Source organism: Chaetodon trifascialis, chromosome 18, assembly GCF_039877785.1.
Source record: "Chaetodon trifascialis isolate fChaTrf1 chromosome 18, fChaTrf1.hap1, whole genome shotgun sequence".
Classification (NCBI taxonomy): Eukaryota; Metazoa; Chordata; class Actinopteri; order Chaetodontiformes; family Chaetodontidae; genus Chaetodon; species Chaetodon trifascialis.
In genome coordinates, this window is record NC_092073.1 from 11865584 (window position 1) to 11928041 (window position 62458).

The 62458-nt window shown below is 42.4% G+C and overlaps 1 protein-coding gene across 1 annotated transcript; it reads left to right on the forward strand.

Moving 5' to 3' along the window:
* The first annotated feature begins 4227 nt into the window (after positions 1–4227).
* LOC139347176 (trichohyalin-like) lies at positions 4228–58964 on the forward strand. The gene is made up of 18 exons (XM_070986665.1): positions 4228–4340; positions 7159–7252; positions 8862–9041; positions 9767–10036; positions 25949–26068; positions 30987–31154; positions 33418–33597; positions 39263–39430; positions 40479–40646; positions 42531–42761; positions 42896–43126; positions 44755–44856; positions 45136–45197; positions 45507–45651; positions 46696–46933; positions 53503–53587; positions 56183–56294; positions 58914–58964. Exons 1-18 carry the CDS (start codon positions 4228–4230, stop codon positions 58962–58964), a joined length of 2718 nt encoding a protein of 905 aa, XP_070842766.1.
* Positions 58965–62458: the final 3494 nt, after the last annotated feature.

Below are 62458 nucleotides of genomic sequence, written 5' to 3' on the forward strand. Positions count from 1 at the left end.
CACACACACACACACACACACACACACACACACACACACACACACACACAAACATATTGACACTCCCAAACACACACAGCCTACCTATATTAGCCACTGACCTCTATGTGTGCCAGGTCTTCTCATTGTCACATTGCAGCTGCATTGGAATATGAATATTTTGTGATTGGGGGAGAAGATCATGTGTGTTGCTTGGGAGATACGCAACTAAACCCACTTTATATGAATTATTAAAACACGCTACATACTAGAAAAGAAAAGATCTTCATGCTATAATCAGTAGGTTCAGTAGATTTTATTTTTTTCTGTGCTTTAACACACGACAAAACACTTTTCTATCACTACTGTACGATTTTTCAATTTTCTTTCCATCCGCACTCTTCTGAATGCTTTTTTGTGTACGTGTTGCACGGCCCCACGTCCCGCATTCAAACGAACACACACTTGCACACATATACATACTTAACACTAGCATATGCATAATTAAAACATGCACACACAAGCCTGTACTTAAAGCACACACACACACACCAGCTATGTGTTGACCTGTGAGTCATTGCTGTCAGCATTGATTTCCTTTTCCCAGAGTGACCCCTGTCACCACAGCGATAGAGTGGCCGATATTTCACCAGTACTGCCGGTTCTCTCTCTTTCTCTCAAGCCCCCTGCCTCTCTTTCTCCAAGTCGGACTCTTTCCCTCTGCTCTCACATTTCCCTCTTTCTCCTCTCAACTCCTTCTCCCACCCTCATTTCCTTCGTATTTTTCTTTATGTTCTCTTTTTGTACAGATACACTTTGAATTGACCTGACCATAACAGTGCAGACTACGTTTCCTGCCCATCCTCCACATGCCAGTGTTAAGTCAGAAAAAGAGGCAGACAGAGACAGACAGGCAGATGGTGTAATGGCAAGGGTTATCTGAGTCCAGGGAGGTGTACTGTACCTGCCAGTGAACATGAGACTGAGTATTTGTGTGTGCACTCTTCTTAGTGCGTCAAATATATCATTTTTAAACCCCTAAAGAGGAAAGCCACATTTTTAAGTCATTAGAGTAATCGTATTTCCAACTTCATCTTCGATTCTTCCTTCTATATTTGATTTTGTCAGCTTTCTTATTAGATTTTGTGCAGTTGGCTCCGTTTTCAAAATGAGCAAAACAGAACATTTTAGTTTCCTTCATCAGTTGTTTATACAGTTGCACACAGTTGTTTTTTTTTTTTTTTAATATGATCATGTTATGTCGCCATGGTCATCAAGTTGCGAAGTCCAGGCAGTCAGTCAGGGACTCATTTAACACCTCTGTTCCTGTGGACTGTCAAACTTCATCACGGTTTGCAGCACTTGAGAAAATCACTTTCTCCAAAATGATTTGCCTTTATTGAGCACAGTCTAATTAATAAATAGAAGTCAAGGTTCTATTAGGGTGAAACTGCAACTCCCTTTGAATGTGTCACAGTTAGTTATGTCACAGAAAAGCCAGTACAGTTTTGCTTTTTCCCTTTAAAGCCCACCGTGTAGCATAGATTAAACTACCTGGTATTATCTCCTCATGTCAGTAACAAACTAGTGATCTTTAATCAATAATAATAACCATGAATCAATAATCTGAATGTCATCTTGTAGCTCTCCCAGGTGCCTGAGGGAGATCTGAAGACTTTGTTGCTGGACGAGCTCGTTGGACCTGCGGCTCACATCCCACACAGGTGTGCACATATAACCAGACACGGCTGACTTCTAATGATTGTGAATCACTCAGGTTCCCTACTCATCAACAAGGCTGTTTTTTTCCTGGGAAAAGTTTACCCTCAACTCAAATAACTAATATCTTCTTTATAATAACTTTATGAATCGACCACATGCACTCACACTCACACACACACAGGTCCCCCAGCATAGGGAGAGGTAACAGAGTTGGCCTCGGGGACTCTGCCTCTCCCTAGGGAGGATGAGCTCCTCAGGGAGTCGCTGAAACACCACTGTCCCCATGGCAATATGCAAATCCCTATATGATATTTCCCATCATGCAGTGCTCCAAGCCCCCTAAAGACTTGTTCTGTTTCTACTTTAGGCCTTTCTAGAAAGACGCGTTTTTATTTTAAGTTTCACACATTTTGACAAAACTAATGAAAGAAGCATTTTCTGAATCTAAATGTTCATGCTCATACATATGTACCTGAACTCACAAGACCAGCGGCTGGATATGAAAATCACTCATCGCTTGCTCAAGCCAAAGTTACCTGTGACAGCTTTCAATATGTATAGCTTTGGCTGTGAGCAGCCATGAGAAGGGCTCAGCATTGCGGAAGGATCAGGCTCACCTTGTTTTTGAGAAGGAAAACCATTGAAAACACTGAAATGAAATTGACCTAATGCACTTTAATACTACATCTTCACATCTGCATGTGCATATGCACTGACAGCATATAAAGTAATAGATATCTGTCAGATGCTACATCCTAGAGGTTGATACTGTCACGCTTTGTGTCATTACATTGAATAAATTAACTGATTTCCAAACAGCGACAATGTTACAGCCATTACTTGTTTTTTTTGGAAGCTGTCAGTGAGACCACGTCCAAATATGGTTTCAAGTAACCAGTCAGTAGTTTGACAGCCTACAGTGCAGCCAATTAAAGCACCCAGCCAAGCAGGAATCCGTGGTCTGGCACATTGTGGCACAATTCAGTGTGTGGCTGTACAGTGTTTCTTTACCATCCCTGCAAAAGGCACTGAAGGGCATGATGGATCCTCAGTCAGCGTACTCGCTGTCAGAGACGCGGGGATTTGCATCACACCTTGAGCGTTTTAAATGGCTGCACATATAATAATAAAAAAAAAATGAAATAAATGAAATGAGTAAATCAGGTCTCATGAAATGAAATGACAGGCAGGTTGAAACAGCGGGTGAGTGTGTGTGTTTCTTGCCACCAGCGTCAACATTAAACACATCAGATTGAAGCCACCCTCCAGGGTAGCATCACTCAGCCAGGTGCGCGTGTGTGCGTATGTGCGTGTGTGTAAATGTGTGCGTGTTCATGGTGAAACCTAAGTCTTTTATCTACTTTTCCATTTCCTCTGGTTTTTTGTTTATCTACAGATTTATTTATATATTTCTGCTGAAATGGTGTGTAGAACACACACGCACGCACACACATTGATCTATCGATGTATTGATGTGTGAGTGGGTGTCAGTTTTTTATTTTCCATCTCCCTCCAATATTTTAATTATTTTCCCCGGGTATAATCTCCTGCAGAGTTTTTTACACTTGAGTTAACTTGAGTGCTGTTTTCCTTTGCCAAAAGCAGTCAAATGCTGAAAGTTAGTTAGGTAAAAAAGAAGCTTTGACAGAATATCCTGATTCTCATTTGGGAAAGGTAGGAACTTAACTTATTTCGCACTCCGGCAGTATCCCTCAGTGTAACTGTTCTAATTCCAAACTTTTCTTTGTTAACAAAAATAATAAGATATTTAAGCTTAGGAGACTGGAGGTTCATTATTGTTACATTATTATTTTCCTCATGGCTTTGCTTGCTTTTCTGTTGTCCAGCTGTTTCTGTCTGTCTCCCGAGTCTTCCCTTGCCAGTTTCTCCTTTGCAAGGACAGTGGTAGATGCACATTACTTTCTATCTCTGTCTCTATCTCTCCCCTCACTCTTTCTGTCTCTCCCTCCCTCTCTCTTCCACTTGTCTCTCAGGACGGGAGGAGGATATGTCTCTTTTTCTCCATATTGACTTTCCCAGGTCAGGCTCCTCTTCTCCTATTAGGCCAAGCTAACTGATCAATACGCGGGCCTGGTGGGCTGCTGTGTGGACATGCAGACAGGCACACACAGCGGGCCGTGCCCCGGCCAAGTGCCACGCTCATTAGCGCGCACACACACACGCAGACACACACACAGTGCAGGACATGTGCAGCACACATATCTACACACTCTCATAAATAGATATATATATTAAAAAAATTCCATATACTTAAAATTTACAATGATAAAACTGACTTTGGAAACAATTTCTAACGTCCTTACAATCTGTAATAAAAATCTGAACCAACAAATCTAAAGACTTAATCAATCAGTCATGTATGAATCCATAAATCTTCCCCCAGTTGCTTCCCTGTCAAATATGGAGATGCAACAAACTCCTCCTCTTCTCTCAAAATTGTCTCCTCTCTTCTCCTCCCCTGCCGTTTTCCCAGCTGGTGAGTTGTGACATCTGCAGTGCTGCGACATGGATAAGCAGCTGCCAGAGATGGAGGGAGGGAGGGAGGGAGGGAGGGAGGGAAGAGGGGCAGGATGGAGAGCCATAGAGAGACAATGCAGGGGAGAAGTGAAGAGGGAGGGGTGAGGGGCGCTGACAACCAGCAACAGTTAGGTGTACAGCAGGGGGAGACAGGATTGTGCGTGTGTGTGTGCGTGTGTGTGCGTGTGTGTGTGTGTGTGTGTGTGTGTGCATGGCAGCATGCCAGGCGGTGCCATCTGGCTGCTTGACAGCTCTTCTCATTAACAGGGAGGTTAATTGCTGTGGCAGCACCCAGGCTGTATCAAACATCACCCTGGGGACATGGAGGCAACAGACGATCTACATGTTTGTGTACGCTCATGCACAGATGTGTGTGTGTTTAAGCATAAAATGTGGCACAGGAAAGCCTACAAGTCTTTGCTCAGCATAAAAATGGTTCACAACCACCTGCAGTATATAAGCCCTGGCATGTGGAGACCACAGTGTAGGGGACCTGTGTGTGTGTGTGTGTGTGTGTGTGCTTGTGCATGCCAGCCTACATGCATGTTTATATTTGTCTTATGAATTATGTCTCGTTGCTGTAATGATGTAGAAAGAATTGGGTTTACAGAGCCAATGTCTATAGCCCTAAGGGCAAACACACATACATGCTCACACACACACACGCACACACGAGGCAGGGGGAAGGGGTGGCAATTTGCATGTTATTACTGCATATTCATGACTAATTTTGTTAGCCTTGCCTAATAGGCCTGAGTGACAGCTTGAGATATCGAGAGCCTGCTTTAATATCACACACATTTACGGTGATACACACACACACACACACACACACACACACACACACACACACACACACACACACACACACACTCGGTCATATTCACTCGCCCTGCTCTCTCTGTCCACGCAGTAATCATAACAACACTTATGGCTCTAAATCGGGATTCCCTGTTCATCTGTTGGTTCAACATTATGGCATTAGTTTGGCACAACTACGTTATTGTATGTAACAAAAAGTAAATCATATAGGCTTGTTTGTTCCATGCATTATCACAACCTAATATGCACACGTGCACACACACACAAACCTTGAACGACATGCATATATTTGCATCTTAACTTGTTGCTCTGAATGTTGTTGTATTTATTTTCCCAAACAAGCAAAAGGGTATAAAAATCTACTATTACTACATTAATGTTGCAGAGAATAGAGCCTTATGTACCATTAAGTAATAAAAACTATGCTTATTTTCTTCTTCTATTGTCTAATCTTTGTTGACTGTATATTAAATCGGTATGTGCGTATTTGTTTTTAAAAAGAATACTTGGCTAAGACAAAATGATGTCTCTGCTAGAGTGCGTGTTCTGTAGTCCACATGTTCGTGTACACTCTTATACACACGGCACGCTAAGCCCACCACCCCACTGCGCAGGTGAAAATAAGGTTGAAATTGGCTGCAGTTACTTTTCATTCAAAACCCTCTTTCCATTTTCAACTTGTTCCCATTTCAGACCACTCTCCAAAAAATCTCTCTTAAATTTGGGGTGATTTAAGTATAGTTTTTTTTTTCCACCAAACTGACAGGGAAATGAAAAAATACCTATAAATACCATGCTTTTCACCCTCCATCTAAAAGGCCCGAAATAGGAAGAGAAATTACATTATAATACAGCTGTTTTGACCTTGAGAGTTGAAATTTATACATATCATTAGTGAAAGATTACGCATTTATACACACACGAAAGCTTTTGTTGATGCTTAGGAGTACGCACTGTTTATGTGCATTCTTTTTTTTAAGCATTTTCTCAGTGAAATGCTCTGCAAAGTGATAATTCATAATAGAGGAACACTGTAGTTCGAGTGGCATAGAAAGTGAATTAGTAGCACAGCGGCTCACACACTTTCCCATTCTCTTCTGGAGACAGAAACCAACTATAATCTAAAGTCAGTGTTTTCACAGTCTCCTCTGTGGCTTTTACTCCATTTGACTGAAAAGTTTTTGTTTTTTTTTCTTTCCTGAAGTGAAAGATTTAACTCTCAGCGCTCTCTATCCACTCACATGTCACTTTTGTCAAATCTTGCCTTTCCTTCCCTGCTTGGTGCGAACGTGTAGACACGCTTGATCAAATGTGAGTTTAACATTTTTAATCTGCGCAAAGTTTCATCAGAATAACTCATCTCATGAGGCTGCTGGTAAATATGAAATTGTGTGTGTGTGTGTGTGTGTGTGTTTGTACGTGCCTGTGTGTTTGTGAAGAGTACTGCACAGTACTGTGTGATCTGTTTTTTTTCTTTTTTTCTCCTTCCATCTCGGGTGTGTGACAGCTGTCACTGGTGACTCAGAAAGGTGTCTGGGCAGAGTTAACGTATTTTCACCGCTGGGAAACACACACACACACACACACACACACACACACACGCACATACATGCACACACGCACACACGTGCATATCAGCTCCAATTGCTGTCACCTAGCACAAATTTCACCAGGCTCAGCATCTCTTTGCTGCTTTTGAATTAGATTTTTTTATGAATCACATATTGGATAGTATACACACTGCATCCCGTTCACATAGTGGATGGCTTATTTATTTCTTTACGTCTTATTTATGTTAGAGAGCATTACATTCATTAATTAAACATCTTAATTAAGGTTCGTTTAGGATGAATTTTGCGACAGGTTTGTGACGTTTCTGTCATTTTTAAGACAGCAAACATTGCACATAAACATTTTCCGGTGTTTAGATCAGGTGATGATAATTAGGTTTTAATATCTGTCATTAAGCTCATATTTTGACACATTCAATACACATTCTGGAAATTGTGCCAGAGAATATATCAACAATTTACCTTTGTCTAGTGTTTCCTGTAGCTCTTTGTCATCTGTCATCCTCTCCCTCTTTTTCTGCCACAGTGCTGGCTCCCTGGTCCAGATCACATCTGAGTTAGAAGACCTGAAAATCCAGCTGCAAACCAAGGACATGGCCATCTCTGATCTGGAGAAGGAGGTCAGAGAGAATTTCCAGCAAAAACAAAAGTTAAATAACTGGACTGGAGTTCAGTTTGTTACAAGGTTTTAAGATTGTGTCCATTCTTAAAACCTTTTGTGGACACGTCTGCCTATGAGTTACGATAATTACATTTTTTATCGAATTTGACTACAGTATATTTCATACACACACCTACATGTATTTGAACTGACTTCTCTTATTTCAAAGTGTTGTCATGGGTTTCAAGGTACTTCCTAAAATAAGTTAGCCTGCAATGCAAGCAAAGAAATCGAATCTTATCATTTCAGCAGATTTTTTTCATCACAGCTGCGAGACTGCCCACACAATTAAATGACTTGTTTAGGTGATTTTTTTAGAGACTGCTTGGTATTGTTCAGATGGCTCTCTAAGAGGTGGAGAAGTCTTTTTTTTTTTTTTTTTTTACGATATTGGTTTGGCAGCTGTGCTAGAAGTGCTCCATGTGCAGCCAGGTTTAACAGGAAGCTGAGGCGTGTGTGATGAATTACCAGCATATCTCACAGCCCTGGGTAACAAACATGGCGTCGCCGGCCGGGATTCAAAGGGAGAGTTTTTTACGGCCTTCCCACACCTCCTTACAGGGTGTCACTAAATTATACCCACTGCTGTTTTACTGTCTTCTGTGGCTTACGGTTAAGACACACGTAAACACACACAGGCTTGCAGAAATGCACACACACACATAGATTTGTGCTTGTGGTAAACCCGGGCTTGTTGGTTGTTTATGTGTGTGTTGGCTGGTTACTGTTTGTTTATGCTGCCTGTGAGTTGACTCATTTGCACTGGTGCTAATTAGTGGTTTGTGTGATTACAGAGCCTTAGAGAAACAAGTAGAGTAACTGGAGCTTGTTTTGTTAATCATATTTTCAACAAATGTTGATATATTTTCTCATTCTGCTTGTGTTTCTACTTAACTGGTACGTCTGCAATGCAGATGCACGGATAAATGTGCTGGCACAGACCCACATACACACACAGACTTGATGAAGATGATTGCCACAGAATTTCATCTGTGTTTGTTCTCAATAAGCAAGTTGTACGCATTGAATAAGTTCCCAGAATCTGACGCCTGTGAGCCTTAATTAAAACAACCATATATCCTTAACAATGAAAACAATGCAGGCTCATATTTAATTCCTTTGCATTTGTCTGCACAGAGGGTTTTCATCTGTAATGGTATGTGAATTGCTAACATGGTTGCAGTGTTTCCTTTCTGTAAACCATGCCATGATCATTCTTTTATAGTGGCTCATGTTTTGCATCACTCATTGTCTCGTCTGTACAGTTTGACAGCACCATAAATAACTAAACAACATTAGGATTTAAGATATAAACTGGTTTTACTTGGAGTGGACTAAATATAGACATTTTAATAAATCATACTTATGGCAGATGACAGTCTTCCATAATTAAAAACAGTTCTATTGTAAAATGGGATATTAACAATTAATATAAATATGTGCATGAAATGCTACTGATGTTTTGTTGGATATCTTAAGATTATTGCATGACATTGGTAATCAACAATCACATTCACTGACAATGCCTTCCTTTGAATCTTTAACATTTTAACTCTGTCATGGCCCAGACTGCAGCACAGGTGCTGGAAAGTAGTGAGAGGCTGGTGCACCTGCAGAGCGAGCTCTCTTGTCTGCAGCGGATCCAGAAAGACAACATGAAGGAGATCGCTGAGAAAGACATCTGCATCACCAAACTGCAAGCTAACGTGCAGCTGCTGCAACAAGAGGGGGCCGACACACATGCTCAGGTGGGCAGAGGCTCGCGTGAGCCGAAGAAGTAAAAGTACCAATACAATGTAAACATATGTATACAATGTAAACAAGTAAAAATCCTACTTAAAGGGCCAGTTCACTCCAAAATACCTAGACTGTTCTGGAGATATTTGCTGTAGAGATGTTTGCCCTCTCTCAAATATAATTGAACTAGATGGCATCAGCATGTGTTGCCCCATTTCTTTTGTGAAATATTGGATAATTTGAAGTGAACTGTGTGAGAACCTCATCGACATCTGATACCATTGACATCTGGGGGCGCAACTAGGTGCTGATTTATATCCGAGGTCGCAAGTCAAAATTTTGGAAGCCACTGATTTAATGTTTTTAAGAAATATGTAAAATCTTGACCGGGAACGTAACTAATAACTACACCTGTCAAATCTAGTGCAGTGGAGTAGAAGTGTAAAGTAAGTTGGGATTCCTGTGTGCACGCATGTACTTTCATATGCGCGGTAGATAATGTACATGAAGAAATAGCTGATAATGTACTGAATAGCTGCCAATCAAGCACTTCAAACATCTTTTTTTAACCTCCTCTCCCCTCAGCTGTCTTACAAGATGCTGCCTTGCAATGGCCTCTTGATGTTTCAGATTAGTTTTTAGATTAAGTGACTGGTACCTCATTTGTTTTACAGAGTGCAGAGATGTGACTGCCTGCACATTTCTCCTTTTTTGTTTTTTTCCTGTCTGACTGTAGCTCTCCAAGCTGAGCGCCAGAGCGAGGGAGCTTCAGGAGGAGCTGGAGAGAAAAGAGGAGGAACGGAGGCAAAGAGAAGACGAGCGGGGACTGAACCACGAAAAGGAGCATCAAAGGGCGGAGGAGAGGAGAAGGCATGAGCAACAAAAGAGAGAGGAGGAGGAGAGGAAGAGCGAGGAGGAGTGGAAGAGGGGGATAGAGGAGGAGAGGAAGGCCTGTGCTGAAGCTGTTAGAAAGTGGGCTGAGAAAGCAGCTATTTTGAATTCTGAGGTGAGTATATTAATGTACTAAGTGGATCTATTGTATCTAACCAGACTACTCAATGTGTAAACTCAGCTGCAAATAAGAAAATTGGTTCTCTTCATTGTGTTCCCTCACTTTAATTCTCGTGTATGAAATGACGCTTTTTCGTTTTCAAATAGCTCCTCCAAATAAAAGATTTGTAAAACCAAGGGACTCAAAAGAGCTCAGAATATCACACGCAGGAACACACCTTCATCCACAATTAATTTAAGACCAGATTCATTCAATTCATTACACAATTCACATGTTTGACATGTTCCATGTTTTGAACCTTTAGTCATATTTTGTATGAAGTTTTCTTAATTGAGATGTTTTAGCATGTTTACTTACAACAGTACAGAGGACATCATATTTACACGCATGCGTGTGCACTTACACAGACATGGAAGAAAAAAACAACAAAATACTTCACCTTAATTCAGACCTCAGACACTCTGTCCTCTCCTCCACCCCCACACCCCCCCACCTCCTTCCATCCTGCCATCTCGCCACAACCGCTCCAAATTAATCTGCAAAATATTGATTTGAGGAGCAAGGGGGTGGGGGGTGGAGGGGGGGGCGCACGATTGCGGCCGCATATTAATACGAGCGGGCCGCTCTTCGTCTCTCCTCTATACTTTAAGATCCTCATATCTTCATAATTGATTAATGTTCCTTTGTGAAGTGGGGATGAATAATACATTAGTGGGCCTGCTGCACCCTCAGGCTGATGAGAAAATGTTTAATTTCAGTAAATGTAGCTCTCCCGCTCTCTTTCTCTCTCTTTCATTTTCCCTCTCTGGTTATTTGTGAGTGTTGGAGTGTGTTTGTGAGTTTTCACTTGTGAGCTGAAGACTAGAGGAGTGCTGTTGATTTGCTTTTTTCGTGTTTACTGTCGGCTTGAAGCGCACGTTAAGCATCGCAAACAAAAGGCAGCATCTGCATTTGTAAACATGAATGAATAAATTGGTGAAATGAGCTCAGTATTGTTCCATTAACTGATATAACTGCAAGAACCGTGTCACTTTACAAGCCTTCAAAAAACAGAAGTCCCTTTTGGACTTTTTTTTTTTGTACTCATTGCGTCAGAGTGCACTGCGAGCATCAGCTGCTACATTATCCATCAGCAATCAGTGAAAACATGCAAATGTGCCATAAACCCACCTGATGGAGACAAGTATCCTCTTCAGCAGCTTGGAAAGGTGCCGGAAAGGTGACATATGTCAGTTGCTGTGACTGGCACAGCCTGGCTCGACTCAGCTCATCTGCTTAACAGTGCTAATTATGCTAAACAGAGGCCTAATGATGATGATTAGGGATTTAAGAGCTGCAGCATGGCAAGCTTGGCACGCTTGTGTGTGTGTGTGTGTGGGGGGGCTGTCTGGCACCTGATGGTGAGCATCTGTGTGTGTTGAACAGATAAATGATGAAGTGAACACACACACCCACAGGTCTCACTTCATGCCTACTTAGCTTTGCTTCATTTTCATTTGAACTTGTGCCAGTGATGAAGGGGATCTATACACATGCACAGCATCATACATGCACCCAGAGCGCTAATTGAATAAATAATACTTATCTGTTAACAAGCATCCTAATTAGTTATGCTAATCAGCCTAGATAACCCAATTAACCTCATAGAGTGAGGCAGGGAGGGCTCCCCTTTGTGTTTATATGTGGGTGTGGATTTATATGCCTGAGAGCATATCAGAGACACTTAAGAAAACACATTTGCCTAATTAGTTTTCAATGACATAGACAAGCATTTATGTTTTTTTCACGTCCTTATTGTTCTGCTTTTGAAAGCGAGGTAATAGGCTTTTCACACCAAGGAAATAAGTGGTATTGAATTCATGTAAGCAGTCTTTGTGTTTTTTTCTACTTGCCTATGTGAGGACATATGCATTTATACAGCCTTCTGCCAGCCTGTCTCTCAGTTAGATCCACATGGACATGTATATTTTTACAACTATTATGGTAGTTTAAACAGAGCGTGTATTTGTTCAGAGAATGTCTGCCTGTTCCATTAGTTTATGTCCTTGGAAATACAATTTGGCCTCAAGTTCTCTCCGTTTATTTAAAACCTTCAGTCAGCGTTCCCATCCTAATAGTGAGCCGTGTTTCCTCTCGTTTAGCTTCACCACTCATTATCCGGGCCATGTGGAAGACAGGGTGTTTAGAGAGGAGTGGGGGAGAGACTGGGAGAGGGGCAGCGAGAGATAGGGAGAGGGAGAATATGGGTAGGAGCGAGAGCAAACCAGAACGCAAAAGACAGAGGGAATGAATGAGCGACTGAAAGGGAGAGAATGTAGATTTTCTTTGAACCTGACCACGGCTTCTTGTGCCTCTAATGAATGGTGAGGAGAGAGAAGGGAGGGAGACACCCAGACAAGACTGTCTTTGTTGTGCCTCGGCAAGAGGAAGAGAGAGAGAACACAACAGATTTATGTCTTACAGGAAGTCTCCCAGATTTGTGGTGTCGCAACCCCCCCCACCAACCCCCCTCCTCCCCGCCTCAGCTGCATACTCTGGCTTTTAATTAATGGGCAGTTTAAGTTTCAGTGTGCACACTTGTGTATGTTTGTATGTATCAAGTACTCATGAGTGCAACTGTTTGCCTCTGTGGCATGTGCGCCCATGTTTGCAACATTTAGGCATGCAGTTTGTCATGTGGAGTTTGTAGATGAGAATTAGTTTTGACAGAGTAGCACTCATCTGCTCCTCTGGTTTGGTCTGTATGGCTGCCAGTGGGAGAGCTTCAATTAAAACACAGAGTCAGAATTATTTGACATGATGACACGAGTCGCAGTGTGCTTTGGAGCTCAGCGTCTTTAAAGAATGGCAACTGAGATGTTTTCGCATCTCAACCACCTGTGAGCTAAACGCTGTCTGTCTGTCTGTCTGTCTGTCTGTCTGTCTGTCTGTCTGTCTGTCTGTCTGTCTTCTCCATGTTTTTCTGTCTTTTTTCATTCACATAGCTCGCCCTTGGTTTTCTTTCTCAGGGCAGATTAAAGGCTACCCTCAAAGTTGGCTCAAGGTGTTTTGGAAAAGAAGAATCCGGTTGTAAATGCTGCACCCGGCATTAGCATTAGGTCATGGCACCTTTGCTAATGTGCTAATGTAATTCACTGAGGTGAGCTAAACTGCAGTGCTTGACGCCCAACGCCTGCACTTCTATAATGGAAAGCCCGAACACTGGATGCTACTCTGTGCGGTGCAGGTCTTGAATGGGGGTGGGATGCTAATATTAGCTCATGCTCACATCAGCTGAGTCATCTCCTCCCTGTCCTTGGCTTATTAACTGATTTAAGACTGATTAGATCAGTCTTGCACGAACATGCACTGTCACACATAGGCACCGGATTTGAATATCAAAATGGGATTGCTTGACCAGTGAAAACTAGATTAATTCAAACTGTTTGCATCAAGGTGTAGCTAAAACTGATGACTGTGCATATTTTTAATGCACCTTGCAGCATTTAAAGCCATTTATGACATTATCTAAAGCTCATGTTATGCAAACACATATTGGGAGTCAAAGCCACTTATGTTGAGAATATCTGATGCTCCTCTTTTCTCCTTTGCCTTGATTTGACTTCATGAGATCATCAGCATAGATATTGATTTTGCACTCTATTTGATTTTTAGTGAGCCAAAACGTGTATACCTCTTACATAATGTCATGCCACAGTAACAAGATAGCGCTAGTGTAATATACATACCATGTGCTTTTCATCAAAAGCTGCAGATGATATGTTGACAGGACTTGGATAAGAGATTAAAAGAATATATGAACATTTTTTTTTTCAAGGACATACTGTTCACCCATTTTACCACAACACTGTTATTTCAACCCCCAACCTGTTAAAGTGTCTCTTCATCTAGCTTCGTCAAGGTTATGTAAAGAGATTGGCCATTGCTCTGCTCCCAACGAATGCCACAAATAGCTTTTCTTCTCTCTAGTCTCCAGGAACTGTCAAGTGATTGCACTGTTGCTACCAGGTCAAATCTCCTGACAACCTAACAGCATGGTGGGTGATGTAAGTTTGGCCTAGAAACCTCCCACATCCCTATTCTTCCTTTGAAAAATCATTTCTATTGTGTCATTGTTGTAGTTGATGTGAGAACCCGTTGCACTCTTCCTATCTGAATGCATTGCTCAGTTCTACTGTCAGCTATTTGATCAGCTCAGAACACGATGTTACACTTTCAGATAGTTGTCCTGGTAAACAAGAGAAAGTTGTTTTGCTGTCTGATAGAGTTTGAAAGTAGAGTGTCAATTTCACTTAGCACTTTTCATGTCAGATGTGAGGTAGTAAAGAGCACTCAGCCGATGGAAGATGCGTATGTTTGTGTGTGCTCATGCACAGGATCGAGTGTTTCTACCTCTCTCAACGTGTGTGTCTGTGACAGTTTCCTCTCAAGATGTTAATTCCTCTCCTCCCTGTTGTTGTCATGCTTACACCAGCAGTGTCTGCACCGGGGAGACGAAGACATATTGGTGTTAATGAAAAGCCCTCCTAAACTCTCCTCCCCGCATGAATGTTTAAACATGCTTGTCATAACATTCATTCGCTCACACATGACAGCTAGCATCTGCAGCTGCCTTGCTCGCCCTCAATATTTTATCATACCATCTCCCTTAACCCCACTCTAGCACAATGGCTGTGTGTTAGCAAACTGAATTATAATGACTAAAAACAAGCCGTGTTCAGACTCACTGCCAGCGCAGGCCATACATAATGGATTCAGCAACACCACGGGTCTCATAATGGTACAATTAGTCAATCTTAAAAATGAAAGAAAAGGAAAAAAGGCCAAATGAAGGAAATGCGGTTATACATGGTGGGAAAGACAAATGGAAAACGAGAGAGAGGAAGATGATGAGAGGCAGAAAGAAAAATAATGTAGTAAAGCAAAATAGAAAGCAAGAAGGGCTTGTGCAAAGAAAGACAGAAAGAATGAAGAAAGAAAAAAAGGAAAAGAACAAAGAAAGAAAGAGCGAAATCCTCATGACCATATACAGTATGCTATTCAGAAGTCCCATAACACTGCAGGTCAGCAGTTGTGACCTTGGTGGTTTTGACAGAAGTGGTTCACCATGGTAACGGTTGGTCTGCAACCCTCAGAACACCCCCGCACCCCTCATCGCTCCCCAACCTTCCTCACTGCCTCTCCGCCAATTTGATTGGATGCACAATTGAAATGTCATGCCTCAGCAACACACATGCACACGCACCAGATCAACCAGACTGAAACAGTGGAATGAAAGAACGGGGCGCGTTGCACGAGTCAAAATGAGATAAACCAGAGACAAAAGTAACGCACTTAGAGGCGAAACAGGTTTTGGTTGAGATTTATATGACTGTGGTATTTCAGACAGCAGGAGAAAGTGGGGTTGGTTAACACTGTGTGGTGGGCGAGGAGACCTAGGCACAGAGCATCAAAGCAGAGAAGCTTGTCATAGCCGCTGAATACAGAATCAAATGAATATTAATGCGGAACCAATTACCTCAGGGAAATGTTGTCTGTAGGTTAGCTTTGCTAACGCATGTGTCTCACCTTTAGTAAAGTGGAAGCAGTGGGGGGGAAAGCCTGGAGGGTGGACAGCACTGATGTATTCGTTTTCCTCCTAACAAGCTTGTCTACCCCTGCTAAAATAGAATTGTCCACCACGCAGCTCCTCCCCTCCCCTCTTCTTATTTCACCTAGATGCAAACTGTCATTTTTTTATGAATTATGGAGAGAATATATGATATAATTCTTCAGCAACGCCTGTGGCTACGAGGGAGTTAATATTGCCGCCATTCCTGACGACATTGTTTGTTTGCAAAGATTTGATAAGCAGCAAAAATATCATTTATAAATGTTTTGCTACGATATTGGCTAAAGTTTTTTTTTAATTTTAGACGAAGTTCAGTTAAATAATAAAACTTTTGAACATAACGTATGCCAATAAACAAAAATGGGCTTTTAAAGTCCCATAGAAGCACATTTTCACTTCACTTCTCCTCAGCACTGCCAACATTTACAAAAGTCCCCCATCGTTCGCTGCAGCAGCAGTTTTGAGGCTCTGTGCTGGTGACATGTATCCTATCTTGTTGTGTGAGCAGCTTAGCACTGTGCACCACTGATCTGTGCAGGTCTCTAGCTGCTGTTGATCTGCATAAGAGACTATGCCACACTTAAAGCCGCTGGCTCCTTAAAGCCCCTTCTAAATCAGTGTTAAAGCCTTGATAATAGACCTCACTGACCAATTGATTGGCCTTCATATGTTTACAGCTCACTTTAATTGCCTCAAAAATACCATTTGTCAGCCATGTGTGTCCATGTATGCATGCATGTGTGTGTGCAAGCATGCCTGTCCATCGACAAAAAGGCCTATTGATTTATCAGCATCGGGATTTGTCCCGTTCACCGTACATAAAACCCCTGCGTATGTGCTGTTCAAAATGGGAAATGGCCCCATCGATTCCCTTAAGTTGGAGCCCAAATGCTAAAGATTTTTGGATAAGCTTTCTCATTATTTAAGCTGAAATCAATAGGGGAGAGCATGGGTCTAATGAATGAACGGGCCACAGATCAGATGGGGTGTGCTCATCCCTGGCCTGTCCTGGTCGATCTGTGTGTGTATGTGTATGTGTGTGTGTGTGTGTGTGTGTGTGTGTGTGTGTGTGTGAGAGAGTGAGAGTGAGAGAGAAAGAACCTGACTATTCCTACATCACAAACCTTTTCTTTGCCACTCGCAAAAAAATCACGCTGTCGGTCCATCTGTGTCTTTATTTGTTTCTGTTCATTTGCAGTTTCATTAACTGCAAATGTTCTTGTTCCACATTGTCACTTTTTGAACCTCAAGTGCCTTCAGTGTGACAAAAACATACAGCAGATCTCACCCTGCATCTAATTAAGCTTCAAAGTAGGTTATATAAGGTTTATCGCATTATCATTAAAATTAATGTAATTATTGAGCCGTTTCCTGTCACACTCTCTGTCTCTGTTTAGTTGAAGGTCAGCAGGAAGCAGGTGGAGCGACAGAACCGCGAGCTGTCAGAGTGTCACCAGAAGGAGGAGTTGCTTCGCTCTGAGGTACGGAAAAGAAAGAAAAAAGTATTCACTGCATTCGTTTGTGTCACTGTTATGCTTACATTCATTTAGCCGTGGCTCTCCTCTCACCCTTAGCTTGGAAATCGACTCTACAGCCAAAATTATAAATGCAATGAAAATTCATCATGTGGTCTCATCTGGCCTCATAAGGACCAGTTTCCCCATGGGGGTGCAGTGTAGTCTGATCGTATCTTCTTGCATAAACCACATCCAAGGGGGAAATAAATGCCAAAATAAAGCATATACAACAGCAATGCCTCGTAAAAGATCATGGGAGTGGCTCAGGAGTGAAGATTTAAAAAAAACTAAATTACTCCTTATACTCAACACCTACAAATAATATCTGGATTAAACATAAATCTGCCTGGGAATATAATATGCAGTGCATGTGGCCATGTGTCAGCCGGTGAAAGCAAAAATTCAGCTGGAGACAAATACACACACACAGGCCCAGCTACCCCTCCCAACCACAACCCCTTTGGCTGACTTTTTGGTTTTTCCACTTTCCATTCTTTCCACACTTCTGAAGTATGAAAATGATACAGAGTGGTGTATCTCTAGGAAATTGTCTTTGGCCGCGCGTGCAGACACTGCCTCTCAGAGCACATTTACCAGACAACTGTTAAGAGTTTCACTCTGTGGTTTGGCCAACTCGTGGAATTAACTACGTTAATTAGCCACAGCTGATATTTCAGACAGTTGTCGCTTCAGCTGGTGAAACCGACGCAGCTGAAATTGTGAGGCCTGCAGACATTTAAAGATGATAACAAACTGATAATATCATAATTATTAAATAACACATACATGTGAAGTGGGCTGCTTGACAACTGTTTAGTGGATTCGTGCCATGTGGCAACGAGTATGTGCATCAAAAATATCAACGAAGAAGGAGACGCTGGAGTACAAATATCTCTAACCAGCCCAATTTTCAAATAGTAACCTCCCTGTCCCTTCAACTCACTCCCCTCTAAGGTGTCCCGCCTTTTCAACTCATAAATATGGAAGGCGAAAGATGATGAGATTCACGGACAGGAAAGGAATCAAAATCTATTGTTGCGTGTCCTTTTCCCCGTGTAAAGTTTGGATTAAATGTCACACATTAGCATGTGAACTTTTAAATGAGCTTGTTTGCTCTCCGCGGTGTGGGCCATGTAAATACCCATCTTGAGTATGGAATGGGGATTTCTTAGTGGTGGGTGGGGGTTCACAAGAATTGGGGAGTGTGGGACATATTTGAGTGTTGCACCGGCAATTAGGCAGCAGCAAGGGACTGGAGTACCAAACACCTCTATTGACTGGTTGCGTCTGGCTGGTGTTCCACACCTGAAGTGGCAGATAGTGGCAGATGGGAAAGCTCCCTGATGGCTATGGCTTCTGGTGATTTGAGGGAAGGAGATGATTGACAGGCACTCCCAAAATGAGATGATTGACATGCACTGTCAAAATGAATCTACTCGTGGGCAAATTCTGGTGTGAGCGAAAAGAAATGTGTGCGCACAAACAGGCATGGATACGGGTACACTGTAACCTTGGTGGAGTGTAGCTCTGCGATGCTGTCCATCAAAGATTTCACATATGAGCTGCCTGAAGTCTTATGTACGAACAGTGTTGGACTAATATTTGGAATATAAATATGTCCGTATATCAGTTTAAAATGTCTGACAAATCCTTATGATTCTGTGTGTGTGTGCGTGGCTGTGTAAGATATTTGATGGTAACCAAACACCCTTCTGCATTTGCACGCTTTTGTTCATTGACTGTGGTTCTCTTTGTTTTAAAATGTAGGGCCGCTTATTTATTGACATCATTTCCTCTCAGTGAAGGGCCCGTGTCTGTAAAACACATTAAAATCATAATGCAATCTTTGCTAACCCAGGAGCAACGTTATTGTTCTATTATACTCACCGAACAACAGCATCCCAGCCTGTTTATCAATCCAATATCTCATAATGTGCTCTCTGCCTGGTCATTTTGAATATAAAAAGATCTCACACTGTTATTGTACCATATTTCCTATATTTAGTATTAATCTCTTGTTCTGACATGAATCTGACACATCCAATATGATATTTGATTAGTTGTTTTTTGTTTGTTTGTTTGTTTTTTTTCATACTCTCCAGGTGATATTGGATACATGTGCAGAGCTGGTATTATGTTGGCTATTTCATCTGGGTATAAAAATGATTTAGTGTGTACTCAGCACGCAGTGTCATTGACTAGCTTTAATTTCACTGCAAGGGTGGGCTTTATTACTCTGCTACTCTCCGAATGTGTGTGTGAGCGTGTGTGCGAGAGAGATAGAGGGGAGAGAGACAATGAATGTTTCTGTGCATATATATGTGTGTTTTTCTGCTCGCTGGTGTAGCAGCATGCCACACCTGTGCACACACATGCACTTGTGCATATCTCTCCATGCCCGCTGTATGTCCAACATCTTCAGCACATAATTTCCATTCAATGAAAGAATCAGCTAAACCAACACGTGGAACAGCTCTCGCATCACACACAGGCCGAACCGGTGGTCCCACTGAAAGAAACAGAGGGGCTCCACTTTGCCGTGACAAACCTTACTTCTGATCAAATGCTACAGAGCCATAATCATGTTTGTGCCACTGAATTCTTTAACCTTTCCATGACCCCGCTGAATGCCAGCGGCCCAATCATAGAACCTAATTGAATCTGCTCGGCGGCGCCCCCCCGACCGATGAAAAAATAAAATTGGAGGTGAAAAATGAATACAGCAGCAGAGTGAGAGAGAGAGAATGAAGGAGGTGATGCCGGTGGTGGTGGTGGTGGTGGAGTGGGCGATGAGGGGTCACGCTGCAGTTTTATAAATACACAGATGTGCTCACAAACACACACCTAGACACGTACACACAGTCACACCTTTTTAAATCCAGCAGGAGAGTGGGGAGTGGGAGAGAGCGAGAGAGAGGCCCAGGTTTCTCATTACCCCCTCGGCCCATTCGGAGGATATTCCTATAAGATAATCTGATTTATTTGCAATTTTCCTTTAAGCGGCTTAGTGTTTACCTCCAAGATTAATATTTTTCTCTGTTATTAATATCAGACTGTAATTAGGAGTGATGTGTTTCGCTCTGCACAGGTCTGTGGCCGCCAGGCAGCTGTGATCCTGTTTCAAGACAAACAAAAAAAAAAAAGAAAAGAGAAGGAAGTTTTAACAGGAGGGAAGAGGCTGCAGGGTAGGGATGTAGAATTACAATTGCGGCATACCTGTCTTTGTGTCTGGGGGTGCGGGTGCAGGACCACACGAATATGTGAGTGTGTATTTCTTTGGTTTATGTGCGCGTGTGTGACAGTGTGATGGTGCCCTCTGATTGATAAGGTGTCTGTGGCGGCTGCAGATTGCTCTTGCTGATTGCTTCTGAGAGCTCCAGCTGATTTATAATCAGAGCAGGATGAAGGATTGAGCTGTGGATTGCTTATCTGTTTAGCCCCCTCACAACATAAACTGACAAATTATCATGTTGAACACACACACACAGACACACACATGCACACATGGAAAAAAAAAAGCAATAATGTGGACCTTCTTATTAAAAACACACAGACACACTATCATATAAACGTTATTTTGCAGACACACACACACACACTCCAGCCACGCACATCATAAACGGGTTTATTTATCAGCAGCATCAGTCACATTTTCATGATTGCCCAAAAGAGTGCAATCAGTCTCATTTGTTTACATGTCAGCATCAGATATATGTAAGTCAAGTTATGTTGCAGTTAACTTGGAGTTGTGATTTGCTCAATGCTGAAGAATTACCTGGAAGATTTTGTATGGATGTGGATCTTTTGCTTGCATATTTTAGCTGATTTTTAACTGCATTTCTGCAGCTGCATAATCACACGCCTAATATGGGCACCGTTGGAAGAGTGGCTGAAACGCCTCAGACAGAATACACATATTTTTATTGTACCAGGTGAGGGGATTAAGATTGTGTTTAAAATAATATATTTGTGTAGGATAACTAAAGTAGCTGTTTGTTGTTTTCGATAAAGAGGTTGACATATTATGTGAGACTAATTCCACTTGGCAAGCCAGAGTACAAGCCAGCAGGTTTAAATGCTGACAGGTTTAGTATGCCCTATGGCACTGTGACAGTTCTGTGTGTGTGCGTGTGTGTGCGTGCATGCGTGTGTTTCTCTCTCTCCGCGTCTTCCTGTCTTTCTCTCCTTACCCATTCTTACCTGTCTGTCTGATTATCTGTTACTTTCTCTCTTTTCACCGCAGTTGTTTGTAAATGCGCAGTGACAGAATCACGAAAGAAGCACAAAAACACAAAGTACAGGAGCACTTGTTATACACACGCACACACACACACACACACACACACACACACACACACACACACACACACACACTGACGAATGGCAGCAATTAGATGGGGAAACCAAGCATGTGAGGACAGAGGAGCGCTGAGGGGCTGCAACCGCTGTATGGAACGTGTGTGTGTGTGTGTGTGTGTGTGTGTGTGTGCGTGTGCGTGCTGTAGGTGTTTGTGTGTATTTGGAAGGTTTTTATCCTTCTAATGCTCCATCCATCTGTCTAAATATCAACACTGTCTCATATGTCAGCGGACGGTGGCTCTGCTGGGGCGCCATTTGTTGTGGGGCGTCAACATTTGCAATCAAGGACCAAATAAGACAAGGACTGGACAACAGCATCATCACTTTGCAAAAATGAATTGCTGGTGGGATTAAAGCTGGAACAGATATGCTTTCGTATTTGGCAGCAGCCAAATGTACACGCAACAGAAACATTAGGACACGTTACAGACAGAAGAGAACAGGGATGCTTGTGGTTTCTCTCACTCCGGTTGCATCTCAGCCTGCTGAGTTGTTTAAAACATTGACACTGAGACCTTGAGTTTTCTCAGCCCCTCTACTCACTTCCGATTGGAGGAATAACCTTCTAACTCCGGTTCAGGGCAGCAGTCGCATCTCATCTTCCCTTTTAATGTGAGAATTCATCTTTTCAAGAAAGTCCTCACAGCAGTCTCTCCTCTCTAAATCAATGACATCTCTATCTACTCCTAATTGCTATGTGATAAACAAATCTCGAGCCTTTCCTAGTTCTGTATCTTCCCTTGGATTCCCCTGCTTTTATTGAACATTTCGATGGCTTTTTACTCATGTCATCACAAACATAATGCACAGGTAATATGGCCTTTTTTTTTATCTCCCGTTTCATATTTAGAGATGGCATTGGCGAATTTCCTATTTGAAAGTCACTATTCATAATGTACAAAAGTCAGGTAATAAAACAAAATCTAGCCGGATTTATTTGTATCAGAAAGATTTAAGAAACATTGTAAAAACTGTGTGAATGACAAACATTTTTAAAGGCTCATATTGACAACGCCAGTGACTTGTTTCCCAGGGTTTACAGATGCAGAAGAGGGCTGCGCGAAATCCAACTTTCCTAAAACATATCATGACTGTCAGGTTTGTTTTTTTCATTCCAAGTATTTGTGGAGGGAGTGATATGTGTGAGAGCACATTTGTGTGGGTTTGTGTTATTAACGGTTTTGCCTTCATGCCAACTTTTTGCTCGTCTGATTTATGCTCTCCTCTGTGGGATTGTGCCGATTTTACAAGCAGGTGTATGTGTGCGCGTGAGTGGATTTGTATTTATGACCAGCGGAGATGTGTGTTAGACACAGCTACTGATGAATTACCTCACTTCTGATTGCTTACATCACAAATCATCCCCATATTATAACCCTTCTCATGCAAATAAGTGCCACCGCGTGTGTGTGTCGCTCTGTGCGTGCGTGCTCGCTTCTGTGTGTGAGAAGCGAGAGGGCATGAGTACACGTGTCTACCAAATAATGCAAGCTGTTATTTACATATAAACTAAATGTACATTGTGAGTTCATATATGTACCCATGTAGTAGCAGTATCTATGTGTGTGTGTTTTGAATGAGTGAGTAAGTGTGTGTGTGGTAACCCTGTATCGCTGGCGAGCTCATTTCTCTCAGAAATCAAAGTTAAATGGGTCATCTATCATGAGAATATGTGACTGGGACACTTGTCTCTGCCACGTGTGTGTGTGTATATGTGTGCAAATATGCACACAAATGCAAGGTGTGTGGTGCAAAGGCAGCGTATGTGTGCTTCTGCACCCTTCTGTGTGTGTGCATGTGTGTATGTGGTGGCCACTTGTCTTTGCCTGCGCTATGATTAATGGTTTACATTGGGCTGTTCAGCCATGCATGTTTCTTGGTTTATCGTTTTATGCTGTCTCCAATTAAAGCTCCATAACTTGAGTGATGGCTTCACGGCAGTGTCCATCAATAGAGGCCATCAGCGACCTTATGCATTCAGGATATGGAAGCCACACACTAACTAATATCCTCTTGTGTCAGAGCCAGTGGGCAGTCTTTGTGTGTATGCAGATGGCTGCGTGTTTTTGTGCGCGCACGTAAAGTGAAAAATATCGATTTTTAACTGATCGAACCAATAACCCTCTCAAGTAAATCTAGTTTTACTTCTTAAAATCTTAAAACAAATGAAATAAATTGTCAGAGGGGTTGAATAATACTACTTTTTTTTAATCTAATCAATATCAATCATCCAGTCAATTAATCGTCCTGAACAAGTGGAATCTTCTCATCTTAATGCAACTTTATTTTTTATCTCTTTTTTTTTTGCATCATAAGAAAAACAAAATTGAAAGTCCTTATACAGCAATAAATAGCATTTTTTATTTTAGGTTTTTTTGCTTCGTGTGCACACATGCAGAATTTTGCATCTCTGTCTCATACGTACATCTGGACGCGTGAGCTCGCTCATGTGTGCTCCACACAGGCATGCACGCGCCGCACAATATCATTTCACGCAATATTATTTCTCATATAGCTGTAATGACATTAGGCCGATATGTTGATTATACTGTCGGCAAACAGCAGCCTGCTGATTGGGTTAGCATATTACCTTATATCACATCTCTCCATTCATCCCTGTGTTTTTTTTTTTATTGCCCTCATTTTTCCAAATCACTTCCCACTTCCTCAGTTTCCTGGGCGAGGTTCCAGGCTATGCAAGCAGGTGATGTGGAGTAATATGAAGCTGGGAAGGCACAACAGCGCAAGAGAGGAAAAAGCTAAAACCTGAGAGCAGCTGTTGTTGTCTGGAGGCGAGACAGAGCCTAGTTACAGGACAGCAAAGTGTTAACTTGTGTGCAAATGCAAGGGTTAATAAATATTTAATCACGCTGGCAAAAACACAAATGAGCGCATGCAGGTTTGCGTGTGTGACGGTTCCTGGTCAGCATGTGTTTTGAATAAAGGGGAAAGTAAAGGGTGTGCAGGTTGGTCGGGAAAAACAGTGTGATTTAGTGAAGACCCAGAATAAGGAGGGGGGGGGCGGGGAGGCAGGAGGCAGAGAGATATTTCAGAGTGGGATTCTCAAATTGTTAGAGAGAATGAGATTTCATTTGCAGCTGGGACACTGAGTGATGACACACATGGTGAGTGTGTGTCTGTCTGTGTGTGTTTGTGTCCACATGCGTGCACACAGTAATGGCAGAGTGTGTGATTACAAATAGAATATATATATATATATATATGCAGGTATATATCTATTGGACAAATGGCAGGATTGTGTATATCTTCTCTGTGTGTCAGTTACCTCTTTAGCATCAGCCTGTAAGTGGTAGAGCTCAGTGGCAAAAAAAAAAATCACCAGAAAAACACACTGCAGCTGTATAGATTCACCTCTCTTCTCTTTCTCCCGGGCCAACTTGTACACACAAACAATCATATACACTCAGACATCATTATTAACGAGCAGGAGGCAAACACTACACAAAACTCCTCAGGCAATATTTATGGTACGGTCAAACAGAGACTTTTGGCGCTGTTTGGCTCTTAACACAGCAACGCGAGCATGGCTAACTGTCGAGATAGGAAATTTCACTGCAAATTACTAATGGTGTTATTCGATATTTGCACCACATGCGCAGGTAATGATTTAGCCATGCATAGTACAGTAGGACACACAGGCAGTAAATGGAAAAAAGATTACAATAACAATAACTCACATCAGCCATCCCTAATATATAGGCTGCTACACCATGTCATGGCTATATGACACTTGGAGAAAAATGAACTGTGGTTATCTGGAAATTAAAAAAGGGACTGATTTAATATTCAGCAGTGGCTGAAGGGGCTGGGGGAAGGGAAAGTAGGTGGACCTGTGGATGGGGGAGGGTGTGGAGGCGATGAAGATGGAGGAAATTAATCAGTGGTATCATCTCCATGGGAGTTTAGCTAACCACCGACCTCAGCGCTTTATCAGCCTATGAGGGAGCCTCTGCTGTCACTGTTGCCATAACAAAACAAGCCCACCAAATCACATCATCTGACCTCCTCGCAAAGACACACACATCTGACTTACAAGCCCGTCACCTTCAGACAAGCCCTGCGCCATCAAAAGTCCCACTCTGCCATGTTTGTGTGCGTCGACTTGAGCATTATATATGCTTTTATGTACAGTAGGTATAATCTGAGTGTGTGCTGTCCATCTATATACATATGAGCAATCGCTGTATTGTTTTTTATGTCTGCGGAGTGAGATAATGAAATCATGGCACAATCTCAGTGTGATGCCATTTTACTGAGATTCTGTGTTCTTACGAGGATAATTCCAGGCACTCACAATTGATTCTGTGTCAGTTTTCACAACAGAGGATCTTTGCATGAAGACAAGCTTGTCTACACTTCATGTCAGCGAATGAATTTGAACCTCTGGCTGTGTTCCAGGCCGAGGCCAAAATGGGGTCTCTGAGGGGTGAGCTCAGTGCCTTATTTGAGCGAGGGATGCAGGAGAAGGAGGTGAGGATTAACCAACTGACTGAAGAGCTGAACGGAGTGAGGCGAAAGGTAAGCATGCAAGTGGACACAGGCAAATGCTTCTGTGTTACGCTACATGTTACAAATTCCAAAATGAAGAGTAGAACACACGTGAATTTATAAAATTGAAGATCCTTGGAGAAAATTAAAAACGCATTGCACTGTGAAGCTTTAGCTTTTTTGGTTGACCTCTTGGGTTCTGTTAGCTAATTTAACTCTACTATTATAGTGCTTCAATCAGTTTTCCACCCACTCATTTTGTACCCTTTCAATTATGTAGATTACAAATGCTACTAGAGCTTATTGAGCTGTACTTTTGATTCAAAGGCACACCGGCCCATTGAGGCACAAGCATTGACAGAAATACACACACACGCACACACAAACACACACCACTTGATCTGCATATCATTATGCTTTTGATCGAATGCCAAGGTTTCGCTGAGAAAGACATCAGAGTCAAATGGAGCGAACATGTACACAACACCTGTAGGATTTGTGAGTGTGTGAGCGTGTGTGTGTGTGTGTGTGTGTGTGTGTGTGTGTGTGTGTGTGCCCATGAGAGAGGCAGCTGTGAAATCTGCACCTGTTTAATTGAATTAGCCTTGTTAATGTATTCACACTGGCTGCCAAAAAAGCGTGGCTTTAACGAGCTCGTTAGACCAATTAGTTAATTAATTGTCTGTATAGCAGCGCCTTCCCAAAGAGCTGCGTCTTCATTATCTGATGGCTGCCGCCTGTTGGATCGTTGAATGAGAGCTGATAATGCATTGCTGTCACACGCCGCGCTCATGACTATGTGTGTGTGTGCTCGTGCGTCTCCACAAATGTCACATATTTCTGCATATGCGTATCCAGTCTGTACTGTATGCGCGGCTCTTTTGGCTCAGCTACGTGAATGAATGCTTGTGTCAATGCATTTGTCTGTCTGTGCGCGTTGTATACTCAGAATATGGCGGCCAATATCGGTGTGCATATTGCAGTGAAAGGTTATGTGGGGGCCGTCACTCCCACAGGTAAAGACAGAGCAGTCCTCCTAGCCACTTTCTAATCTCTCTTTTATTAGAAGTTAATATCTCGCCTGCTCTTTCTCACTCCACACTCCCACCTGCTTAGAAATGGCCCCGCTCCATCTTTTTAATTCAATTATATTAGCCACCCTCTCTCTCTTCCTCTCTCTCTCTCTCTGTGCCCATAACTCTGCAACTCACACTCAATTCCTCTCTTTTTTTCTGTCTGTCTCTTCCCACCTCACCCCTCCTTCCTTTGTCCTCAAATGTTCCATTTCTATTCGTAATCCTAGATGGAGGATAGACTTTGGTCAATCAAGGATTTGCGCAAGCCGCTCTCCCTTTCTCCTCTCCTCCACCTTGGTGGCAAAAACATATAATGGCTAGGAGGAGAGAAAAAAGGAAAGGAGACAGGAGGAGGAGATGGAGATGGAGGTGGGGGGGCAGGAGTTAAGGGGAAGACCCCAGGGGTGAAACTTTAATTGCTAAAGTAATGAGACTTGATCAGATTGAGGTTTCTCTCTCAATAGGGACTCTACTAATATGAAAGTCCCAGGCTTAAGCTCTAATTTGAAATAAAATCACAAATCTGATAGTCTTTCTTCAGGACTTCCAGCCAAAGTCCTATACTCCCCCACTGGAGAATAAAGACTTTACACAGACCACATGGGACTCTTTAATCACCTCTGATGGTGGCAGATTTGGAGATGAGAAAACTCACTGTAATGTATTAATTATGTAACAACATTATGGAGTTCTGAAAGTCAGCGGCCTAAAGACCTTGGGCTATAGGAGGGATTTTGACAGACACTGTGATCTTTAACTAGATGCCTCATGAATAGATAGCGGTGACCATACCGCGGGTGGGATTGAGGAAAATGTTTGAGTACAATACAAAGTTCATAATAAGTTAGAATCAATGATATAAACACACACGAAATAGATTTTTTTGAGATTTGTAGATTGGAAAGTAGCAGAACTGCTTATGTTTTTATGTGGATTTTATCATCCCAATGTGCCAGATTACAATTGCAAAAACTCAAATATTAGAGATGATCAATATTTGAGCTTCAAGAACCAACATGAGAGATCATTTGGACACTGCCTCAAATATAGCACTGGTGATAAAACTCATGACATTCAACTTTCACCCTGAAGAAACATCACAATACTGTTTGTCATTAGCTACCTTGTTGTCCTGCAGGTGCTTTGCCGAGGACAATACTGCACCATCCATTAAACCATTAGCTTTCTCATGCTCACTTAGGTTAGTGGGATCTGGCAACAGCACATAACCTTAACTGAGACGACACTGAATAATCAGTGTTTATAACATTTATTCCATTGTTCTCCATATTTTCTCTTGCATGAACTGGTCTTCACATGTAGGTAAATTCTATTGCATGCTTACCAACCTCGTTAATTTCCCGACCCTGATTTGATGCCTTAATTTAGATGTGGATTCATCAAATTTTTATAGCTGAGATATCAAAACTCCGATGTTCTTAGAGTGTTCGACCTCAGTAAGAACCAAGCAGAAGTCGAGGATGGCTCCGTTAAAATGTTCTCAAATATGACAGAATACTACAACAATGAAGTAACCAGTTGCCACTACGCAGCCAATAAATAGACAGACTTGATTTGAGGCTCTTTTTCCTGAGTAGTTTTGACTAAATGTTATCCGTGGATGAAAATGCCTGATTGGGGTTTACTTTTATGTGTAGGCAAACATGTGGGCATCTGACCCACTGCTTTCACTTTAGCAAAATACTGTAAACAATTCTGTTTCGCTGGCACCATTACAGAAACAACTTCTGGGCAAAGGCAATGGCTGAGGAGCGCTGCACACAAGGAACAGAGCCTGTATTGACACATAGACCTCAAAATTACCTCTCATGTTCAGTGTTACACACCAAATCATGTGAAAATTGAATTGGCAGTAGATACTCAAAGTAATTTTGCCATCCAAAGGGAAAAAATGCATGCCGTGTTGCAGTGGATGTTGATATCTGAACAGGGAAATGATGGGTGGCCTTTTAATCACTGAAGCTAGTTACGAAACATGAGGCCGAAAATTGCCCTGCTTTCTTGTGTGTATTTGCACAAGAGCCTGCCAGCATGTTAGATTTTTTTTTTACACATCCTCAACTTTTGCACATTTATTAAAACACAATGATTCTCAATTCATGATGGAAATTGGATAATATGGAAAAAAGTAATTTGGACATACTGTATATAATATCTAATGCATATGAGATATCCTTAGTGTCTAATAGCATGAATAGCACTCATAAGTAAGTACAGTAAAACAGTTACAGTAGCTGAATTTTAGGAGATATCATCGCTCTAACTTGGTTTAACATTGATGGTAATAATATTTAAAATGCGTGGAAAATGTGCTCCTTTGCTTCATAATCGTTTTTCATCTGAAATCCCTCTTGCGCTCCAGATGGGTTAACTCAAAAAGACGAACTTTCGCCCACTTATGCAATACGTTGAACTTGGCTGAAGTGCCTGAAATTCACACATTATTGTCTCGGTTTTTGTAAAACTTATTTTATTTCCCAATAGTCACACTAAACTTGGTGGAATATCCAGATAAAGGAGTCATTTTAATTCAGTGTCGCAATACTCGCTGCCCCATTGCTTATAATTGTTACCATCCATTAGCCATGCTGGAGATGAGTTAACTGCACAAAGACCACCTTTAGCTCACTGTTGCAGTTGGTTGGATGATATACAATATATACTGGATAGTCTGGAGAACTTGCTGAGGGAGGCAGCGTGTCAGTGCCAAGACCAAGTCCACAACCACAGTCTGCTGTTAGCAGAGGTCATGAGAGAGCAAGACAGAGATCAGGAGTTAAGCAGCATGCTGCACTGTAGGAACCCACTATGTGTGTGAGTCTAGATTGTGTGTAGTTACATCTGCATGTGCTCGTCCACTCTCCCAAATCCTTAAATCATCCAGTCTGATATGCAACAGCGTATGTAAAAGTGACTGCGAGTGTGTGTTTGCGTGTGCGCTGACTGTCTGCCGAGCCTCCTCACTTATCTAACTCATGCTCATTTAACGCAGTGCTAATGAATAGGGGCTTTGATTTGGCAAGGGGCTCTGAACCGCAGGCCCACACACACTCACATTCATGCAAGGGGTGAGGAGTTCAACCACTGTCTGCTTCCTTAGAAATAATCCATCTCCTTCACCCAATAATTACTCAAGCAGTTATTTGCTTTTAGTTTGCTGCTTTTCATTAATTACGTTGTTTTATTCTGCATTGCTGAAAGATAGCAGTGCTGTAATTCAGTTTTTAAGGTTGATGATAAGAATAGTGGTGTGTCAGCTTTCCATGTTACTATAAATTTCAAACAGCAGCAGCGAGACAAGAGTTTGAACAGTTGTCAAACCAAATATCAGATGCAACTGAACCTCACACGAAACATGACAAAGTTGTTGTTTTCACGTTGAATTAATTCCAGTACATCTGGCAACAACATTGTTGGCCAGACTTCCCGCAGTGATCATTTAGAGCTCTGGAGATCTGGTGCACACAAGAAAATGTGTGGAGCTCTGTTACCACAGTGGTAAGTGTAGAGGTGTAATCAGCTAAAACGCTTAAATCAGATCATTTAACTGACGTATCTTGACAATTATCTAGATTTGCTGAAAGTAGCGGCTCCACTTTGGCCAAGCTGAGACAGAAAGCTGTGAAATGCTATTTATGTTTGTCCTTTTGGTGTTTGCATAAATACAAGGCAGGTAAAGCCTTTAGCCTCCACTCGTAGTATATCTGTACATTTGTACATATGGTACAGACTGTTCTTTTGCTTCTGTGTGTGTGTGTGTGTGTGTGTGTGTGTGTGTGTGTGTGTGTGTGTGTGTGTGTATGTGTGTGTGTGTGTGTGTGTGCGCGTGTGTGCGTGTGTGTGTGTGTTAGATGAACGAGAGAGAGGAGCGTGTGAGCCACCTGGATCAGGATGTTGTTGCCTTGCGAGCCACACAGGACTTTCTCAAGAGAACCTTGGCTACAAAGGAGAAACACACACAACAGCTGGTCCAAGACAACACACAGCTCAAAGACGGCCTGGCTTCACTGCAGAGCAAAGTAGGTAACACACACTAACCCTAACCCACACACGGGAGGGGAGCTCTCCTTAAATAAGGCACAGAATTGGGCAACCTTCTCTAAATCAAATCCAGTCAGGTACATCGGGGAATTCTCCTCATTTTTTACTTCCTTCACAGTTAATCATCCGTCCTTCTTCCCCTCCTCCTCCTCTGTCTTCCCCCTCTTGCCCTCTCTCCATATTTAATAACTCATCGCCACCATCTTAGCTCCACAGAGGGTTGGCTCGTTGTACAATAAAGAACCATGTTCATATGAATATCACTTAGCCAGGAGAGGGACCAGGAGTGGGGGAGGGGTTAAATGTTATTTTGTTTCCGTCTTTTATCCATTCATTACTTTTCCTCAGATTATTCTGTCTTTCTTGTCTTTCTTTTTCTCTCTCATCTCCCTTGACCAGTCTCACGCTCACCCGGATGAGAACTGGTGGTAATGTATGGGAGCATTAAAGAGTCATATGCATGATGAATGGAATGGCCTTTAGGTTTCTCTCGTTGTCCTTTTCTTCCCTTTCTTGTAATTCTCTCCTTCTCTGCTTCACTGTATTTCTTTCTCCCTCCTCTCGCCCCCTGTAGGTGTATCAGCGTGGCTGTGATGTTTAGGCTTAAAGTAACCCATTTACTGTGTCCTTGACCAAACCAAGTCATTCATTACTACTATTTTAGTGGAGCGGCTCCCAACTAAACAACGTGTATTCAACATAAAAGCATCTTAGTCACTTGACTTAAGGAACACTCGAAACACTCTCTTAAATGCCGACTTTATGCCCTTACTTTTTGAACACTAACTTCATTTCCCTCTTACCTCATTGACATCATGGGTGTATTCTGGAGGTGGCAGCATTTTAAATGTGATAATGTTACCAATTTCATCTTCAAGTGCAAGGATTCACTTTGCATGTTGTTAGTGTCACAGGTCTGAGTCTGATTCAAAGTAGCCTGTTCTTCCTTTTCTTTGACTGATCTAAACATTGTCTGTACAGAATCCAGTTTTTGCCACAGAGTTACACAATACAGTTAATACAACTAAAAAGGAGCTTACATGTTATACAAGATTCAATGAATAACAATAGACGTAATGCTACTTTTCCTACTTTTACCCACTAAGCGCTCTTAGTGACACGTCAGATATTTTGAATAACGTATACCAGCATTCAAGCAGCCCTTGCAGGGGTATGTGTGCATGAGATTGGCACCATCATTTGTGTGTGTGCATACCTGTTGAATAGTGTAGTAGCCCAGCTAAACCTCCAGAGTGAGGAAGTTGCAATAAAGGAAAAGAGAAAGAAGAGAAAAATGACTGTCTCGGGATAGGTCATTGGATCCAAAGAGCACCTGTTTTTCTTGATACCTGCATTCTTGAAGTAGCACTCCTCCTCAGTAGCACTACAAGCAAACTGCTTTTCTAAAAAAAAGCATATTATTTCTCTTGTCTGATGAGAAGATGCGAGAAAAACAAACACAGCTCTCTTAACCCTTTCCCACCAGCATGGAACAGGTTCTAATTTTGAGCCGCTTGTGACATTTTGGTAAAAAAAAATTGGCTCTCAGCTTGAAGCGAAGCTTTTGCTTGACCTGAAATATGACAACATCATTGGGAGAGTCATATTCTAGAGGTTGGAAAGAGAGGACAACAACAGAGAAGTCAAGTGAGAATTTACTTGTTTTTAGATATAAGCTGTAATGTGAGGATTAAAGCTTGCAGGAAACTGGCGCCATCAGCCATCTTGCCACCACTCTTTCACTCTGCCCTGCATTGGTTAACACCCTCTATAATCCTTGATTGCAGTTGTTCTGCTGAGAACTGGTGGAAATGTGAGCTGGATTTCAAGAATCCTGGACGGAAGTGGTTCAAACACCACAGCTAATTTGGTGGAAAAGGGGGTATCTGTTCAAGAAGTTCAAGAAGCACTAGTCTACAGTGAGTGTCACTGACGACTTTATGATGAGTAGTCAAGCAGCTTTAATGGCCCTGAGTCAAAGCGGTAACTGTAGGGTTCCCCAGCTTGGCACAAAGAATTTATGATGTTCCCTTTCACTGCTATGGAGACAGAGTGGAGGCAAACACGCCTAAATTCTACTTTCATCTCCTGCTTGTATCTTGTTGGTGCACGCATTCTCCTCCTCAGCTCTCTACAGCTGCCTGTGACCGTCCCTCTCTCAGCCTTTGGAGAAGCTTCAAACAGCAAATTCTCGACTCTTCATCTCTCTCCCCGTTCTTTCTATCTCTGCCTACTCCTCAGTTACAAACAAGCGAGCGCATGTTGAGTGACATCAGTCAATCCCTGGATCAGGCCGAAACCGGCCTGAACACCGAGAGACAGCAGAGGCAGCAGATTCAGGACCAGTTGCACCACACCAACAAAGAGATGGAGCGTCTGCAGCAGGAACTGAGACACGTGCGTCGCACCGCTGAAAAGAAGGTGAAGTTCCTTTGTCAAGGTCTTCATTCAAATACGAACTTATATGAATTCTTTGAAAACCTTGCTTATCCAACTTTGCCGTGTTATTGTAAACACTTAAACTGTTGATACATTATCAGCAAGTTCGCGTGGTCACAAGGTCAAGAAACATTTTCCACCCAACGCGGGGAATGTCACAAAAGAAACGGTTAAACTGAAAATACGCAATTTCTACAGGACGGAGATGAAATATAATATTCATTTTAATGTAATGCATTGTCTTTTCCCACAATGGGGCTGATAAGAAGGGTCGCACAGGTGAGGGATTCATTTAAATATTCAATTTTCAAATGTAATATTCACTGTGACAGGCATTGTCTATTTCTACAATGGGACTGATAATAAGGTTTTAGATAATGGGTAATGGGATGTTCTGATATTTAGAGCTTTATTAAAAACACACGCTATTGACGATGACGGACTTGACGAAAATTTTGATTTTTTTTTCCATCTGAGACTACTGCAGAACTCAAGAATCGTGGGTGTTCAATGTTCATATGCTATATTGCTTTTTAGACCTTTTTATCCTCTGCACTCCCTGTGATTTACCAGAAGCGTATGTTAGCACTTAGTGGTTTGTATTTAACCTTCAATTAACCAGGCTGGAAAGATACTTTTCACTAAGGCATTCCTGAATTTCAAGAGCTTGGATTTGTTAAAAAAAAAAAAAAAAAGGGTAGCAGCACACTAGGTTCAGTCCTTTTCACTGGCAAGCCTCTTCACTGACAATTCACATTTCGGAATGGTTTTAGGGTTAGGGTCAAGGTCAGGATTTTGTTGGCTATCACTAAGGCTATTGTTAAAACAGTCTCCCAGTTTAAGTCCACATTTAAAAGACTACATGCTCTATAGCTCATATTACATGACAGCAAACGGGCTTTGGTAAAATAACATATTTTAATTTAAACATTTTAGAGCAGATTTCTGACCTCTTGTAATTCACTCCGGCAGGGCGAACATTAATTCAGTTGTCATCTTGCATAATGGGAGCGCACTGTTGCGTCTAGATTTCACAAGTCTTGCAGGATGAGCCGTTATCAGACGCTCTGCAACCGTGCAGGATTGGTCAAATGTTTGTTTGTGCAATTAGCTTGACTTTTATGCGCACATGTGCATATGTGTGTATGTGTGTGGTTGCGTCTTTCATGTTTGGACCAGTTAAGTCAACTGATGGACCATTACGTTCTGTCCAGGGATCTGGTTTCTGCTCCACATCTGGCCCTGCTTTATGCACCGAAACTGTTCTTCCTCTGATCTATTACAAGCGCTCTCTCTCACTCACACCCACACACGGACACACACTCACACACTGAACAGCTTTGCACTCACTCATGCAAACTTCAGTCCATCATTGTATGGACAGTGGTAGTAGTAGGTGTGTGTAAAAGAGAGTGAGTGCGCCTTCTCCCACTTGAATGTAAGTGAAACTGAGAGAACTCTGTGTTAAGTATTTTCCTCTGCAGCTCTAAATGTCCTAACATTAGCACAGCTGAACAAATACTGTCAACACTCTCTCCTTCTTCTGAAATGTGCTCTGCTGATTCACTCTCCCTCTCTCTCTCTCTCTCTCCCCCTCTCACTCTCACTCAGACTGTGTTGCTCTGAAGAATAGGGAAGTGGTTAGCCTTTTCTGTAAAAGAGAGGGTAGTCCACTCACTTTTTTTTTTTTTTTTTTAGATCTAATTCTCTGAAACTGCTGGGAAGTAGGAAGCACTGGTCTGACTTGAATCCTGATGGTTATGGAAGCCAGCCTCTTGGCCACCTGACAGCTGTATTTTTGGACATGGGCTGACATTTCTTTATTTAAAAGATGAAGTCTTAACAATGTTTGTCCAATCAGTGGTAAATTGGGTTCTCCACACAGGCTGAAATTGGAAGGAAGCCTGCATTTTACATGAACACTGGTGCATTTAGATTGCTATCTTACATAGTTATCTTATGATGTAGTGTTTGCTTTACTGCTGGTTTTTATTATGTTATATAAAAGGTGTTTGTATATTTTTTTTCTGACATTGACAGTTGAAATAATACTTGACTACTAGTCCATCTACAGTCCTGTTATGATCAACTCTTGTTTGTTTTTGTAGAACGCAACGAAAATAACATGGGAAATTGACTGAATAAAAGCAGATGTTTTTTTTTTTTTTTTGCGGAAAAAATAGTATTTTTAAGCACAAAATCCTCCTTAATGTCTTTTTAATCCCTTATCCTTTGTTTATCCGCATCCCTTTTTACTTGTTCTCCATCTCTACTCATAGTTCTCTCCATTTCACCAACTCACACACATCATCATGCAAATGGCCAGATGTTACTGTAGCTTTAACATGTGGTTAAAGTGTTATACTGCCCCAAACTCCCCCAGTCAGGAACTTGAAAGTAGTGAAGCCATTAACATGACAAGGGCCTTTGTCTCAGAGATGATCTGCTTCATCTTTTCAGAACCAAAAGTCACAGTGCGGCTCTCTGGAGGCTCCTCTTTTAAACGTTCAGGGCGTAGATGCACACGGGAGGAGGCAATGAGTTAGACAGATGGATGGATTTAGTGTGAGAAACATGGCAAAGGGAGGAGAGGTTGTAGGATGTAGGAAAGTTGAGATAAGGAGAGGTACCTTGTGATGTAGTGGGTAGAGGTTTCACTGCAGGCTGGGGTGTGGCCATGAGATCTGGGACAGTTACCACCAATGTAAGTGAGCCATAGTTTTGTACGGGGAGGTTGAACAGTTCCGTCACACCAAAAATGGCATTGTTGTGTGAAGGTTAAGGCCTTTATATCTTCAAAGCACACAATAATTTTTGAAATGTTTGATTCTGAATGTGCTGGTGGCTGATGAATAACTCAAATCTACATGGAGAACCAAATGGAAACTAAGAGGAGAAAAAAAACCTCAAAACTCATTTTCATTTCCATGTGCTTAAAATGCAGCACGGAAATAAAAATCTGTTTAATGTGAGATGTCCGATCATTTTATCCACTGTTAACCCTCCAGCATGGAGAGTCTCCAGCTCCGCCGCTGGGACCTCAGTTTAAAAAGGATGCCTTCAGAGTTCTTCCATAAAGCGCGCTGGGTGAAAGAATTCCACATGCATGTTATTTGAAATGGACAAGGGAGGCTGAAGGAGCACGAAAACAAACAAGGCTGAAAGGATGACAGAAAGAGCGGTACGGTGGAAGGCAAGCAGCATTGTGGAAGGTTGTTGAAGCCTTCAAGGTTGGACTTGGACAAACACCGGTCCTGCTCACAATGCTTTACAACCATGTGAAAAGCTTACTGATTTTTCTCTCTCCCTGCTTTCTCTCTTGATCTCACTTATTGCTCATTTCTTTTCTTGCCTTGCCACTTCTCCCTTTCATCCCCCCCACCCGCCGCTCGTCGCCACCCTCCACCCCCAACTGTTCAAATATTATTTCTCCCCCTCCTGTCGTCCTCTCCCCCTTTTTTTCCTCCCTCTCTTTATCTTGTCATTGCCTGTCAGTAGGGATTCTGTATCTGCGCTGAGTGTTGTGTGCGTGCGTATCTGTGAACACATTGAGACTGAGATACACTTAAGAGCTCATTGATTTAAAAATACCTTCGATATTGGAGGTCCCCTCCTGCAGATTCGTTCAGAAGCTTATCACACGCGCGTAGACATCCATGTAGAGATATGCATAAACCAAAGCTCCACTCCAAAGTTTCTCCTTAAACTTTGTGATTGACCTAGTTAGTGTGTCGTTTTGACAAGTTGTCTGTTTTGACACGACATCCTCCGGTGTTTATCAACATCCATTCTGCCTATCACGCTCTCACATTGGGAATTGATGCACGCATACACACACACACGCATGCAAGCACGCTCAAAGACAAATCAAGCTAAGATTTAGAAATTGGCAGGAAGTAAGTGTTTGCCACGGGTAAGTGCAATGACTTGCATTTGTAACAATAGTGAACGGCGCGGCCATTTTTTTGTGTGTGCGCACGCAGATGTTCTCCGTCCGTGGAATGCAGAACACAACCTGTATCACTCCTGTCCAGGGTTCTCCCTCTTTGTGAGTGTTTACGTGAGCGCTCATTTGTGATTTAACTGCTATGTGCACGGCAGTGTGTGTGCAGTTTTTTTTTTTCCCTCGCCCTCTACGTAGCTCAGGTTTAGTGTGTTTAGCGAGCCTGGCCACTGACAGCCAGAGGTGAGAGGTCAAAGAGCCAAGTTAACTCCATCAATCCCCCCGGACAGTTACAAACGAGCCCTCAACTCCGGTCAAAACAATCCCTGGATCATGCAGGTTGGACTGGAGGAGGGGAGGGATGGAGGGAGGGAGAGAGAGAGAGAGAGTGAATGACTCGGTTTGGCATGAAGGACTGTCATGTGTTGGTGCAAATTGAAATATGTCTGCATCACATGTGTGTATCTGTAATAAATGTGCTCTATAAATTAGACTGGAAAGAACAATATCTTTATTATTATCAATTCATATACATTCCCTCTTTTTTGCTGGTTATCTGCTTCTCCCTCCATCTCCTAAAAGCTTAAAGGAAAGCCTGAGTGACTTTTGTTGGACATAAAATAAAAAAACTCAAACAAAAATATCCCAGAATGCATTGGAAATCTGTTCGGCTCAAACAGCAGATACCTGGCTGTTATGGCTGACCCCAAAAAGAGAAAAACCATGACGAGTCTGTCTGCAACACAAACAGAGGAGAGGAAAAAAGTCCAAAAACATTTCCCAAGCAAACTTGTGAGGAGTCACACCCACATGAAGGCATTAGACACACACACACACACACACACACACACACACACACACACACACTTGGCATACAACTGAAGTGGGTAATTAGGGAAGGTCACCAAGGAAACAGACAAACACAAGCAACCGTCACACTGACTGTATACTCATGAGGGGCATAAACAACCGTTTCTCTGTGTGTGCGCCATCCACCCACCGCCATCACCGCCGTTACCTTAAACACAAATATGAAAACAAGACTGGAATATTTTATCTCAAGTTTTGTAAACAGCGCCCTAAGTTCCCCTGTTTCCTGAGATGCAGTTTGATGATTCAAGGAGAAAAACGCTCCTCAACATAATGTTACTTTGTCAAAATATCATCAAGTGAGCATCCGGGGTTTTCAATTAAAAAAATAAATAAATAAAAAAGCCACCGTCCAGCATCCTAAGTCGCTGGGGGGGGGGTCTGTTTTTGTTTTCCAGATTCAGAAGAGGGAGATTAAGACGTGCGTGCTGGCGAGGGAGCTCGCAGAGAGTCAGAAGCAGCGCTCTGAATGTCAGAACGAGGTGAAAACAACAGCTTAATTATTCACTAAAATGATTTTTCTTTAATTCTCATGATTCCCATTAATGTTAACTGCATTAAAAGATTGATTGCGGACTCAAATAAGTGCAGCTGCTGTTATATTTATGAAAATGGAAATCGAATCAGAATCAATTTAATTGTACTTTGGCGTACTGTGTGTTAGATAACGTTGGCTGGTTTATGTGTTGTGAGGATTAATATCCCCTTATTGCTGTTGTTTAGTAGAGTCTTATTTAAAGTTAATTTCATTATTATTTTTCCCTTTGTCCTAATGCGGTTGTTGGGAAGTGCTGAGAGATTACAGCACTGATTGTGTGGCTTCATATTTCCCAGTTGCTCCGAAGAGAGACGGCTTTGGAGAGACTGTGCGAGGAGAGGGATGAGCTGAAAGCCAAGATGGAGGACCGGGGCAGAGAGTGTGTCCACCTGAACCAGACCAAAGAGAGACTGGAGGCTGATTTGGCTCTGAGCCACCAGAAGGTCCACACCTCGCACCTGGAGGTCCATCTCTCTGCGTCTCTGCGTGCATGTGCTCGTGTGTCTGTGTGTGCGTGCATGCGCAGGGCAGAGCCATGCGGCAAACTCTCGTGTTGTCAAACCACATGTTTAACTGAAGGAACGTGCAATTTGGTGGGCTTTGAAGTGTATTTTCTGTGTTCAGGTTCGAAGCAGAGATCAGTTAATTCTGCAGTTAAGAGCCGAAATGAAGACAGCTGAACAGAAGCATCAAAGGACGCTGGAACAGGTGTGGCGGCTTGTTTGTGTCTGCGCGTTGCTTTGCAATTTCCCAATCGCTCATATTCTTATATCACTTATGTCCTTATCAGGGCTTTCCTGACTACATTTCTTATTATCTGTTATGATCATCATCATGAGTTTATTTTCGGGTTATAATACTGCAATTTTCACAGATTTTGCTGTACAAAATATGAACATAAAAGATGATACTTGTTCCTTTTAATGCTGCACATTTAGCAGCTGTGTTCTATAAGAAAGAGTTTGCGTTTTTCAGATTTTCTGCCTTTTTGGGTTGAAATTTCGTCTCAGGGCTTCATTTCTAGGTAGCACTACAAGGGTTTCAAACCTGTCTTGCTATTTTTTGGTTTTTCCTTTCATATGCTGAGGCTAGGTTGAGTGAGCACCCTTGTGTCTTTTTTTTTTTCCAACAATGACCTGTTTCACACCCACAGAGTTGCACACATCCACTCGAGGGAAGTGCCCAAACCAGCAACAGTCTTCTACTGTTGGCTACCGAGCAACTCCATTAGAGCAGTGGGAGGCGTTGCACCTTGCTCAAAGGCTCCTCGAAAGTTGGAGCTAAGGAAAGGGGAATCGTTACTCATTCATGTCTGCTGTGCCCACATTTCCCCAGCTGGTCCTGAGACTAAACTGGGAAACTCTCTGACTCAAGCCTGATTCCCTCACTTTTAGGCTGCTGCCGCCCCCTCGCTGTCTTTTCTTTGTATTTCTTTTGCTTTGTATTCCCACATAAAGTTATTCCATTTCCGTCCCTTTCAGTTTTCCTCTCTTTTGCTTTCTTCTTGCTCAGGTGGCAGCACTGGAGGGTGAGGTAAGACACTTGAAACACGAGGTCAGAGGACACCAGGAAGAGGCCTGTCAGTTAAGTGAAAAGGTCAGTGATGTCGAGCGCCTTAAAGACCAGAAGGAGAAAGAACAACAGCAGCTACACAATCAGCTCTGCAGTAGTCAGCGACAGGTAAGGAAGATTTTTCACCTCTCCTCTTCACCTGCGCTCATCTCCAGCTCCCCTACAGGTGGAACACAGGCTCACAAGATTGATGCAGAACGCCGGAGCGTCTTGCTTCACAGCCGATTGAAGCAGAGCAATTCTGAGCTCGGCCAAATACAGAGCGGCTGAAGGATCCAGAGTCAGAGGTCAGGAAGCTCAAGGACAGTTTAAGTCTGCAGCACAAAGTCTTTTGCTAGTTCAGTTGTCAATCAGACAACCTATGGTGTTAATCCAGTGGACGGTATAAAAAGAAAAATCAGACGCATTCATCCGTCTGAGTGCAAATGATCTACAGTAAGCAGACTATCAAGCAGTCGGTCTTCAGCCAACTGACCCGTTTGCAGCAGACAAGCTTTATTTTGCAGTCAACTCCTCCACATTCCCCTCTAGATCATCCAAATTAACAAACAAGATAAGATGACCCTTCTGTTTGTCAACCTCTCACATCCAATCAGACTCAGGTATGAATACAGAGAGGGAAAGAAAGAAAGAAAGAAAGAAAGAAAGAAAGAAAGAAAGAAAGAAAGAAAGAAAGAAAGAAAGAAAGAAAGAGAAAATAAAGTTATTTTCAAATGCGGGTCAGCTTGGGTAGTCATGTGACAGCCTTGAATACTCAAATAGCGGGCCAAATGAGGGTCAAAGCGATGTGTTTTCCATCATATTTAATGAGGGTTGTTTGTTTCCCTGAAGCACAAGCTCCTGATTATGGTCACAAGAAAGCCATGGTGTTCGCATTAAGCCTTGTTATAAAGCCTTTCATCCAGCGACAGAAAGAAATGCTAAATCCACCATTAGTGTTTGGACTGTAGGGTACTGAATACATTAAAAGGAAATACTGTGACAGAGAGCAAGTAACACATACAGCCATAATAGGTAAAGTTGGCACATGACACCTTCCTGTACAGTGTGTGTGTGTGTGTGTGTGTGTGTGTTTCGTAGTGTGACTTTAAAATTGTTACCTAGGGTAACCTTGGGAAGAACATTCGGCATCATTACACTTGAGTAAAATCGAGTGTACATGGGCTGAGTCAGTAGTTTTCAACAGTCCACACATACACCTACTCAGGTTGTTCAGTTTTTGACTCTAAAGTAGAGAATGAAAGTTACCGGTGCTCCTCCGTCCTCTCCACTCCTCTGGTTTATGTCTCTTTCTTCCTTTGCATGAGCAAGTTTTCGACTCAGTCATGCCGCCTCCTACCCAGTGTTAGTCCTAGATGGGCCCGGCTAATCCCTGGTTAAACCAAGCTGCGGTGAACCACTGAAATCTAACTAGTTGGCTGTCATTAGTTGTAAACCCTCGTGTTCTGATCCAGATTACAGCGGGATTAATGTGGATGAACTCAAGCTGAGTGTTAGAGCGGGTTTAACTTTCTCAACCTCTCTGCTTGAAAGGTGAGCTACGGTAGGATTCCTTGTGTAACACCGGGATTAAGCTTGGTTTCACTTCCTGGGTTCCCCTTTCATTATGAGCGAGGTTACTGTAGAGCAGCACGCTATATTACACCATTAGACCAAACTACCAAATGTCTATTCTTCTGTTTTTTCAGGCACATTTAGTTTGATTTTGAAGCATTATGATAATGATAATGCTGTAAGAGTTGCAGCATTTCTCTAATTTATTTTCTTCTTCTTTGTGTGTGCATAAATGAAGTTACATCAGTTACTTGCAAGTAAAATTCAGTAAATTTTCTCCAGGGCACCTAAACATGAGGGAAGTCCAAATGCCACTCTCCTTTAACAGCGTTTTGGTCACTCCACCAAGCCTTCAAGCTACAGCTGTTCCACTTAAATAAAATGCAATGGTTTATTTTCATCAGCATGTGCACTTCGTTTGACTCGGTTTGCTTTCAGGTCGAGACATTTGAAGGGGAGCTGAAGAAGCAGGAGGTTGAGATGGAACTTCTTCATCAGAGGCTTAAAGGAGCCGAGGAGGAGCTGAAAGATGCCAGTTTGCAAGCCCAGGGGCAGAAAGAAACTGCAGCCATTTTTAAACAAAAGTACACAGCAGCGATAGAGAAGGTGCATAAGGTGCAAGGGCAGGTGGAACTTTTGGAAGAGGAACTACAGTATTCACAGCAACAGGTAGATCGTACTTTGCAGTAATACAGTTTATTGCCATTATTGCTATTCATCAGCTCTATACTTATTCTACATACATGTGTCTCCAGCCCTGTGAGTGAAACCACGGTGTAAAATTCTGCCATTGCCTTATTCAGCTAAGAGAGTCCCAATTGGCTACTCACGCGGTGCAGGAGGAGCTGGCGGAGATGGTACAGCGGTATCAGGAAAAGGTCGGCCAATGGGAGCAATCGCAGGAGGCTCTTGACCAGCTGACAGATGAGCTCCAGGCCAATCAGAATCTACTGAGCGAGACTCAGCGAAAAGTGGACCATCTGGAAGGCCTGACGGGATCCCTGCAGGAGCAGCTGGACACACTCAGACAGCAGGTCAGGACAAGCATGTGAACAGTAGCATATGCAGACATGACCATAACACAGGTTTAAATCCAGACACGAATGTACACACTTTTTTTCTTTTTGGGATAATGCTTTTACTAGAATGATTTCTAACACCTGAAAACTGTGTGTTTCATTTTTTAGGCTAATTCCTTGTAATATTTGCATGCAACTGCTTTTGGACTCTTTCAAAATAAGACACAAGTCTTCATGATGGTTGTATGTATTTTTTAAGGATACAGATTTCATGTGACCTCTCCTGAGTTCTCAACAAGAAGATTTGGATTACAGCGTCAGTGTCGAGGTTAAGACAGATGGGTGTGTCTGTGCTCTAGCATGCACGCCCAGGTGCACGCCAGCTCCATTCATGTTGTGTGAGCACACGCATGGGTGTATTCTTTTGTGCGCACGTGTCATTGTGCCCGTAGATGTGTGTGCGTACGAGTGTGAGTCTGTGCATGTGTGCACTGGCGTGTGTCACTTAATCTTTTCTCCTTTTTCTTTCTGTTTTATATTTACTACGTCAGGCAACAAATGAATCATCTTTATTACGGAGAAATTTAATTTGGATGAACTTAACTGCTGCCGCCAAGGTCAGACGGGCAGAATGTCATTTTAATCCAATCAACTTTAATCTGTTGGTTATAAAAGAGTTAGGCTGTTGAAGAATGGCTGTATCTCAGGCCCTTTATTACACTGGCTAATGACTTTGATTGTGAGGCGCCTATCAAGAGGTTAGGAGTTCTTATGGAGCTTCACGTCCTGCTAATTCTCTACCTCATGCCACTGTTGGGCTCAGCTAACCCGCAAATCATGTCTTTGTTTCATGTTTACAAGGAAATCTGAATTGAAAAAAACAGTGAAATACTTTTAAAATCTTAAAAAGAGTGAATGTGTAAGTTACAGCATAAGCAAACAAGCTGAATTTTACACAGTTGCTTGAGTATAGTATCTTCATGTTATCTCTATTCCAGTCCATTTATTTTCTAACTTGGGAACATTTCACTGTAACGTAAAGGAGAAGAAGAAGTCAAATTTCCCACTTATCGGACAAAGATGTCTACTTTTGAAGTAGTTACATAATTTGCCTATATAAAGGACATCAGCTAATAGACTAAGATCGAGGGCAGTGATACATTCAGCAATACATTAAGAAAACACAATGAGCTACACGGTGTTCTAATTAAGAGAACAGCGCTAAGATCTTTAGGTGTTATTACCTATTGTAGTTTCTGCCTCTAGATTCACTTGTTAATGCCATGCCAGCTGTGTTGGAGTTTGTCAGCTGTGCTTGGAACATCAAGGCCAAGTGTCTCTGCTCTGCGATGCAACAAATCAATTCACAAATGAGTGCAATGCATAATGAGTGTTTCTTTAATGGCACCTCAGTGTCATTGTCATTTATTAGTAAACCAAAGTGCACATAATCTGCTGAAATACAAATCATTTAAAGTGCTCCCTTTTGTGGCTTTGCTTTTTCCAGTTTTAGATCAGTTTGTTGCCATTTGGTGGTTACATTTTCAGTGCGTGATTGACTGAAATCAGCCCACCAAAAAAGAAATATTACCTGTTTTTTCTCTTTTCTCTCTGCCTGTTTCGCCTGGTCCCTCTGCTCGTAGAAAGTGATGTTGGCGTGTGACCTCCGGCTGTATCAACAGAGTCATTCTCATTCTGATGAGGAGTATCTCAGCCTGTTGAGACACAGACAGCAGCTGCAGGAGGTAAGGTGTTCTGCACATCACGGATTACACTCCGTGCATGTTATCATCGCACTAAAGAGTGTAGTACTTCCAGTTACATTCCGAGATAAGAAGTGAGACATGAAATTTGTTTGTATTCTGGTTGTATTCCAAAAGAACATAGAGACATTTGAATACAGAGTTGGTTTCAGATTTGCTCTGACAAAAAAATGAAGCTACATTCCAGCACCTACATTTTGTTCGTGTGTGTGTGTGTGTGTGTATCTGCATATGTGTGTGTTTCAGCGCTGCACTGAGCAGGTTGAGCGCCTTGCGGAGTGTGAAAAGGCTATTCTTCAGATGAAGTCAGAGCTGGAGAGACAGTAATAACTGAGTCTATAAAACTCTCATTCTCCTCTGCTGATCCTGGTTCCTGTCCTTGTCTCTCCTCTCATGCCCTTCCTATCTGCCTCCACCCCCCCCCCACCCCCCCAGCTCTCATTCTCTTAACAGTCTACTTGCCAAATCGCACACTAGATGTGACATGGAAAATCTAACACAGCCTATTCAGATTTGCCTTTTTTATTGTTATCATTTAGTTGATCTGTTTGCTAAATAAAAAACATTTTTTCCTTTGGTACTATGCATTCCTGACACGGCAGGCCAGTCACTCTTTGCTCTCCTCTCCGTAGAGCCCAGGAAAAAGTGGGTCTGAAGCAAAGTCTTGTTGCGTCCCAACGCACACACATGAGCGATCGCAGCCAGCTGGAACAGGAAGTGCTACGTCTGAAAAAGGAAGTCACGCACTTAGAGCTTGAGCTGGCGGACACCCAAAAGGTATTAAAGTAATGCGTATATGCTGACCTGTCCTCTAATTTAGAGACAGCCATATTATTTTGACCTTTCTCCCCCCTCTCATCTGAATTCACAACCCTCACCCATTGTCCTAAAACGTGGCCTATGCATACACGTCAGGCTAAAGACATGAGTTTCATAAGATTCAATTCAAGTTCCCAAAGAGGAGTACTCACCGCACACCCACCACTCATATGATTGTCCCGTGATTGCCTGGCAGAAACAAATTGCCTCACCATTAATTAAAGCACCAAACGTGCCAAGCCTGGTGAAATTGACTCCAATTAAGAGCTCAATGGGACACTAAATATTCAAATTAGTCAAAGTGGTGACTGTAGCCTGGCAGAGTGCCAACATTGCTGGCAGTCATAGACATATCATGTGTGTGTGTGTGTGTGTGTGTGTGTGTGTGTGTGTGTGTGTGTGTGTGTGTGTGTGTGTGTGTGTGTGTGTGTGTGGTCTTGTATGCGTAGGTTGAACTGGGAACATTTGATTTTACACATTAATTTGTGCGTCCTCTGACACGTACATGTGACAGACATGTCATGCTCACAGAGATCAGATGCATGCACACATTACAAACACACACATAAATTCATCCACGACTGCTGTGAAGGACCTTTGACTAATCAGCAATATGCAGTTGACTACTGTATGCCTTCCAAATTGATTTGTCTATACCAAGCAGCTCGGAAAAGATTTTGAAGTTTGAGTCCACCACCTTTATTCCTCTAGCTGTGTGACAAAGACTAATATGTTATTATCATTATTATTATTATTTTTTTTTAAAGTTTCAGTCAAGGTTTTTCTCGTGGATAAAAGCAAATGTAAGCAGGGAAGAAAAATCGTAGTAAGTGGTCACTCAATACACATTTTAGGCTCCTTTTGATATCAAGTGTGAAGTGCATTCCAGACACAATCTAGCGAGGTACTTGATCTGAACGGGGGCCACAAACGCCTGTGTGCACGCAAGAAAACGCAGTCACTGATTCAGAGTTCCTCTCGGCCCCTTCACTTATGCCGCAGGTACATGTGGCACTTCTCAGACAGTCAGAGGAGGAGCTGAAGGAGGCCAGACAAGAGGCAACGAGAAGGAGCAGCGAGGCGGTTGCGCAGAGAGGAGAGGTGCAGAGACTTCAAGAGGAGTTGCAGAAGGAGGAGGAGGAGATGAGGAGTGCCATCAGACAGAAACAGAGTCTGAGCAGCCACATCAGGCAGTTGAGCCAAGAGCTGGAGGAGCTGCGCGGCAAGCACAAAGTGTCAGGTAGCAATCAGTCCATCAGTAATCCATCCGTTACTCATTTCATCCATCAATCTGTCCAATTATTCAGCAACTTTTAAGTCAGCTGCACACATATACAGTGTGTACATACACAGTTTTTTGTTCACCAATAATTTCTTTTTTAATTAACCCGCATTTGGCTGATGGCCGGAGCGACTCACACACCTGCAGAGCTGAGCAAGAGGTGCACAAGCAAAAAAGCTGACATGAGCATTTTTTTTTCCATAAAGACATTTTATCTGACTTTGCTTTTTGATTCACCAGTTGCCCTGGTTTTCCTGTTTGAACTGCGGGGCAGTGTTGTCCATCAGAAGCATATAGCATGCCGGAAGAGCTATACAGTGTGCCCTGCCTTTTGTTGCAGAACCAGCCACACTGCTGTTAGCTCTATCAGTTAGCTCAAATAAGCCAGCAGTGGTACAGCAATGTGGTGATTCGGCTGCTCGCTGTCTGCACGCAATGTTAACTCAACTCAGACACACACGCACACACGCTGCAGATAGAGGTTTGATTTAATGGCGCGCTGCTTTAGCTGTATGGTAATGATCTGGTTTATGTGTGTGTGTGCGCGCGCGTGAGTGTGCGCACGTGCACGACGGTGGCCTTTGTAGTAGTGTGTCAGTGCAGGAATGGTGATGGCTGGGTCTCTCTGGGCACAGAAATGTCTCATTAAGAATTAACGTACACATCTACGGTCATGCCAGGCAAACACCTCGCATACACACACGCACACAGCCATTTCTCCCAACTCCCACTGCTTTAATTAGCACATACACACTTGCTCTCCGAGGTACAAATGCACACACACACTCACCTATTGTCCGCAGAGAGATGAATCTGAGGTCTCTCTCTGTGGCAGACAGTGGCTGGCTTGCTCGGTGAACACTGCTCATTAACAAGATAGAGACAGAAGGACAACACTGTGTAGCTTGGCCTTTGTCTGTGATCAAAACGCATTCCCTCAACTCTACGCTGTGCACAAACCACATATTATTCAGCTTTTACCTTCAGCACACACAATCCAGCAACGTAGAGCCTATTGTAATGACTTAAGAAGAATAAAGATGCATTATTGTAACAAAGGGGGCATTGTTTACCTGGATATAGCAGTGGCCTGAATAGAGTGGGTGAGGAGTTAGCTTGAGAAATTACTGTCATGAACAAAAGGCCTTTTTATTAACATGAAGCCCTTACCGAGGTCCTTTCTGTATTATGAAAACATTGCCTTGAGTGGTGATGATTCTTTTTGTTGCTTGATGGCAGTAGATCTGGACTAGGATGGAGTGGATTGTGAAAACAAACAGGTTATAATGCAGATTTTTTGGCAACAATATGGACATACACGAGGAGGTATACAGAAAAATAATAAGGAAAAGAAAAGAGGAGTAGACCAAAGTACATTTGCATCAAAACAACTTATTTAAGGGTATATACTGTTAATGTTAATGGTGTTATTTGCCTCCTATTTTGGCCTAATTTAACATTAGAGATTACTGTAATCTTATATGCTGATGTTTACATTTGAATTAAATTGATTGTGTCTGGTCTCTATCACAACATTTTTACTTGCTTGGTGATGTGAGACTGGTGGCATGTTACCTGAGGCCGACAGCTGGGTGTATACATAACTGTAGTTAGGATGTGATGGATATTATATTAAAAGGTCTCTGTGGCCAGATAGAGGGAATGTCAAAGGAGGAAAGAAAAGGAGAACAGGAGGATGATTTGGGAACCAGAGAAATGTCACATGGATGAGACTGAAGCGTCTGTTGGCAGCTGGATTCAATCAGATTGTGTCAGGAGAGGATGAAGAGACGGGAGAGAAGGAGGTGATTAAAAAGGGGAGTAAAAAAAAAGTCCTTAAACTTGGCTTATAACCTTATGTGTCAGATTTACTGTCACTCTTTGACAGCATGCATTTTCACTCTGATTCTCAGTTGAGTGGATATTCTGTTTGTAAAATAGTGAGTCCAGAAGGTTAATCACACAACACTTAATAAACAACATGTGGTGCTAAGAGAATGCCATCGTGTGTACAATGCATATATTGATGTAGACGATGCAGCACATACGGTATATATGGGTAATTTGAACTGAATTGGGAACATGATTTCTGAAACTCTAATGCACTTGCTTTCTTAGAGTTGTGTGTGCATTTGTGTGTGTGTTAGAGAGAGAGTTTATATAATGAATACATGAAAATAAATAACGTGTCGATTAATAACGATTGTGTTTCCACTTAGTTTCATAGCAAACTGTATGTAGCATACTCTAAATGGCTGGCTAATTGTTTTGTAAAAAAAAATAAAAAGGTTTTTACGGCACCCACCTGTGAAATTCAAGCGGGGACTTAGCCTTTGTTTAATCAGGCAGTCTCATTGAGACTAAGATCTCTTTTCCAAGAGGGACCTGAGAAGGAGAAACATTCACAAGAACACAATCAGCAAACAGAAACTACACAATAAACAAGGAATTAATAAAAAACAGTTACCAGAATCATAAAAAACATCAGATAATAAAGCTCTACTTTGGGGGCAATTTGCAGTTCATTCCATTTAAAAGGGGCACAGTACCCTGAAACTGGCTCTGCCAACATTATGCTTGAATGAGGGATATCTGAGGTTGAGTAGTCACTGGATTGTGGACTCTAGTTACTGTGTTTAAGCGAGAGAGGAGATGTGAGGTAGTTTGGAAGCTTCGACAGCAGAGCGAGTCCATCCAACCGTGTGATACGGAGAGCGATGATGAGTACGAAATTTTTCAATTGTGACAAAGTGTAATGCACTATGATACACTGGGTTTAATTGCTCAAGTGTAGATGGAGCAGCATGATAGCACAGAATATCTCCATAGAGTCAAGGACAGACATGAAGGTTGACTACAAAATAGTTTTATGGTTGGGAGAAGACAGACGTGCCTTATTCTGTACAGGAAGCCGAGTTTTATTTCTAATTTTTGAGTCAAACGTTGAAGGAGTATTTGTATGACTCAGCAAGACAAGCCTGGGTGCCATTTAAAGTTTTAATGGCCGAGTCGTCAGTGGAGGTGGAGGATATCGTGTACTTGGTCTTCTTTTTCTTCTGCATTTAAAACTAGTGATTAAGCAGTGATAATTAGAAAGCATCAAAGGCAGACAGAGGATGAGTTAGGGCCTGGGCTGCGGTGGAGCCCCCATGTTTAAAATATTCAAATGGCGTCATCTTACATCTTAAATAAGATGTGTTGTAGGGTGGGTCATAATGTGAAATAAATATGATGCTGTGTGACAGCAAATGAAATAAGAGCATAAACAAAAAACACAATATCCATATTTCCACACTTCCACAAAAACAGAAATGTGATATTACCTCTCCTCTGTGCTGCTGATGAGCATCTGCCTAAAGATGATGAAATCATTATTGTGTACACATATGTGTGTGCGTGCCAAGTGTGTGTGTGTGTGCACGCGCGTGTGCTGCTATCCAATCTGGATCCCTGGACGCACACGTGCACAGGCCTCTCTCCTCCAATTCACCTCTATTACTAGCTATAATCCCATTTCACACTCTATCGATCCTCAAAACTGTTGTTCACCGGAACCAGCAGCAAACACTGGCATTTCTCCCCATCATTTCACCACCATTGTTCTTTATTACACAAAGAAGCCCCCCTTTGTCTCAGAGCAAACTCAGCCCTGCTGAAATATGAATTATAAATGTATGGCTAATAAAAGAGAAGGGGGGAAAAGAGAGAGAGAAGGGGAGAGAGTTAGAGATAGAGAGAAGTGGTTGGTAGAAACATCAGAGAAAATGACTCCTTTACAAGAGTCTATTGATCAGTTTCTATCAAAGGGGGATGTCAGACATGAGATTACCTGGCAGTTTGAGCATTAGGTGCCGTGTGTTATAGCCCCGGGCCCTTGTACCGCTGCCAGAGGATTGTAAATAAAGCGGAGAGGAGAGAGCAAGAGGGGAGTGTGTTGGGGTGTATGTGTGTGTGAGTTTTGGATTCTATGTGTGTGTGTGTGTGTGTGTGTGTGTGTGTGTGTGTGTGTGTGTGTGTGTGTGTTAATCTTTGTCTTTGAGAGTGTTCACTGTTGTGTGCATATGATTTTTTTTTTCGTGGTGTATTTGTGTGCATGACGGTGTGCGGCTGTGCGCCTGCACCTTTTGGCTTATACCCAAAAGCAGTGTTGCAAGCCCATGAAACTTCAGAAAGAGAGAGAAAGAGTCTTGGGAGGCTTTGGGACGTCTCACGGGAACACCTTAGCCCGCTATGAATCCTCCAACAAAGCCAAAGGAAGCCCCTATGAAGCCTTATGAAGCTTTTATGAGGGCCAGGCAGGGCCCAGCCTACCCCCAACCACTGATTCAGGGTTAGCCGGGTTTTCGTCCTTCTCATGTTAAAGGTTAGCTGCGAGAGCGGGGTAATCTGACCACAGATCTGCGATTATAGGCCCGATGCTATATGATTGGCTTTGAAGCTGGTATGAAAGCATCGAGAGGGAGAGATCGAGAGAGGGAGTTAGATTATGGACTAATGTCACGCCTTAAGTTGTGAAGCCAGTATAAAAGGGTCAAGAAAGTGACTCAGTGAGGGACCCCAAGATCTTAGATTGAGGACTAATGTCATAACTTAACTCATAAGGCCACTAAAAACAGGTTGTAACAGACCCCAGACCTCAGAATATGCACTTCTGTTCTGCCATGAGCTATTAAGAAGAATTGATTGTCGAGAAATCCACAATCCTCTGCGGATCCATGTTTAATGTGGAACATTTTGGCAGTGTTCGTTCATCTGTCCTTGCTAAGATGAATACCACACATCTTATGTATTTAGCTAAAGTAAACACCTGGTGTATGTCTGCATGTGTGCTGCTGTTTGCTTTCTTCTTGCTGTTTTTATGTTGCTGGAAATTTTAAGTTATAGAGAAAGCTGTGTGTCCTTCCAGTTGATTTTTTTGTGTGCGTTTCAGGTGTGTGTGCGTGCGCGCACGCCTTTGCCTGTGCGTGTCTGGGTGCGAATCGGAGTGTTTGTGCAAACGGTCAGTCTCTGCAGCTAATTGCTCTCTCTGTGCCTCCCCTGGTGAGAGGTGTCACTGAGGTCACCTCAAAACTAATGACTTTAATGCGAATTTGATCCCCATCTCAAGTTTTCACATCTCTGCTTTATTGATTATTGAGATTCATAGCAAACTTTAACCTTGGGCTGCAGTAAAATAGCCAGGGTGGGGTGCACGCACACACACACACACACAAATCAAAGTGTTTGTGCATCGTTAAATATTTAGCAATTCCAGTTGCCGCTTCAATTTTCCTAGGGCTTCAGTTTAAACAGTTTGGATGCTGCAAAACCATAAATTAATCATAGTTTTATTAAATGTAGATTTTCTTTTCTCCATTTCTTCCCTTCTGCTATTGGTATTAGCTTTCCCCTATTCAGTCTGTCCCACCACTACCAAGACCGCGTCATGTGTGGCCCTAAAAGCATTACAGCAATACACATACAAAATTTCTCTATTTCTACTTCACACACTCAAACACACATGCGTACACCCACAAAGTCAAGGTCCGTCCTGTAAATATTCAACACACACACATGCTCAGGAGCGCACACACCTCTACATATTCAGTGCACACACCTTCTCAATATTCACCAGCCTTGGCCACCGATGGCTGACAGTTTATGTTATATTCAATGAATACGGAATTTAGTGAAAAGGTTTTAAGAGCTATGAGGAAACATTGACTCACAAAACAGCATACAGAACAAAAAAAAAAGGGGGGTAGAAGGAAGCAAATCCTAAATTTTAAATTCAAACCAAAAAGGGCCTGAGAAAGCAAACCTAACCAAGGAACCTGACTAGTGGTTTATTATGCATCCGCTCAATGTGCTAAACTACTAAGTGTACGACAATGGGGTTTTATTGCATGTAGACGGAGGAGACGGCTGAAAAGGGAATGTGATTGAAGGGATGTAGTCAGGACTATGAGCTCAAGTGGCCTGCTTCAGGTAAAGAGTGCCATCTATTGACGATGTCGGGGAGCACTTCTTTTGTCTCTCAACAAAAGGGCTGCTGCCCCGTCTCTGTGTAAGCGGTGCAATACTTTCACTCCTTCCTTCTCTGCCTCTGAAAGCCATTCAGTGCCTCTTCTGTAGCGGAGTTCTTCGTTTGGCTTTGAGGACGGCTCGCAGTTCATATTTTCCCACTCGTGCTGAACTCGAATCAATAATCACCCCTGCGCATGCATGTTTTGTGAATCATTCTATTAACCTTGGTCTGCTGGAAGATGTGAAGTATTGTGGTAATCTTTTCTCATGTTATGCAGTTCTCTCTTTAGATATGTTAAAACTCAGCCTCAAGAGCTTTCTGTCATAATTTTATTATCTCAATTGGAAAATCTTCATCATACTTCATATGGCCATTTAAATTAGGCCCTGCGCTCGTAATGAATCTTAAGCAACAGCAGTGTCTGAAGTGAACTGTTGCTCTTTATCTCACACTTTTCTTCCTCTGTCTCTCGTCTCCCTCTCTCTCTCTCTCTCTCTCTCTCTCTCTCACTCCTGCTCAGTGGAGGAGTTGGCAGCCCGTGCAGAGGAGGCGAGGCGGATGGAGGGGTGCCTGAATGAGGGAAAGCTAGCAGAGGGGAAAATAAGGTAAGAAGGGAGAGAGGGAAAGAAGCTTCCTCTCTTATCCCATTTCCCATCGTCCCCTGTGTAAGCTCGGTAATCAAAAACATTTCGCTTTTTTATGCGCGGCATACAGTAGGCTGTTTAACTGAACATGTGTTGAACAGAACAGCCCTAAGCTCTAAATACGTACATTGTTTAAGAGCGTCTACAGAGCGAAATGCCCAACCTCGAGATCTATCAGGCATTATATTATTATTCCTGAAAATGACAGTTCTGTTGTGCGTACTTCTAACAGAAATATTAAAATGTGCGTGGACGGGACACGGTAGGTAAGCAGATGTTAGGTCATGGAGTTCAGAGTTCAGAGGTGAGACCCCTGGTTGACCCCTGTGTGCCACCAGGGCTGCGGTGATGACATCAGCAAGCATGTATCACCCAGTGGAGTGTGTGTTTGTGTGTGTCTGTTTGTGCGCACATAGTTGTGGTTGCGGCTTTGGCTTCGACATGACCTCACTGCAACGGTCTCCGTCTTAGGGAGTTTCTCGGTTAAGTTGAGCCATGGAACATTTTCATCGTCAACCGACAATTTAAAACTCGGCATGGAGACTTTATAGGTTACATTCTGAATTATTGCATTTTATTACATTTAAACCAATTTTAGGTACTGAATGCTAAAACAATCGCTGTGTCTGCATATTATATCCATTTGCAGAATCATGCTGTTTACTGTTAACCCAGTATTATCTAATAACTGCAAAGACATGAAAGGTTTTTAAGCAACAACACCATACTAATGGCTTCCATCTGTGCTGTGGGAAATCCCCTCCTTTCTCCACAGGATGCCTCCTCTCTTTCTTTCCTTTCTCTCTCCCGCTCTGTTCATCCTATCATGTGTTCTCTCCATGGACCAATCTATCAGGCGCTTTCTTTCCTTTTTGTTTTGGCTGATGTGCTTCTGCTTCAGCTTTTACTACCACAGAGTTAGTCTGTTAGCATCAGTTCTAAGTTCAGTGCTGGGGCGTTTAATTCATCTGCATGTTGAGATAGTCGACTATAATTTATGTTTTAGAATTTGTCTGTTAAATCTTTTGTTAATCATCAAAAGATATTTCATTAGAATTGCTAATTCTATGCTGGCTGGGCCTTCCCAACCGCTAAGATTGACAGTTTTGCATCTTTTTTATGAAGAATACTGAACTTTGAGTTGTTTCTACTGCAACATAAAATGTAGCATCTTGGGGTCTTGGGGAACTGGTGGCCTGGAGGCCTTTGAGACACTCACCACAAAACTGCAGTGTCCCCAGTTCCAGTCCAGCTGGGGATCTCTATTGCATGTCAGCATCCATCTCTCGTACTTTCCACTGCCAAATAATGATAGAGAGATATTTTAAAAAGCTTAAAAAAAACCCTTAAATTTGTGTTGAAATGATTCGTCAGGTCGTAGATCAACAGAAAATTAAATGGCAACAATTTTCATTAAACATGAAAGTCATTTTTTTTTTATTCTGCAGACCCACCTTCTCACATGTGAATATTTGGTGTTTTTATGCATCTTCTTTTTGAAAACATGCAATTTGAATGATGAGTGACGGCCAGTTTTCGCTGTTTTCTGACATATTACGGATGAATTGGTTCATCGATTAACCCAGAAAAAAGCAGATTGATTGAGAATAACAACAATTGATAGCTGCAGTTTTAGAAAAGTAGGATCTGACAGTTAATTGACTAAATGATTATATGAAAAAAGAATAAATTATTTATGGAGTCACGGGGGGAAATATTGAACTGTGCATGTTTTTTTGGGGGTATATTATTTAGATGTGTCAATTTAACACAAATGCCAATAAAAACTAATGGCTGAATGCTGATTTTGTGGTCTTTCCCTACATATTCATTCTTGCTTGAACTGTAAAATCCATAATGTACTAACTTTAGTTCACCATCCCAAAACTTTTGCCTCTGCAAGGCCCAAATATTTTCCTATTCATAAACTTGTAATTTTTCATTTTTATATTTGCTTTTCGAGGTGTGGGTCAAGAGTGGGGGTGGTTTGTTTTGGTCTGCGTGTGTATATGTGTGTGTGTGTGTGTGTGTGTGTGTGTGTGAAGGGGGGGTTGGCGGGGGTGTTGAGGCTCACTGAGCGGCCGAAGCGAGGCTGTGGAGGGAGGTTTGTGGAAATGGTAATCATTTGTTGTATTGATCTGGCTGTAGCCAGGGCAGCTGGCACGCACACACTCACTCGCACACATGTACACACACACTTGCAGACACTAACTGACTCACATACACACAGACGCACAGTTGCGTGGCAGGAATAGACCCCTTCATATTGATCCCTTTCACATTCCCTTAGCTCGGCTGCCACACACACGCACGCACTCACTCACACTCACACTCACACACACACACTCACACTTGCGGTGCCTTCGTTAAACAACCCCACGGATCAGGATTTTCAAGAAACTTAATATTGGAATTAAGTGCTTTAAATATGTTTGTTTTTAGAAGCACTTATGGAAATAACCAATATGAGAAAACTGAAATGAGCTTAGAAAAAATGCATCGAACATATTCTAGTATCCTAATTAGCTCAATGTTTTTTTGTTCTTGCGTGCGCAGGTCAAAGGCTGTGAGGCTGCAGACTGAGGTGGCGGAGCTCAGGAGGAATCTCCAGCAGGCTGTCGATCACAAACTCGAGGCAGAGCGAGGGAAACAGGATGCACAAGGCCAGGTAAATAAACACACACCAGACCTGAGTGACACAACGTTGGCAAATAACATATTTGTGTTTGTTTAAAGCGGCTTGGAGCACAGTGCAGGTAAGGTGTTTGCCATCTGAGCCATTGAGATATGTCTGTGCTCAGAAAGCTATACCAATTTTCCCACTTTATATCATTTAAATGTAATCTTCTAATCCATCTGCCAGTCAGCACATTGATTTCTGCTGCTGAGCCTACCTTTTTTAATACTTAAAGTGGGTTCAAGAAATATTTGAGTCAGGTCTACTGTACTACATAAACATGAGTATGAATACACATATGTTAAGGTCTCCTCCTCCTCTCCTCTCCTTTACTCGCCTCTCCTGCCCTCCAAGGTCTTCCTCCTCTCTCCTCCCCTCCTCCCCTCTCTCCCTGCACCCCCTCTTACCTTTTTGATGATTAGTGGCATATATCCGGTGCTAGAGCCCGGATTATCTTGTCCAAGACAGGGAGGGGTGTATGCGGGACCTAAACCTGGCAAGGTGATTTGGAGCGTTAATTCCTGGGTGTAATATTCCCTGATATTCCCTAATGTTCTGCCTGCGAGCGGGGGGTTGGGGGGGTCTCAGGGGAGAGCGGTTGTCAGAGCTGAGCCGCTGCTGTACAAAGGCAGAATGGATAATTAAGGGTAAAGCCAGGACGGGGAAGTGATGTTCATTTAGATTCAACAAACTTTGAATTCGTCTTAAGCTGCCGTGCACAGTGGTGCTCTCTCGGATCTTGATTTTGCATTTTGTTCAGATTCTTAAAGTTGCTCCTTTCCTTTCTCCCTTTTCTGCTTCTCTGTTCTTGCGCCCTCTCTTTTCTCACTCTTTCTTTCATGCGTGTTTTCCCCGGCCCCCCTCTCTCTCTGTTCCTTTCTCCTTCGCTCGGTCTTCCTCACCTTTCTCTTTTTTTCACCCTGTCCTTGTGAATAATGCAGCCCACATAGCGTGGTTCTCCTTTTTTTCTTGACAATAGTGATTGCCCAGGGCCAGTAAGACACTGACTTAGGCCAGGTGATTGGTCAGTGAGTAGCCAGGCCAGGGCTGGCGAAGGGTTCTTCATCTATTTCTCAACTGCTGAAAATCCTTTCATCTCTTTTCTCTGTTATACAATTTCTGATCAAACATATTGCAGGACATGTCAGAGTTAGTCACAGGTCTGTCAAGTCAGAGTCATGCATGAAGACATGGCAGTGGCTAGTAGTGTATGAATATAAGCATAAAGTGAAGCTCTACTTCACTGAAATAGGGTTGGTTGAGATGTTGGATTGCAAAGTATGTCACGAGATTAATGAGCATACTTTTTTCTCGTAGTAATATCTTTCACAATATGGCAATGATCTGAGTTCCACCAGCATGCATTGCATCAGCCCAAACTCTTCAGCCACATAACTTCTATAACTCATGTAGGTTTGATTGCAACTTGCTTTGAATGATTCATTTAGAGAACAGATTTTTTTTAAATGGTAACATGGTGTGATCATATCATCACAATACGACCTCAGACCAATCCTAAAATGTATGAATGACTTTGATTCTTGTACCACAATCAGGCAATTTCCAGATCAAGTTTTCATTCATTCATTCTTAAAGGAATAATTTTATGTTTTGGGAAATACTCATATTCTCCTTCTTGCCAAGAGTTAGATGAGAAGATCGATAGCACTCTTACACCAGCTCTGCAGGCAGTTTTAGCTTAGCATAAAGACTGGGAACAGGTTTTCACATATGTATGAGCGGAGCAGTAGGGGTAGACGCAAACGCAGATGACAGAGGCAGTGCAGATGCATTTCTGAGGAACTGAGGAGAAAAAACTGATGGGATAGTGAGGCAGGCAAGGGGCAAACCCAGAGAATCCAACAGGCAAAAGGTCAATAACAGGCAGGTGTCAGGTTTCAGATCAACAGAATACAGATTAGAGACACAAGACTGGAAGGAAAGCGTGACGACGTAACGGTCTGCCTGGGAACAAAGGACCTCAACTGCTGTATGTAGTGACGGCTGACTGGGGAATGAGGTGTGGGTGGGGTGATGGGTGGGGATGCTCAGGTGACTGCAAGGCAGATGAGAGGTGGGAACAGGTGTGCAGATGGGTGGAGCAGTCAGGTGATGAGGAAAGGAGGGAGTCCGAGGACATCTGGTGGACAGTGAGCGGATGGCAGGTCGAGGGAGTTGAAGTCACTGTGATTTCCTCAAGGGCCAGAATTTGTCTAAGCAGACACTGTGGGGGTCGGATTTTCACATTAGAAAATAAAATAAATTTAGGCCTAATTAGCTTTTTATTGTTTAATTTTTTCTCTTGAAATGTTATCTTCTTCCTAAATGTAAAAAATGATATTTAGAAAATGCTCTCAGGCCTCCACCAATGAGGTGTTCAACACAAAGTTCAAGTTCCAGTGAATGAGTCCTTATTGCAACAAAAAGCTCCTCTTCTCGATCCCTAAAAGCAAACAAAAAAAAAAACTCAATTTGAGGCTCGATACGCAACTGGCCAACAAAAATAAACCCAAGTGATGCTTCATTTGTTTAACAGACAAAATTAGTGATTCTCCAACTACTCCAGAGTTCCATCCTGTAATCCAGCCAGGGTGCTGCTGTTGGCTCCAGGGAATGGTCATCCCGGGAGCCAAGCAGTTTGATGTTGAGTCCACGGAGTAGCGAGGATAGCGATGGAGAATAATCTGATTCTACAGAGCAGGGTAGCTATGAATTATGGACTTTTTGGCTTGTTGCCAGGGGTTGTCAGGCTGACCAGTGATCACTCTCAGGACAGACCAAGCCTCTTCCGCTGGTGAGTGATGTTAGATGCGCACGTGTTAAAAATATATCAATATTGTGGGAAGCTTTGGACGGCCGGGTGTGGCCCATGAGCCTCCAGTTGACAGTCGCTGCTGTAGGAACTCAATCTGTGCCTGGCCCAACATTAGTCCTCTTAACTTCAGGCAGAGCCAGGCTAGCTGTTTCCCCCTGCTTCCAGTCTTTATGCAAAGCTAAGCTAACCGGCAGCTGGCTGTAGCCTTTATATTTAATCAATCTTCTCATCTAACTCCGGGCAAGAAAGGGAATAAGATTATTTCCCAGAACATCAAACTGTTCCTTGAAGGCACTGATACCACAAACAGATGCGGTGCCTGTAACAACAGCCAGCAGCATCTCGTCACTGGTAGAGCAGACTCTCTGTCAGCTGGCACTAATGGATTGACAAACGGATGAATTCAGGAACCGATCAGTGTCAGCCGTGGACTTCCACTCTGGATCTTGTTTGGCTGATTACTATTAATGGGTGTATGCACTACGTTTAAAGCAGTACAGCAGCATCCGTTTGATACTTCATATTTTTAAAGCTGTTAAAACCATATCATCAAAGTTTTTTAAATTATTCGTCCGATAAATCGTACTTTTTGTACGCCTACATTTGCAGTTAGGAGTTTTGGAGTGTGCATACGTACTTACGTGCATGTCTGTGTGTGTGTTCTGTATGTATATATTCTCCGGCTGGTCTGCTGCACTCATACGCAATCCTTCACGTTTCCCCTTTGCATCCGTGCTGTCTTCCATCATCTCAACAACAGATGAGCTTTTCAATGAATGTGACTCCAAACAGTGTTTAAACACCAGCGTGATGGCCGCTCTGACTATGACTCCTTCATTAGGTCCCAATCTGTTATTGACCAGCAGAAGATGAATTATCCGCTGGTGAAAAAAATCAAAGGGTTTGAAATGGTAAATGGTACACTACAGTGGCCTATAGAGGAAATCTATATTACAAATTGCCTCGGTGCACAGTAGCTGAACCTCAGATAGCTCTGTCTTTCTCTGTGTGTACGTCTTTTTATGCCACCGTGTGTGTTTGTTTGTGGGGTGTGTGTTACATGCAGAGTCTTGTTTGTGTACTCTGGATTTGTTTTCTGTTTCTTTTCTGATATGGAGAAAAGGGTTTCCATGTTATCTGCCGGTCGGTTCTGTGCTTGCCTGCATATATGCCGCTCAGCACGCACACACACATGCGCACACACACACTTTACTCACTCCCTTCCCTCTGCATGAGTCCAGTTCAAATACGGTAAACATGAGGCATGTTTTGTGACTGATCAGCTCATTCCTCACTCCTTTTCCCTCTCCCTCACTCTCTCTCTCTCTCTCTGCCATACACACACACACACACACACACACACACACACACACACACACACACACACACACACACACACAATATCTAAGTCATTAGTGTGTTTACCTCAACTTCTTTTAGCATGGACTAAAAGATTTCAAACAGTTTTAATGAGAATTTGCAGGAAAGTTTTCAGAAAGTGAAAGTTTCTAACCATGTTTTCATTCCCTTAAACTTTTGCCCAAAATCGTTACAACTATTGATGTCGTTCTATAGAAATAAAATTAGACAGTAGCTTTTAATCACTTTGAGTCAGCGGGGGATCTGTCTAGTGATTGGAGAGACGCGCCTGGTCCCCGCTTAAGTACCCTTAAGCAAGACACTATCAGAAAAAGCACCAAGACACTGTTTTACTCTGCACAGCTTTTGGACGTGCAGGTGGGCAAAGCCAAACGTAATGCGCTCCAGTTTCCTCCATTTTCTTCGCCACTCCATCAGTGGCAGACGATGATTTAGCAGCCTGACGTTGCTGTCGTCTAATCATTTTTTAGGGGGGAGATGCACACATCATCCGCGAGTGTCTGTGTTCGTTCTGATTGGAAACGAGGCACTGCAGCTGAACTTTGCAAACACTTATAGTATTTTCATTTTGGTAATGCTAGAGAGAGGTGGTCTCTGGAACGGTCTTGTGTTCATTGATCTCACTCATTATACCTGATAGAAGCCCTCAGCTTGGCTTAATTAGCTTAGAATGACCCACAGTAGATCACCGTTTTTACACACGCACACACACACACACACACACACACACAGGTTGGATGGTGGAGAAATGAGGACAGACAAATGAAGCTCATTTGTTCAGTTGATGAATAAAGAGAAGTGGACCAATTGTCTAACTGTTTAACCGCGGAATGGACTTTCATATTTGTTCAGTGTATGTGTGTGCATGTGTGTCCTTGTGTCCCATCACGCTCAAACACACCTCATTAAGCTACAGACCTGTAATTCATTTGTGAGACGGGACGAACAGATGAGCAGACGGATTATTTCCCACTGTTTTCCCCGTGTTGTCTCCACACCCGCCTGAGTCCTTTTTAGCTCTCAGACGTCTTTCTTCTCCAAAGAAGGCCGTTCGTCTGTGTTTCTGCGCGTGGATGGGGATGAAGCATGAAAAGTTGCTCGGTTCATGGGAGGAGCATATGAGGCATGATGATTAATTTAGAGCAAGAAAGATATTTAAAGGTTGTTTCTCTCTCAGGTCACCCTTAGTTTAATAGATATAGTTTTTTAAAAGTGTTGAATTACTAAAACCTTTTGTTCTCCAAGTTCTCCAAACTTGTTAGTTTTATCAAGATACCAAGGTAAATTCATATCAGTTAGTCAGAGTTCAGCCTCTTCACTTTTATATACCTGCGTGCTTGTGGCCTTGGCCAACACTTGAAAAACGAGTGGAAATGAGTCTTTACAAATCACACCTGCCACTCATTTAACAGTGTCTAATTCATAAAAGTAAGTAAGAATGCTATCATTGTAGTTATTCAAGGCTAACCTTTAATCATCTCACCTTAGCTGCAAGTTTTACTGCGCTAAAAAGCTCTTCACGAATTCCAAAAGAGCCGTGCAGTATCGCCCTATTCTCAATCTCTGAGTCAAAGAATAAAGACTGGTTAGCTTAAATTTCTATGATTAATGACATCAAAATGGGAAAATATGCTTCTTTTTCATTTCACCACTTTGCCACAGCAGCTTTCTTTTCTTTTCTTTTGCTTTTCCCATTTTCTGACGTTTTTCTTTTTTCGATTTTTCCAAAACATCATAGTTCTCGCTCATATAAATGCCTCTGTCCGAGAGAACGTGCAACATTACACCAGAAGTGAATCAAGTGAACTAAGAGCACCTAAAAAGAGAAAAAGATTTGGCGCCTTTTGTTTTGCCTCCCATTGCAACAGCCTTTGCCGCCTCTTTCCCAAATTTTTATCAAGGTGCTGAACAAATAAACAATTTAAGAAAAACAATATGCATACTGGATGTTACAGGTATT

What these genes read in the sequence shown, in the direction of transcription:
- LOC139347176 (XM_070986665.1), top strand. Translation starts at nt 4,228, where the DNA reads ATGGATAAGCAGCTGCCAGAGATGGAGGGAGGGAGGGAGGGAGGGAGG. An exon ending in TGAACGGAGTGAGGCGAAAG is followed by an intron (nt 26,069 to 30,986) that starts GTAAGCATGCAA and finishes TGTGTGTGTTAG; the next exon opens with ATGAACGAGAGAGAGGAGCG. An exon ending in GTCGCACCGCTGAAAAGAAG is followed by an intron (nt 33,598 to 39,262) that starts GTGAAGTTCCTT and finishes CATATTTCCCAG; the next exon opens with TTGCTCCGAAGAGAGACGGC.